This window comes from Benincasa hispida, chromosome 10 (assembly GCF_027475165.1).
Source record: "Benincasa hispida cultivar pf3 chromosome 10, pf3_genome.v1.1, whole genome shotgun sequence".
In the NCBI taxonomy this organism is placed as follows: Eukaryota; Viridiplantae; Streptophyta; class Magnoliopsida; order Cucurbitales; family Cucurbitaceae; genus Benincasa; species Benincasa hispida.
In genome coordinates this window covers 36965473-37031685 of record NC_143487.1, presented here as the reverse complement: position 1 = coordinate 37031685, position 66213 = coordinate 36965473, and the positions used below count along the sequence as shown (strand labels likewise).

At 35.5% G+C, this 66213-nt stretch overlaps 2 protein-coding genes across 3 annotated transcripts; one reads left to right on the top strand and one right to left on the bottom strand.

Annotated features, from left to right (window-relative positions):
* Positions 1–22348: 22348 nt before the first annotated feature.
* Positions 22349–28354, bottom strand: LOC120088299 (putative receptor-like protein kinase At2g23200). 2 transcript variants are annotated; one of them, XM_090305866.1, is made up of 3 exons: positions 27256–28354; positions 24910–25901; positions 22349–23544 (listed from the first exon to the last, which is right to left on the bottom strand). In XM_090305866.1, the coding sequence occupies exons 2-3, from the start codon at positions 25893–25895 to the stop codon at positions 22689–22691; spliced, it is 1842 nt and encodes a 613-aa protein (XP_090161992.1). In that variant the 5' UTR covers positions 25896–25901; positions 27256–28354; the 3' UTR covers positions 22349–22688. The 2 variants fall into 2 exon arrangements, with proteins under 2 accessions (XP_090161992.1, XP_038901428.1); XM_039045500.2 differs by having other exon boundaries at positions 24910–25896; positions 27256–28347.
* A 20678-nt stretch (positions 28355–49032) lies between these two features.
* LOC120088588 (uncharacterized) lies at positions 49033–51331 on the top strand. Its single transcript, XM_039045989.2, has 3 exons — positions 49033–49456; positions 49529–49627; positions 50710–51331. Exons 1-3 carry the CDS (start codon positions 49076–49078, stop codon positions 50929–50931), a joined length of 702 nt encoding a protein of 233 aa, XP_038901917.1. The 5' UTR covers positions 49033–49075; the 3' UTR covers positions 50932–51331.
* Positions 51332–66213: the final 14882 nt, after the last annotated feature.

The following is a 66213-nucleotide window of genomic DNA, read 5'->3' as shown; positions in this document are numbered from 1 at the left end:
GCAACACTCTCCTTTAGCATAGCTACGCTTGGCCAATTTTTATAAAAAGTCCATAGGGCAAATTTATGGAGGAAAAGGAGAAGAAATCAGCCCCCAACTTGATTTTTCTTTCTTTTTCTCATCTTAGCTTTGGTTTTTGACATGTTGGATTGTAAATATGAATTTGAAGCTCTTCCACGTATTTCTTTGTCTATGGAGTTTTGAAGGTAAGTGTTAATCTAGATCTTAGGAGTAAACCTTTTGTAGTTACTTGAGATTTATTTTTGTATTAATTTCATGTTATGATCTATGCCTCTTTGAAACTGTTCGAATTTCTTCATGTATGTTTCTTTTGATACCCCTACCCTTGGATGTATATCATAGCTAATCAATTTAATAGCTTGCATTATGTATTTCCCTTCATCTAGTTATAATTACAAGTAACATGTAATTGAATCTTGTATGCTAGGATTTATAGTTGTTCTTTAATCTTAAAATGCATGTTTCAATTAGGTTTAAAGAAAATTGGTTAATTGGTTAGGCTATCCAACTAATTAATCAACACAATGGAACCCTAGGACTTAATGTGCATGCTCTTAGTTTTAATTGATCACTATCAAACCCAATTAGGACTTAAGACTTGTAGTTTAATTATGGCTTATGCTTTAGTTGATAGTTAGGGTGCATAATTAGCTTAATCAATAAGTTTGGCTGCCTATAGCGTCGGCGAATTTTGTTAGGTTAAGCATGTCGTTATGCAAGTATGATCAAATATGTGTTTAATCAAAGTATTTCGATGATAGAAATTGTAGAGGAACCTAATTTGCTCCCTATACTAGAATTTCCCATCGTTAATGTCTTGCATTTTAATCCTATGCCTAGTTCTTATCCACACCAACCCGCCTCCTATTTACTGCTATAACTAGATAATTACCTTAACAAAATATTATTAGCGCACTTCTCTACAGTTCGACCCAGACTTACCACTGTTACACCATCGTAGTAATAGGAGTAGGATTCAGCAATTTATAAATTATTTTTGATGCAGTCATTTTGGAAATTAAATGACACCAAAAGGGCTGACTATCAAAATGGCACGTTGTAGGGAGGTGCCAAATTTTGTTTCATTTAGTTAAATTTCTAGTTAGAGCTTTCTTCTACTTTTGATTGGTTCTTTTTCTTGTGTCAGGTTTGGCTAATGGAGTGCATAATATGTACTATGTGTGGTGCGAAGGCAAGCTGTCGAACAACCAGAACAAGAGGCCAAGTAGATTTTGAAGGGATGCACAAGCATGCAACGGAACAAAACAGAATCAATAAGCACTCTAATTACATTTAATTTGAGTTCTAAAGCATGCATATTCAAGTAAGTTTCAAGTTACATACCTTTTGTGATGAAATCTTCAAATCCAAACTGCTCTTCACTCTTTTTTTCAGCTCCAAATCAATCCGTGAAGCACCAAGAAATCTTCTATATATTCTCAACCTTGAATTTGAGTAGTAGAACTCAGATTTTGAGTGAATTTGATGAATGTTTTGTGGGTTTGAAGAGAGAAGAAGATGAAGTGCAAAAACTGACTTTCAACATCCAAAATCTCAGTCAGTCACACTTGTCTTAGCAAAATTGGAAGTGTGTTATCCCTCTTTAGCATGCAGACTCCTTCAACCAAAGCTTTGGCCAACAACTACTTGGGATTCAAAGTAGAATTTGTGTGTTCATGCATGAGAAACAACTCATGCTCAGAGATTTTGTGGGAAAAGCCCACTTTCTCTTCATATTTCCAAATTTCCTATTTTTCAATTATAATTTTAATTAATTCCAATTAAAACTCTGATTTAATTAGTTCATAATTTAATTATATCATAATTCAATTTCTTAAATTGAATTAAAAATTGGAATTAATTTGAATTTATAATTAATTAAACATGTTTAATTAATTAATTAATTTAAAATCAAATATTAAATTAATCAAACACTAAATTTTAAACATGAATCTAATTCATATAATTAATATTTATATCAACATTTAAATATTATATACTCTCCAATTTTGTCTAATTTCAATAAATTAACCTTAATTATATCAAATATAATTATGCAAACCTAATTTGAATTTGAACTAATTCAAACTTTAAAACCCTACAATTTGAACATTTTCAAATTGAAATTGAATTTGAACAATTCAAATTGATATCATTCCAAATTCACTCAATTTAATAATTCAAGGTATTCATGTTTTACAAGCTAGTAGATGGACCTTATGAACCTATAGATCATGAACTCCAACGATTAAGATTAATTGGCTAAACTCTTTAGATCGAATTAATCAATATTTGTTAACTATCGAGTCACACCACTATAGCTCGATAGTTGCATTCTCTTCACTATAGATATATTTGTGTCCACATGATTTAAATATAACCAGTAAGTCGACCCTTCACAGGTTGTTCGTAATACCGACTGGGTCAATGTGTTGTTTTACCCTTGATATTATATCTTGTTCCTTAAGTTCCAACTGATCTTCTAATGAACAATTGGTTTAAGATCCATTCACTAAACCGGATCCCTCTCGAGCCAATGAGAGGGTGGGGCCCCTTGTTCAAGACCTGGATATAGTACTTAAGAGAACAACCTTTCTCCTATTCCTAAATTGGGTAGGCGTGAATTCCGTCTTGCACCCTATGTCCCCAGCTATCTACCTAGTCTTACCCCTGAAATGGGAGGCATTGAGCCAGCGCTATTGAGCCAACCCTCACCTATGCAAATCTAAGGATAATCTCGGATAAACAGGAGTTCATAGTTAGCTCAGGATTAAGATCGAGTTACCTAGGTCATCTAAGCGAAATAGTCAGTCTTAAACAGTAAACAGTGTTAAAAGGTAAGAGTGACTTATTTCTTGGTCCGATCTTATGCAAACTCATTGCATAGGACGCCGTCACTCCTCATGTCATTCCATGAACGAATCTGGATCACTTTGTTTGTAATATCTTTACAACAACTTGTAACATCTACAGAGTACGCCACATCCAATAGTGTTACCAGAATAAGGTATTCAACCTTAATTATGTAGTATAGACCGTTTTGGCTATATACTCAAACTTGATCCATCTTTATTTCTCCACATAAAGTTGAAGTATTCATATAATAGTCATGGATCTTAGTTTATTGGATTGAGTCTCTACGAATGCAATTAATAGATTCAATACCTTTATTGAAGAAATGTTAAATAACATCTTATATTGATAATAGAATATGTTTAACTTCACAAACTGCGAGTTTTAAGACATAAAACCCAACAGATTTCTGTGCTCAGAAGTATGCTTGGTGATCTTGTTTCATCTATTCGACTGTTGGCTGAAAGGCAACTGCAAAGTAGCCTGATGCAAGAAAAGTCATGCTTTGAGGAGTCACACTAATCACTAGGAGCCTGAGCCTGAGCCTTGCACCCATCTTGGATGCTCATTCTTATGACTATGGTAATTCCTATGCACCACCATAGTACTACTACCAGTTTGACATCCCCGAGCAATCAGAGTGTGCTCTACCGGGAAACCAAGGTATGTCTTTATAGGAAACCAATTCTTTATGTAGTAGGAGTGTTCTCGCATCTGGGAGAATTTTCTTCATATCCAACAAGACAGTTTTCAGTTAGCCACAGAGACTATAGTTGAGATGCAGCGTTTGAGTGACAAGCTAACTCAGTTAGAAGATTGGAGGAGTCTGAGCTGCATCACCATTCTTCGAGTCCACCAAGGGGCCATATCCTAAGGTAACATACTTTGAGATGAGGACGATGACAAAGATTCTTGCCATGGACAACCCCAGTCATTGAGACAAAGGGGTAATCTTCACCAACCTCGACGAACCCCAGGTGATAGAGTTAGAGGCTGAAAGATCACATCCTATTCTACCGTCTGGTATTTTGTACATTTATGATTTTACTTCCTTCTGTTCTCAAGAGTCACTTAATTATTTTTCTACTTTGGACTCGTTTGAGTCCATTAAGCCTTCTGATTCTTTTGTTTTTCCTTTTTTCAAATATACTGAAAAACCAAAATTTGACCTGTCTGGGCACCCTTCTAAAGATGGCATTTCTTAGGAGTGTTGAATGCTACATCAACACAAGTAAGAAGGGGTGGAAGATATAGGAGAATTTATTCATACCTTCATAGAGGACAGATCATGTCGAGCAACCAATGTTAAAAATTTGCCCTTCCTTGAGGAAGCAAGGTGAAAAAGTTTATTGCTTTCTTTTTTTTTAATTTAATTAATTAGATTAGTTTAATTTATGTTGATTAGATCAAGAATAGTTTATTTAAATTAGTTTAGCTTAGATTAAGATAAATTCATTTAGGTTATTTTAATATTAGTTTAATTTAGTGCTAAAAATAATAATAATAAATTAGGACACAATGTCACAACACTGCCACGAGACTGTCACACGAGGGGTGGGTCATTTTCACTAAAAAAAATGATTTCTCTCAAATTTCCTCTCATCTTCCACTTGATTTCTTCACTCCACACCCAAATCTCTACTTTTTCTTCCCCAAATCACACACTCTAATCTATTTCTGCCCTCTCCATTAATGATTTTCGGTGGGTATTTCTCCATCTTGCAAAAATTTGGATTTTTCTTTCAACAACATGGAGTTTTTCAACTTGTCAAAGGTACAATCTCTAGTTTCTTTTAAATTTTGCTTGAGATTCTACTTAGATTAGCTTAAGTATTCTCTTCTTGTTTATTTATGTTGGAATCTCGAGGATAGAACTAGATTAGGTGTATTTCGAAGAAATATATTGATTTTTTGCTTGGGACTTCCTGTGTGCAGGTTGAGAGTTGGGTAGATTTGAATTTTTGAAGAGTCTTTGTCAAAATTTTGAGTCGTTCTCGCTTGTTCTTCCACTTGTTTCTTCCCAATTTTGGCTGTTTTGTTTGGTTGTTTGTAGTTGTTTTGGGGTTGCTGACTTGTTATTTTTTCTATGTGGACTCTTCTTGCTACTATGGTTTAACAGTGTTATTATTCTCTGATTAATCTTGTTAAATGCTGGTATGGAATGGCTATTATGAATATGTGTTCGCTTAAAAGAAAATATATCTTAGCCAAAGGGGGAATTTGTTACAAATGTGATATTGGCTAAATATATTTGTTTAAGACATCTGATATCGGCTCTTTGGGCAGTTTAGGAGTTGTCTCAACTTTTTTGTCTATGAGTAGTTGTCTTAGAGCTTGTTCTTTCTCTATTCATTTCTGCAGAAGTCTCTTTCCTTATTTAAATTATTCTGCATAATATTTTCTATGGGATTCTTTTCTTTCTTGTTGATTGTCGATTATATATAGGGATATTTTTCATCTTTCCGTCGTGCTATTTAAGTCTAAGAAATCTTTGTGCTAGGGTTACAACATATATTATTTTGTGAGAGTGTTGTGTGAGTTCTTTATAGTACATACTACATTGTATTGAATTGGAGATGAAGGCTTTGTGCTTTGTTCGTGGTGGCATCTTTTTCACTTGCTCTTATAGTGAACATTTTCATAATCACGAAGGTTTGCTTGGTTTTAGGGGCATCCTAAGACAAAGCTGATTAATAAGGATTTCTCCATACTCAGAGAGAGCCTGAGCTATTATTCAACGAGAAGGTAGTTCTCAAGACTTAGGGGAGCCTAAGTCCACACGTGAAGAGAGTTACTGGACTAATATTTATATACTTACGGGGAGTCTAAGTTCAAGTGAGAGAAAGTCTCACATCTAGGGGGAGCCCAGGTGATTAACTAAGTTGAGCTCTACGTATGTCACTATAATCTATACTATTTAAAGATAAGTACAACATTCTAATTGCTTGACATTCATATATTAGTGGATTATCTTTCCTACGCATATTGCCCCCAAGACATAGGTGATTGATCACCAAACTAGGTTACCAACTTCTATGTGTCCATACTTGTTTTACTATCTGTTGTCTCTAGATTTGATGTACTATTGATATATACTCGATATACATGACTATTATACTTGATATACTCGATAAACATGGAGCTTTGTTGGGATTTATGTCCTAATTCTCCCGGAGTCTCGTTGTTTGTAATTATACACATTGTTTGTGAATAAAATAAGTGTTATTTCATTCTGGCATTTACTCATATCCAATAAACAAAGCTCCATGGTTATTGTATGTAAACTTAAACATGTATATGAGATATACAAGTGGATCATGCCTTAAGTGATAACCTAAACAGGTTTGTAGTATAACGATTAATGAGGGATTCCTGATCCTAGTGACATTACGGATACGGCCCGCTTTGTAGAGGTTTGCAAGTGTTGTAAACTACTATAGATGGTAGATCCTGACCATTCATATAGAGACATGCGAGCGGGGGTGTCCTTACAAAGAGTTTGTATAAGACCAGACCACGATATTACTAGTCTCTGTATATAACGTTGTTGATACTAGAGATTTAGATCTCACCTAGACAACCATAGGATACATGACCTCAGTCCTGAGTGTTTTGAGAACTCCTGCCTGTGAGGGTGGTCCTTTGATTAGTATGGGTGGGAGTGGCTAGATTGCCAACTCAATACGCCTAACTTTTTGGGACTTGTCTGATTTGAGAGCTGGGAACTCTGTTACACAAGATGGAGTTCACTCAATCCCCGAAGTAGGGGTAAATAGATAGATTGCTTCTTAAGGGCTGATTCTGAGGCTTGAACATAGTGTCACATCTTCTCTTTGGAAGAGAAGACTAAGTCATAGTGGACTATGACCTATGTTCATTAGAGGGATCATTGGTACTTAAGGAGTTAGATTTAACTACAGGGGCATAACGGTTATTGGCCGAGCTATACTTACGAGTGATCTGTGAAGGGTTGTCGCACTATTGATTGGTTAAGATGTACACATAATATATCTGTAGTAAGGAGAGTTCAGTTGTCGGTCTTTAGTGGAGTGCCTGGCAGTTAACGGATGGTGGATCCTGTGACTAAAGAGTTTAGTCAGTTATTCACATACCGTTGGAGCTTCGAGCTACAGGTCCATAAGGTCCCGTTGGTAGCTCAATGGATTCAACTTGAGGATCCGTTCTTGGTGTTGATTTGAAATGTTCAAATTGACAAGAGGTAATTCGATTACATATGATATGATCGGTATGGTGTATGAGATACATCTATTAGTGGATTAATGTAAATCAGATTTACATTATGATCCATGGAATAGAAAAAGAGTAATGGTTTATATGTTTCATGAAATGAAATATTACAACTATAGGTTATAAATATAGTATGGTATATTGATTATCATTTATATTTATAATGATATTAGTCATTGGATAATTATCTCTTTTTCTCCAATAACCAATTGAGTGGGAGGTTATTGGTGGTTTCATAGTAACCGTGAGATAAAAGGAAAAATATTTTCCTAAATTTAAGTAATACTAATTTGAGATTTCCAATCTCGAAAAGTTCTCACGAAAAAGTTGTCAAGTAAATCAGATTTACTAAACAAAATCTTGGAGACACTAGACACTCAGCTAGCCGATGAGCTAAACGATCACATAGCTTTTGTTAAACGATTGGGCATCGTCCTATACGATAGGCTTTGTCATCTCTCACTTACTCAATCGTTTATACGATTGTTCTCTTCCAGTCTTATTCTCTAACCAATTCCACACAGAGCCCACACTCTAGATTCTCACACTGAGAATACCAAGGTAACCTTTTGGTGGTGTCATACTCAACGTGACACTGTCGAGGTTCTGTGGAGGCCATTCGTGGTGTTCGGAGTGTTCGTGACCTTGGTGATCGCTTTGTTCAAGTTCACTGTGATCGTGCATTCGTGATCAGGACAACCAAGGTAAATCACTATGTTCGGAGTGTTGCTGATTGTTCGAGCATTCATCATCAAGGGTCTTGAAGATGAGTCTTCCAAGATTTGTTAGTTCTATCCCTTGATCGTTTAGTAGAGCATGATGTAATTTCGATTTTGGACATAGCCTATTGTTTCCGTTTGTGTACTATAATTGTTGTTGTTTATATACGATTGAAATTTGGAACGATCCTTCCACTGCTTATGGAATCCTCATGTAATGATTTCCTTCAATTGGATCAGAGATAGGTTGTTCTAATATTCAAAATTTCACTTCTGTTTTGAACTTCTTTTACAGTCGTAGTGGGTTTTCTGCATTTGTGTTTAATTGTTAAATGCTTGTGTTGACGTCATTGATGAATGTTTATGGGCTAATTGCCTTTGTTTCAAGCTTTCTTTAAATTACAAAGTGTTAATTTGTAAGGGTCCTTATGTTTTTGGGCATAATTAACATGTTATCGAATCTGTAATTCAAAGTGTTTGAGTTAGTCGAGTCGTTCGTGATCAAGTTTCGATGCATGGAGATGTGGTTCTCAACGAAGAAAAAGACCAAGAGTTGGTTGTATCGTGTAGGTAAACAATCATTGAGATTTAACTAAACGATCGTGTAGATTTTTCTATATGATTGTGTAGTATTTACTAAACATGCTAAACGATGGGGTAAATCATTTACTCTATCGTGTAGCGTTGGTTTCCCGATCGCGGAGACGCTGGAGGTAGACGATCGTAGTGGGAGCATTTGATGCTCATTGTTTAGAATAAGGCACGTGCTAGACAATTGTGTAGTTAGCATGCTCATCGCATAGTTACTACCAACACGATCACACGGTATACGATACGAAGGCGCTCACTCAGCGATCGTTTAGATGATCATGCTTCACTGCATTGTAGTCATTTAGACGATTGTATAAGGCTTGCATTGTATGGAGCGCACTGCAAGATCGCATACCTCGTGCTTCATCGTATAGTAAAAGGTACACAATCGTTGCTAAACGATTGTTTAGCTCTGGGAGCGTTGGTAAATGATTGAGCAAAGCATTTGTTCTTTCATGTAGATGATCATGGGGAGTTTGGTACACGATCAGTGGAGATGCATTGCTTTGCCCGAACGGTTCAAGACCTAGTTCGCCTGTTTGAACTGGAGACTCCTTGTTTTGTAATAGTTAACTTTAGTTTGTGAGGATTTGAGGTAATTTTACCCGATTCATCAACATTTGTTTAATATACATGTGATGTATACAATGTTTATATGGTAAAGTGTTTGACATATAGTTTGAAACCCACCTTAGGTTGTGCAATTATTCATGCATCATGTATTATAAGAATTATAATCTAGTATGAAGAAATTACGTGAAAGCATGCGCATGCATCCTGAAATATAAGAGTTATATTTTGCATGCAGTAAGCATATTCATGTATCATCTTTATATTATAAGCGTTATAGTATAAGGGTGTATGGAAGCATGTTGTGCTTGATTCGTTGCTTGTTTGTATAAGAGTTATATAAAACGGTAGCAATGGATGAATAATGCATTGAGCATGATACTTAGGCTGTTTGTAAACGTTATGAATGCCTTTCATGTGTCTAATTTGCATTGTGGTTTTGGTTGTTTTCGTTTATAAGCGTTATAAAGGAAATTATAACTAAAATCGATAAGAAAGAGTTGCATGCGGACTTAGATTGAAATCATGTTTTTAAAAGGGTTTTAAAATTGGTTTGAGATAGACCTAAGTTCAAATGGTTCTAATGAGTTTAGTAACCTAGATTAATCTTTTAAAATTGGTTTAATAGGATTAAATTCATTGGCATAAAAAATTAAAATTGTTTTAAATCTATCTGTAAAGGACCTTTTGTCTAAGGTGGGTTCTACCTAGGCTGGGATACTTAAGCTGATGGAAACAGAACACCCCTACCTAGGAACCTATCTAGAAAGGTGAATTAGATAGATTTTCTACAAGCATGTGATAGTTAGTCAAAGACTCCATTAAAGAGTTTAATGGATGATGATCAAAAGTTGTTTCAACTATTCAAGGTAAAAGTTACTCTTGGGCAAACCTAAAAAGTCACTTAGTTAAAATTCTTAGCCGTGTTTTTTCTAAGTAAACTAAACCCTAGGTTATAAAATATTCACTGGGAGGAAGAGATGTATCAGATATGCCCATGATTCCACTCATGTTTCTCCTTGAATGTTCATACCGTGAGATTCATGCTTGGCCTCATGGTGCAATAGGAACATCCCCCTTCGGATGGTGTTCGCATGAGTCAATATTAAGGTTGACGGACAAAGTGTTTATAGTAAGTGGGTAAAAGGTGTGTGTCAATACGTCCTACGGTCTCTGTCATTGGTTCAAACCGTGAGATCATTTTGTACTCCCTCGTGGCACCTAGGGAGCGTCCCCCTTCGGATGGGTTTTGTGCAGTTGGTCAAGATCAAGGTGAACTCCAGAAATGAATAGGGTCGCTTTAAGTTTTTCCCCAATCGAATTTTTTCCCTTCGGATTGGCTATTTGGGGCGGATCTCTAGGGTCTAAAATGGCAGGTCATACTTACGAAAAGTTGTTAAGTAAGTTAATGATCTCTTGACCAAATCAATGATGGCTAGTCGTTATAGGAACAAGGGTTGTTCTGGTATTAATGTCTGGTTGAGAATTTCTCAATTCAAAGGAGGGATAATTGACCTCCCTTCGACGACTTTTGTCCTTAACCTTTGAAGCTATTAGGGATGATGCCCTAAAGTTTCATGTCGTGATTTTGTAAACATATTTTGTACGAACGCTTGTGATGTGTAATATATGATATTTTCTTCACTATTTGACTTTGCACATTGTATGTTTTATTTGCTTTACCACAAACCAATAAACTAAAATTCCTGGTTGTCTTTATGTAACTTAAACATGTATGTGGTGACATACAAGTCGATCATGTCTTAAGTGATAACCAAAATGGTATATAGTATATGGATATAGGAGGGAAACCTTATCCTAGTAATGCTACGGATGCGGCCCGCTTTGTGGAATGGTTACAAGTGTTGTGACTAGCCACAGATGGTTTGATCCTAATCATTCGTGTGGGGACATGTGAGCAGGGGCATCTTATACAAAGAGTTTGTATAAGACCTGACCACGAAGTGTTAACGTCTCGTTATATAACGACGTTCATGATAGAGATTTCACTTCACTAGGATGACCATAGATAACATGACTTCAATACTGAATGAGTTGGGAACTCCTACCATTGACGACGGTCCTTTGATTTGCATGGGTACGAGCGGCCAAGTCGCCGACTCAACCCTACCACTTTGGGGATTCGTCTGATTTGGGAGCTGGAAACTCAGCTACACAAGATGGAATTCACTCCTTCCCTAAAGCAGAGGCAAGTAGATAGATTGCTCCCTTAAGGTCTGATCTCAAGGCTTGAATGATGTGGTGCCACACACCTTCTCATGGCATGAGAGGTGTTCACATGTAATATGACTATGTTGTATTGTTCATTAGAGAGATCAGTAGTATTTAAGGAGTAAGATGTAACTACAGGGACAAAATGATAAATTGGCCCAATTGTACTTACAAGTATATGTGAAGGGTTATCATACTGAGGATTGGTTATATCCAATGGACACGGAAATATATCTGTGGTAAGAAGAGTGTAACTGTCGGTCTTTAGTGGAATGCCTGGTAGTTAATAGATGGTGGATCTCGTGGCTAAAGAGTTTAGTCAGCTATTCACGTATCGTTGGAGCTTCAAGCCATAGGTTCATAAGGTCCCCTTGGTAGCTTGGATTCAAGTTTAGAATCAGTTTTTTGGTCAGTTTGAAATGTTCAAATTGACAAGAGGGGGTTCAATTATATATGATATGATTGACTTTATGATATAATTGAACTGGTTAATTATATATGATATGATTGATTTTATGTATGAGATACATTAATTTGGAGGAAATCGAATATAAATATGATTTATATCTAGTGGAGGAGAAAGCACTATGGTTGATATATGATATCAAACTATAGGTTATGAATATAATATGATTATATTTATTATTTATTGATTTGGCAATTATGGGATAATTGATCACCGTTTGCTCCGTAACTGTGCGTTAGTAGGAAGATCTATTTGGTTTTTATAACTGGAGAATAAAATGAAAATTGTTTTCATTTTGAAAAGAACACGGTGAATATCTCACGGAGTGTTTTGCATTTGATCTCTTAGTAATTCAGAGCCTATACGATAACTTGTATTTTTTGTCTGATTGCTTACACGCACGCGTATCTACTAGACGATTGCTCACCTTTTCCTAAACGATCACTTAGCACCCGAGCTTTACTAAACAATAGTATAGACAATCGCTTAGCTTTTTCTACACGATCATGTACCTCGTCTAAACAATCAAGCACCCTGTCTATATGATAGACACTACTTTCTCCCACTTGCTTGATCGTTGTATACGATTTCTTTTCCTCCTCCCCTCTATTAAATCCGAACAGAGCCCACTCTTTGGATTCTCACTCTGAGAATACTAAGGGTTCCATGTGGTAGTGTCATCCCCATCTTCTTCGTTTGTTCGTGTGAAGTTGTTCATGGTAGACGACCGGGGTGTTGCTAAATGATAGCCTAACGTTCCAGCGAGAGCGGAAGCTTCCATTCGTGGAAAGAGCGAGATTTCAAGTGAAGAGAGTCTTCAACTGGTAATTTTACTTGTTCTCTTGTATATTTATCTCTAAGCATGTCGGTAATTTAGTCATTTGATGCATACTTGTATGTGTGAATGTAAATGTGGTAATTCTGTCACAATGCTTTTGGAAAGATCCGCTTCCGCTCATAGGTACACTTGTGTAAGAATTCCTTCAGAAGCGTCATTGCGAAACTAGATGTTACATGGGGTTCATGTTAGTTTTACTAAACCTTATTGGATTTTGTATGTTTTTTCAACGAGTATTTGCTTAAAACCTAATGTAGGTTAATGTGTTTTTGTTTTCAGCAACTCATTAGTATTTTCATTTAGTACCTTTAATATGATCGATTACATACAGTGGAAAGAGTCATGTAAAACGTATTTCGTGGCAAACAACCTCAAATTTGTCATGGTTGAGGAATGTCCTCAAGTCCTAACCCTTGATGCACTACGAAGTGTTCGCAATGCATATGAGTTGTGGATGAAGGCTAATTCATTGGCCCGACTTCACATTTTGGCTAGCATACCTAATGTTTTAGCCAAAAGGGTTGAGAACATGGTCATTGCACGTGCGATCATTGACTTGTTGCAAGAATTGTTTGAACGTTAGTTCTTACTTTTCGAGCACAGAAGGATGGATGACAAAGCCAGTAGTGTCAGTTCCCAAGTTAAACTCCAGGAAGAGAATGAAATTGTTGCCAATACTGTTGAGTTTCATGGAAGAGAAATGTTCTCTGACATGCAACTTGGAGCTTATGTAGGTTCTAATACTGATCCAACTACTCTCTAAAAGAGGAGGAAAGACAGTAAATGTGATTTCTTGGTCTTAAAGACGTGTTTGGTAGAGAATGATGATTTTGTCTGGATCCTTGATTCGAGTGCTACCAACCATGTCAGTTGCTCTTACCAAGGTTTCAATTCCTGGAAAGCGTTGCCATAAGGAGAGATGACTCTTAAAGTCGGTACTAGTGAGGTTCTTTTAGCTTTGTCTGTAGGCAGGTTGAAGTTATTTGTTGACAAGAAACGTTATCTGTTACTAGATAATGTTTTCGTAGTTCCTCGTATTAAGAGGAACTTAATCTAGGTTTCTTGTCTCGTTGAACAAGGGTATACCATCTCCTTTTATGAGAATAAAGTGTTTATTTTCAAGAATCGGATGGAGATTGGTTTTGTTTCGATGGAAAGTAACTTATATGTACTAAGACTGTTAGTCATAAAAGTCTTGTTTGACACTGAAATGTTCAGTATGGCCACAATAGCTAAAAGACCAAAGGTTTCTCCTAAGGGAAAACGCCCATCTCTAACATCTAAGGTTAGGTCACATCAACCTCAATAGGATTGAGCAGTTGGTGAAAAGTGGACTTCTAAAGAGTTTAGAAGAAAACTTCTTGCCGGTGTGTGAATCATACCTTGAAGGCAAGATGACCAAATGATATTTTACTAGAAAAGGTTACAGAGCCAAGGAAGCCTCGGAGCTTGTACATTCTGACTTCCTTGGTTCGATAAGTGTTAGGGCTCGAGGTGGGTATGAATATTTCATCTTTTTCATAGATGATTATTCAAGGTACGAGTATCTCTACCTAATGCAACGTAAGTCTAAAGCCCCAAGGAATACAAGGTTGAAGTTGAAAACTTGTTAGGTAAGCAGATAAAAATACTACAATTTGATTATGGTGGAGATATGGACCTTCAATTCCAGAACTATATGATAGACCATGAGATTGTGTCCTAACTCTCGGCCCCAGGTACACCTCAGAAGAATGGTGTATCAGAAAGGAGAAACAGAACCTTGTTGAACATGGTTTGGTCTATGATGAATTATGCTCATCTTCCAGACTCGTTTTGGGGTTTTGTAGTAGAGACTGCATGTTACATTCTAAACAACATTCCCTCAAAAAGTGTTTTTGAAACACCTTTTAAGTTGTAGAGAGGCCGTAAAGGTAGTTTACACCATTTCAGGATTTGAGGCTATTCGGCACATGTGCTTGTGACTAACCTGAAGAAGTTGGAACCGCGTTCGAGAGTTTGCCTCTTTGTAGGCTACCCCAAGGAAACGAAGGGTGGATACTTCTATGATCCGAGTGAAAACAAATTTTTTGTTTCTAAAAATGCTATCTTCTGGGAAGAAGATCACATAAAGGATCATAAGCCACGAAGTAAGCTCGTTTTGCGTGAGATTTCTAGTGAAACTGAGACTATTGAGGGTCCAACAAGAGTTGTGGAACAGACTGACAGATCAACAAGAGTTGTTGGGGTCAGTACATCTAGTCAACCAGCTCAAGAGTTGAGATAGCCTCGACGTAATTGGAGGGTTATGAACCCACCGGATCGCTAGATGGGTTTGACTGAAGCCCAGAACGTCATTTCTAATGATGGGTTGAGGATACGTTGCTTTTTAAGAAAGCAATGGAGGATGTTGACAAGGATGAATGGATTAAAGCCATGAACAAGAAGATGGAGTCTATGTACTTCAATAATATCTAGGAGCTTGTGGATCCACCCGATGGGGTAAGACCCATTAGGTGTAAATGGATTTATAAGCGAAATAGAGGTGTAGATGGAAAGGTGCAAACCTTTAAGGCTCGACTCATGGCAAAGGGTTATACCCAGGTCAAGAGAGTTGACTATGAGGAAACTTTCTCACCTGTTGTCATGCTCAAATCTATCAGGATACTCCTATCAATAGCCACATTTTATGATTATGAGACATGGCAAATGTACGTTAAGACTGCCTTTCTTAATGGTAATCTTGAGGAGACCATCTATATGACTCAACTAGAGGGGTTCATAGTGTCACACCCCCTCCCAGATTAGCCTTCTTAATCCAGAAGTGAATGTGAAGACAGTAGTTACCAACCCTTTTGTGGCACTTACTGCCTAACTAATATCCTTAACCTGCTTAGATCCTTGGAATACATATATAACATTCACCAAACTAATGAAACTTTAAAAATAACCTCAGAATACCAGGGATCAACAACAATATTATTACATCATATTGACACATACAGAGTTCAGCGGTCCCAATATATTTTACTAGTCCCTAATATGAGCAACACATATGTATAGAAATTTACAGAGTAAACACCTAAAACTTCACTTTAGACTTTGGACATTTAACTGGAGTCCTTGAGTGGCAGAGCAGGATGACAGCTAACCTCTAGGGAGATGACCACTACCTGGGAAAAAAAAAACGTTTGAAAGAATGAGCTACTCGCCCAGTGAGTGACTTAATAAAAACATAAATCTCATGCTTAAACTGAAAGATAGAAAACATAATACTGGAACTAAAACATGCAAAGCAACATGTACATAAAACTTTTAAAACCATTGTATCTAAAAACATAGCTAAACTGATTCCCGGTTGAGAGAGAACCCTTTTGCTCGATCTCTCAACATCGGATATCATGTTTAAGAGAGAACCCTTTTTTTCGAAATCTCAAACATAAGCCTGGGCTGGGGTGAGAACCCTTTTGTTCAGCACCTTATAGCCAATGCTAGGAAAGAACCCTTTTGTTCAATCCTACTGAACTGATTAATTGTCATACGTGTACGTAGAGCAAACTGGATCCTGATGTCAAGGATCATAACTGAAGCAGGGTACCATTGCTTATCACTGAACTGAATGAATTATTCTGATACCTTCTCTATGTATTTCAGTATCAGAATCATAACATAACTGAAACCAGATAGTACAACTTAGATAACTTCTCCTTGTACTTCAGTATTGAGTTGAAAATACCTGATAGGAAAACATTTTCATAAAAAAAGCTTACTGAAAGCATGATCTCATAAAACATAGTTTACATAAGAATATCATTTGTTAACGCATGCTCAACAACATCAAGAGCACATATGCTTTAAAACATAATACAAATACTTGTAACTTAAACATGTCATAGAATCTTCTTTTGAAAACTACCATAGTTCAACCATTGTACCAAAGCATATTTCATAAACTTTGTAACTAGCATGCGTTTATAAACTTTAGGGAAATGTGTTGCTTGGAACTTCTAGTAAAATAATTAGCATAAAAGTAACTGTCAATAAAGCATGGATTATTAAAATATTTATAAACCATTTATAAATGATTTATAATCACTCACAGGTCCTTCAAGTTTTCTTTCTTAAGGCTTGATAGGCTTTTCCAATGGGAGTTGAACCTACACATATAAGCATACTACTTACTGTTTACATTAGCCTTCCTTTTAGGCCTACTCAATAAATCAAGCTCACATGCAAAACCAACACATTGTGCCTCCTACCATTCACTTTGAGGGTCGGACACTTAGCCAATTTGGAGGGATTGGGTGTCAAAAGAATGCACCCTCTGTTCACCCACACTTCGCACACTTAGAAAATTTTTGGTGCATCAAACTGAAGATTCAATTCATAACTAAATTTCCAGAACTGATCTCAAGCAAATTCCTTCTACAAACTTTCTTCGAATCAAGTTAAAAACATTACCTTAAAATTTCAGCTCGAAATTCTTCGTCGTTTTATCTGGAGATTCAAAACTTCATCATTGGCCCCAACTCAAGTAGTTGCCTGCTTGTTCAACAATTTCCAGTTCAAATTTCAAAAATATATAACTCGATTTTTAGGCCTCATCTTAAAAAGTTTAATTCTAAAAAGTTGTTTATAACTGAGTTAACAATATTACCTCAAAATTTTAGCTAAAAAATCTTCTTGATTCATCCTAGAGCTTCAATTCTTCACTGATGGCCTATATTCACCCAAAAAACAAACCCTTCGTATTTATTTTGCTCCTCTAGTCTTATTCTGGTGAGTTTTTCCTTCAGCAGCACAGCCACAGAAAATAGACATACAGAGCTTTCGAATACTACTGGAATTACACGAATATCTCAAGTAATTTGTTCAAATAAGTTAAATGAAGTTGGCCTTCTTGCTTACCACCGACCAAAATCCTGCATGAAATCTCTTTGGGCCACTTAGCCCACTAATGCAGATTAATGGCTGAGATTTGATTAAGCCATTTTCTTCCCACTCCATCACAGCACAATTCAACATTAAATCTCATAAGATAGCATGATCTCCTCTTGGTTTCCCATACTTAGCCAAAATTTGACCATTCTTTCCTACATAGCCATCTGAGAGTTCTCTTGTTCTTTAGTTTACTTTCTTTCTCCATCACTCCTAACCAAAACATAATCTCATTACAACTCATTGGAAGACATCACATAACTTACACTTGCTTACTTAAAGTAATTAGGTTTCGGGTTTTACACATAGTTCCGATCAAGTGCAAAAAGTTTGCAAGCTTAATAGGTCCATTTATGGGCTTAAACAAGCATCTCGATCATGGAACATTAGATTTGATACTGTGGTCAAGTCATTTGGCTTTGATCAGAATGTTGATGAGCCTTGTGTCTACAAAAAGATCATCAACAGCTGAGTAGCTTTCCTGGTACTGTATGTTGATGATATCCTACTCATTGGAAATGATGTAGGGTATCTGACTGATATTAGGAAGTGGCTAGCTGCCCAGTTCCAAATGAAAGATTTGGGTGAGGCACAGTACGTTCTAAGAATGTAGATCATTCAGGATCGTAAGAACAAGAGATTAGCCTTGTCTTAAGCATTGTACATCGATCAAATGTTGGTTAGAGATAGGATGCAGGATTCCAAGAGGGGTTTGTTATCCTTCAGGCATGGAATCATTTTGTCTAAGGATCAATGTCCTAAGACACCTCAAGAACTTGAGGAGATGAGACGGATTCCCTATGCATTAGCTGTAAGCTTAGTGTATGCAATGTTGTATACCAGACCCAACATTTGCTAGGCAGTAGAAATTGTCAGTCGGTATCAGTCCAATCTAGGATTTGATCACTGGACGGTGGTCAAGACGATCCTTAAGTATCTTCGGAGAAGGAGGGACTATATGCTCGTGTATGGACATAAGGATCTAATCCTTATAGGATACACGGACTCTGACTTTCAGACCGATAGAGATTCTCACAAATCAACATTGGGGTCAGTGTTCACTCTGAATGGAGGGGTTGTAGTATGGCGAAGCATCAAGCAAAGATTCATCGTGGACTCCAGTATGGAAGCCAAACACGTAGTCGTTTGTGAAACAGCTAAGGAGGCTATTTGGCTGACTCTCTATTGTGATAGCAACAGGGCTGTGGCAAATTCGAAGGAGTTGTGGAGTCATCGTCGGGGCAAGCATATAGAGCGAAAATACCACTTAATTGGGGAGATTGTGCATCGTAGTGATGTGATAGTCACAAAGATCGCATCGAAGCACAACGTTGTTGATCCCTTTATAAAGGTTCTCAAGGCTAAAGTGTTCAAGGGTCACTTGGAGAGTCTGGGTCTGCGAGACATGCGACATCTTGTCTAGGGCAAGTGGGAGATGATACTGGGTATGCCTTAGTTTATTGTATATTGTACATGTATTTTTTTTTTGTATTGTACATTAGTCTCCCGAGGTATTAGAACAAGTGGGATATTGTTGGGATTGGTGTCCTAATTCTCCCGGAGTCTCGTTGTTTGTAATTATACACATTGTTTATGAATAAAATAAGTGTTATTTCATTCTGGCATTTACTCATATCCAATAAACAAAGTTCCATGGTTATTGTATGTAAACTTAAGCATGTATATGAGATATACAAGTGGATCATGCCTTAAGTGATAACCTAAATAGGTCTGTAGTATAAGGATTAAGGAGGGATTCCTGATCCTAGTGACATTACAGATACGACCCGCTTTGTACAGGTTTGCAAGTGTTATAAACTACTAAAAATAGTAGACCCTGACCATTCATGTGGAGACATGCGAGCGGGAGTTTCCTATACATAGAGTTTGTATAAGATCGGACCACAAGATGACTAGTCTCTGTATATAACGCCGTTAATACTAGAGACTTACATCTCACCTGAATGACCATAGGTGACATGACCTCAATCTTGAGTGTTCTGGGAACTCCTGACTTTGAGGGTGATCTTTTGATTAGTATGAGTGAGAGTGGCCAGATTGTTAACTCAACATGCCTACCTTTTTGGGGACTTGTCTAATTTGGGAGCTGAGAACTCAGTTACACAAGATGGAATTCACTCCTTTCCCAAAGCAGGGGTAAATAGATAGATTGCTCCCTTAAGGGCTGATTCCGGGGCTTGAACATAATGGCCACAACTTCTCTTTGGAAGAGAGGACTAAGTCATAGGACTATGACTTATGTTCATTAGAGAGATCAGTGGTATTAAGAAGTTAGATGTAACTACAGGGGCATAACAGTTATTGGTTGAGCTGTACTTACGAACGATTTGTGAAGGGTTGTCACACCATTTATTGGTTAAGATGGACACATAATATATATGTAGCAAGGAGAGTTCAGCTATCGGTCTTTAGTAGAGTGCCTGACAGTTAACAGATGGTGGATCCCGTGACTAAAGAGTTTAGTCAGTTATTCACATTTCGTTGGAGCTTCGAGTTACAGGTCCATAAGGTCCCCTTGGTATCTTAATGGATTCAAGTTGAGGATCAGTACTTGGTGTTGATTTGAAATGCTCAAATTGACAAGAGGTAATTCGATTACATATGATATGATCGGTAAGGTGTATGAGATACATCTAGTAGAGGATTAACGTAAATGAGATTTACATTAAGTGCCATGGGATAGAAAAAGAGCTATGGTTTATATGTTTCATAAAATGAAATATTAAAACTATAGGTTATAAATATAGTATGGTAAGTTGGTTATCATTTATATTTATAATAATATTAATTATTGGATAATTATCTCTTTTTCTCTAATAACCAATTGAGTGGGAGGTTATTGGTGGTTTCATGGTAACCTTGAGATAAAAGAAAAAATGTTTTCCTAAATTTAAGTAATGTTAATTGAAGATTTTCAATCTCGGAAAGTTCTCACAGAAAGGTTGTCAAGTAAATTAGATTTACTAAACAACATCTTAGAGAGACTAGATGATCGTGGAGTGTTCCTACACGATAGACACTCAACTAGCCGATGAGCTAAAAGATCACATAGCTTTAGCTAGACGATCGCATAGCTTTTGTTAAATGATTGGACATCGTCCTACACGATAGGCTTTGTCATCTCCCACTTGCTCAATCATTTACACGATTGTTCTCTTCCGGTCTCATCCTCTAACCAAGTTCACACAGAGTCCACACTCTGGATTCTCACACCGAGAATACCAAGGTAACCTTTTGGTGGTGTCATACTCAACTCGACACTGTCGAGGTTCTGTGAAGGTCGTTCATGGTGTTCGGAGGGTTCATAACCTTAGTGATCGTTTTGTTCGAGTTTGCTGTGATCGTGCAGTGTAGTGGTCGTGTTGTATGAGCGTTCGAGTGTTGCAGTGTTGTTGATTGTTCGAGCGTTCGTGATCAAGGGTCTTGAAAATGTGTCTTCAAAGGCTTGTTAGTTCTGTCTCTTGCATGTTGTAATTTCGATTTTGCGCATAGCCTGTTGTTTCCGTTTGTGTACTATAATTTTTGTTGTTCATATATGATTGAAATTTGGAACGATCCTTCCGCTGCTCATGAAAATCCTCATGTCCAATTTTCTTCAGGTGATATACTTGTCAATCATCCACTTGTTTATACTGCTGAATAAACTTGATACACTTGGTAATACACTTGACTGGTATACATGCTGCTGATAAACTTGATAATGATGCACTCTTTTATACTGATGATGCACTTGATTGATATATTATATTGTTGATAAACTTGATAATAATGGACTCGTTTATACTGTTGATGCACTTGATAGATATACTATTTATTAACCTAGAAGTGATGCGATCGTTTATATTGCTTATACACTTGACTGGTATATTTTGTTGAACTTGATAATGATGCACTCGTTTACACTATTGATACACTTGACTGATATACGATTAATAAATTTGATAAGGATGCACTTATTTATACTGCTGAAATACTTTACTAATTTATTGTTGATATACTTGATAATGATACACTGGTCCATTTTGTTGATATACTTTATTAATGATATATTGATTTATACTACTAATACACCCGATATAAAATATAGGTTAAATTACCATTTTGGTTTTCAGACTTTAAGTTTTGTCCAATAATTTTAGTCCCTATACTTTCATTTGTCCAATTTTAGACTATGTACTTTCAATAAATCATACATTTAGTTCCTCAATACCTAAATTGGCTAAATAATTATAATAATTTTCATGCAATGGATTACAATATATGAATATATTTTTCAAAATTTATAGTAAAAATGTCAAAAAATAAGAAAAAGTTTTGTAATAAATCAACAATAAACTATTAGTAAAGACAAAACTCAAGATTTATTAGAACGTACGTGGACTAAAATTGAGTAATTGAAAATACAAAAATTAAAATTAAAAAAACAGGAACTAAAATGATATTTGAACCTAAAATATATTAAACTGGTAAAAAAACGATTTCTTCCTCCACCCACATGCTTTCTTCTCTGTTTCAGTTATTTCATTTATTTTATTCATTATTATCTCAACTTAATTCTCAACCCAAAACGAAATTCAAAAATTAAAAAGAAAAAAAGAGTGTAAAAGTGGTGAGCATGCAGGAATAAAAGGAACAAGAGCAAATATGGAAAAAAAATAAACATAAATTTAGATGTGATGTTTTTGCCATATTACACATATAAAATAATATATTCAAATTGCCACCCATTGCAAATATCTAAAAAAAATTGACTTGTTTTCTTCAATAAACTAAATTATATAAACACTTCATATCCAAACAGTTTATCTCTAATAAAAATTGACTTGTTTTCTTCAATAAACTAAATTATATAAACACTTCATATCCAAACAGTTTATCTCTAATTTTCTCACTTATATTTCAAAATATATGAAGACACAAGTGCCACACATTTACAATAGGATCAAATGAACCCAAGTTAGACTTCTTAAACCTGCAATCCAAACGTAAACTTAAAATTAAATTTATAAACATACACAATTAAGTCCGATTATCTAAACTCCTAGTTTAACTACTAGACTTTACAGACTTAAGATTACAAACTTGTGCATCAAATGACCCTCTAAACGTCTTAGCTGCATGCCATACAATATAATACACACAATACAATCACAGGATGACTAAAAACCATCAATGAGCGAAGCAAATTTAAACTCGCACATTTGAAATCAAATCATCTAGGACAATCAATCTTAAACTCTGCAGCCAATTCTCTAGCACGCACAGTGGTGCTATCCTCCTGTAGCATGACTGAATCATCAATCCCTTTAGAAGGAATCCGATCAAGAATGCCCGAATCAATCTCCCATGGAGCTTCAACAATGGTGGTGCTAATCCCTTCATAACCTTTGCCATCCCCCACAGGCGTGAATTGAAACTGCAAAGCCAATTCCAAATCATACACTACGTCGTGCATTGAAGGCCTATTCGCCCCAACTTCATCCACACATCTCACTGCAACTTCCACATATTTCCTCAACGAGTTCCCTTCAATTGTTCCCACGAGAAAGGGATCAATCACTTTCTCAATCTCTCCTCTACTTTTGCATAGAACTGCCCAATCCGCTAAGTTCGTCTCTTCGCTTGGAAGGGTCTTATCGATCGGTGCTCTAGCCGAGAGAACTTCGAACAGCACGACGCCAAATGCGTAGACGTCGGATTTCTCTGTAAACTTTCCGGTGTTGAAGCATTCAGGGTCCATATATCCTAAAGTGCCTTTAATGGTGATGTCTAATTCTTTGGTGCCGGGTACTCCAGTTTTCGATATGCCAAAATCAGCGACCTTTGCCTTCATGTCTTTGTCGAGCAAGATGTTTGTGGTTTTAATGTCCCGGTGAACGATAACGCCGGCGGTCGAGTCGGTATGTAGATAATCAAGGCCTTTTGCTGCATCGATACAGATTTCAAGCCGTTTTTTCCATGACAAAGGAACACGATCTTTGGCCTTTGAACCGTATAAATAATCTTTTAAAGTACCCCCCTCCATGTATTCGTAAACCAGGATCATCTCTTGGTTTTCGTCGCAATACCTGTTCAGAATATATGTACAACTAGCCGTTAAAAAATATGGGTAGAGTTCACTCTATTTTATAACATAGTATAGTAAATAGAGCTTCGTACTCGATTTACCTGGATTGTTTTCAAAGGAAGATGGACAAAAAAAATATTTATAAATATAATAATTATAGATATAAATAGTAGTTTATTGCGATGTATTACAGATAAACTTTGATATTTTACTATTATTTGTAAATATTTTCAACAGTTTTGATATTTAAAATAATTTTCCTAAAAAATAACTAATATAAATTAACCTAAAGTGTAAGTTTGTAGACTATGATAAATTTAATTATATCATACCACCTTCAACACTCTCTCTCACTTGTAAACCTTTTGAAAGGTTTAGTATATTTTCATAATCAATTGATTTTAGAAAATTAAGCTTATGAACATCAGTAATAAAACATAAAAATAACGTATATAAATCCATAAAACATAAAAATAAGGAGCAAAATGTATCTAATATTAATATAATGTAAATAATTAATATTTTAACTGGAAAAAAAATGTAGAATGTGTTTATTTACAAATTTAAATAAGTATACACACCAATAAAGTTCTTTATTTTGTTATCTATTTTTTATCAAGGTGTCCAAAAACTATTTTTAATTTTAAAATTTGATTGAGACTTCAAGTAAATCTCTAAGAAATGAGAAAATTAAACAAACATAAATTTTAAAATAAAAAACTAAAAATGAAGGCTCGGTAATCATTTTTTTTTTAGTTTTTTAAAATTAAGTTTATAAACACCCTCTTCTATATCTTGTTTTTTTTTTTTTTTTTTTTTTTTGTTATCTACTTTTTTTACTAATATTTTCATAAGTTAAGTCAAATTTGAAAAGACGGAAAAAAGTAGGCCCTATTTTTTAACCATTTTCTTTTTTTGTTTTTGTTTTTAAAAGTTATACTACTTTTGCCTCTAAATTTCTTCCATCTCTACTTTTTACCAATGGTTTAAAAAACCAAGTCAAATATTGAAAATTAAAAAAAGTAACTTTTAAAAAGTTAGTTTTTGTTTTTAGAATTTGACTAAGAATTCAATTATTGTAGTTCATAAAGATAAAAATCATTATGATAAGTGGATAAAATATGTTTAATTTAAAAAATAAAAAAAAAAAAAGAAATGATTATAAAATAGGACCATAGTTTTTAAAAAATTGTTTTCGTTTTTGGAATCTCACCGAGAATTCAACCGTTTTAAGAAAAATAAAAACCATGATAAAAAAGTGATTTTTTTTTTAAAAAAAAAATAAATAGTTGTTTAAGAGGTCCAATCAGAAACAAAATTTAAAGCAAAATATAATGAAATGGAGTTGAGTGGGAGATGAACATACCCATATAAGGTAACCAGAAAACGATATCGTATTTCAGAAAAAATAATAACCTCTGTTTGAAACTCCTTAATGCCCTGTCCATGTCCAGGTAGACTTCGCTTCACAGCAACATCCTTGCCCCTAATTCTCCCAAAATAAACCTTTCCAAATCCTCCAATACCAATCATTTTCTTCTCATCAAAACCATCAGTTGCATCATTTATTTCCCTAAATGGAATCTTCCATTCAATGTTCAAATTAGGAGCAAGATCCGCAATGGACACAATCTTCTCCGACGATGGATCATCTTGAGGAACAAGCAAAGGTCGATGCCTTCTTGATTTCTGACCTTTAACAAAACAAAACAAAGCCAACCCAATTACCAGCCCAACAATCACAATCCCACCAACACAAACCCCAACAATAATCATCTTTGGACTCTGTTTCTCTTCATTCAACCTCAAATCAACAACACCCACAAACGATTTCTCAATCAACTCCATAATCTCAACTCCGTTCAAGAATGCCCTTGAAAATGGATCGTTTTTATCGAGTGCTATACCCACATTGAAGAATCCTGAATTGTCTGTAACAACGATAAACTCGTACCAAAATGGCATTGCAAACTCATTTAGTTCAGTTACTACTCTGGAACTGAGCGAGGTTTCATTAACGCCGATAGATATAACAAAATTGAAGGTTGTGGATCGTGAGACGATGTCGCACCAGATTAAGCGAAGAAAATACTTGGATTTCTTCTTCACATTAAAAACCCAAGTTAGAGCTGAATCTCTTGAGTTGGTCGTGGTGTTCATATCCAATGCTTTTGTATTAGCGTAAACGTCACTTGGGGCTATATAAGTTGTTAATTGTTCATTGTAGCTTAATTTTCCGTTGAAGGTGACGGATTTTGCAGGGGATGGAAGAGGCATGAATTTAGAATCTGGGAGCCAGGTTCTCCATAATGTGTCATGGTCTGGAGTGATCGAGAAATTACCCATCCACATTCTGTTCTTCACAAACGTACCAACAATAACATCAGTACAACTTAATAATCAAATCATCAACTTGTTGCCATAGTTTAAATGTTTATCTTCCATTAAAAAAAAAAAAGGAAAAACTTAGATGTATCCTAGTTAGTTTCTATTTATGCATCTCATTGAATTGTTCAATCATAATTAAGGAACAAATTTAGTATTATTCAAGAGTTATAGGGCCCTCAAATATATATGTCTAGACATATATATAACTGGCTAGCTCAATAATAAATTTGTCAAGTTCATTATATTTATTTTTACTAAATTATATATTAAATGAAGTTCTCTTTCAACAAAATTTCTGGATCGCTACTGATCATAATTTGTCAAATAGCAAATTCTTGGGTTCTTTTATGAAATATTTTAATTCATTTTTTGTGTGTGTAATAATAGTGTGATGGACAAAGATGGCTGCATCTTGGGATGCACCCATCTTGACTTGTAGCCTACCAAAATTTGGCTACTTTTATACAGCAAGATATATGAGAGAAAAATAGTTAAAATACACATCAAATTTATACCTCTGGTTGTAATTATTAGGGGATATACAAATTTATCCTAATTGTTGGAACGAATCCAACCATCGATCCTTAAAATGGTAATTGATGTTTAACAACAAAATTAAGTTCAATTTTACTTTTTAAAAAGAAAAAAAAAAGAATATTTTAGGCTATGAAACTTTTAAAATAGAAAACAACTTGAGTTGCACTCATCTTTGAGCATGTCGCACCAATAAAAATCTACCATTTATTAGAAAAAAATTTTAAATCGATTTTTTTATTTTTTTCACCACGTAGTAAATATAGGATTAGGTTAGACTACACCTAATTATTGGCCTTGAAAATATACATATTTGATTTTACAAAATTTTTAAAAGGAAATTATTTCAAAGGGTAAAATGGTTGAAAATATTTACAAGATATAGCAAAATTTTATAACTATCAATGATAGACATTGATTTAAGTCAATCAGTGTCATCTATCATTGATAATTCTAAAATTTTACTATGTTTTGTAAATATTTTGATTTATTTTTCTATATTTGAAAACAACCTGTTTTTAAAAGTAACTTTTTCTTTTTTTTTTTTTTCCTTAATATTTAGAAAATATAGTTAGATGCATTGAGCCCTATACCTGTTTTGTGTATGCCATCTAAATCTTCAATCAAATGACAATTTTTTTAAAGAAAAAAAATTATAATTGTTTTCTATGTGATCAAAAGGAATGGTATTGAAAAGGTTAATAAGTAAATTTGAAAAAGATAAAAGGCTTGGAAGTAAAACAAAAGTTAAACAAAACATAACATGTGAAGATTAAGTGGAATTTAGCACCTGTAAACTGCTTGGAATGCCTGGGAAGTCAACATATAATTTGTAGTATTCATTCTTACTTCTGGGGAAAGAGGGTAAGCCGAGTCTGGTTTCAAGTCCTCAGGAGCAAGAAAGACTTCAATGGCGTTCACAAAAGCCAAAGACGATTCAACAGGAGAAAATTGTATGCCAAATGGCCCTTCTTTAACCTCAAAAGAAAACTCCTTAACAATTGGTGTCTTCAAATCATTTTCAACTGAGAAATTGGATAACAACTGAAACCCACAACTAGCTGACACGTTAAACCGAGCTTGAGACATAATTTGAGGTAAAGTTGGGAAAAAATGGAGACGAACCACATACGTTCCATTTGGATTGATGTTCCCAAAAACGTACCATGTTGGCTTCTTGTAAATTCTTGCTGTCTGGTATATTTCATTTATTGATGTTGGGATGGTGTTGTTCTCAACTACTTTGCTTTTTCCGGGGTTGATCGACCAACCACCGTCCTTGGCGTCGCCGATGAAGCGTCGTTTGTTGATGAGTTCGGTGTCGGATTTTGATCCGCAGTTGAGGAAATACTTATCAGGAGGAGAATAAGCTAAAGAGGAAGAGAATTGCAGAAGTAAGAGGAGGAGGTGGGAGAGGAAAAGCATTATTGCCATTATTGATTAGTGGAGAAAATCTTGGTGAGTTGCTTGCTTTTCAAGAGGATGGGAAAGGGCAAAAAATATGGGAATGATTAATGGTTTTATTTTTTTTTATTTTTTTTATTTTAGTTCATTTCATCTTTACAAATTTGGTCCATGCTTTAGAAAAAAATTAAGATTTAATTCATATGATCTTAATCAAATTAAAATTTAATTTTTATGGTTTATAACACTTCATAAATAATTTTATTAATTTGATATATCTTCTTATAATTAATTCCTATCGTAATCATTATTTATGAATCGTTTTATCAAACTATAAGACTAAATTCCTATATAAATCGTAAGAATGAGATGATAACTTTTATTTATATATTTACCAAATTTGTAATTGATCTTATTTTAGAAAGGGGCAGAGTTTCTTGTGAAGATTGTGAAATCAAAAAAAGGAAAAAAAAAAATAATGATATAGAAAGTGGCTGGTTTTAACAGAGTAGAATTGCATAACGGAATAAGATATCAAATAATTCAAAGGGCCCGGTGCAACTTTAATAAAAATAAAAATAAAAATAAAAATTGAAAATTTGGAGTGTCCTAGTTTTTTTTTTTTTTTTTTTTTTTTTGCGAACATGAAAAATTTCATCCATGGCGTCACGATCGACTAACTTCCGCCTATAATTTAATTATTATTTGATTTCTATGTGATTGTTATCTAATTTTCATTTGATATTATTGTTATCTGATTACTATATGATATACTAATTGTCAATGATACCGATTGTTGTTTGGTTACTATTTGATTGCTATTTGATACTAATTGTGATCTAAGTGCTATCTTATACTGATTTATTATCTAATGGTTGTTTGATTGCTATTTGCTATTGAATGTTTTTTTTATTGTCAATGATACCAATTGCTATCTGATTGTTGTCTGATTACTATCTAATACTTGTTGTCAATTATACAGATTGCTATATGATAATGATTGTCAAAGATACTAATTGTTACATGATTGTTGTCTGATTACAACAATCGAATAGCAATCAGTGATATTGATTGTTATTTGATTGCTATCTAATTGTTATTTGATACTAAGTACTTTGTGATTGCTATATAATTATCATGCAATTTCTATTTGATGTTTGGAGCTATAATTGGGATAGTTGATAAAAATAACTATTTGACGTAGTTTGATATAAGATAATTTATGGGTTTTAATGTGAAATTGGAAGTTTAAAACAATATATATAGGAAAAATTAAAAGGATATTGTACTTTTAGAAACTATTTAGGAAAATATTGTTGTTTTCAAACTATTTGTAAAAATATTGTTGTTTTAAATAAGTCGAGGGTTGAAAATTCGACCTAGATAGGTTGAATTTTGAACCCTCGGCCTTTTTTTTTTTCTTTTAGGAAAATATTGTTGTTTTCAAACGGATTCTGTCATCTCAGCAAGTCTGACTAAATAACGAGCTAATGAATCTCCTTCTTTTTGCTGCTAACGAGCTAACGAGCTAATCAAATTCGAGAGCGAGATTATGAGAGACAACGAGAGTTTGAGAGAGCGAGATTTTGAGCGAGAGCGAGAGCGTGAGCGTGAGCGAGAACGAGAGCGTGAGCGTGAGCGTGAGCATGAGCGAGAGCGAGATTTTGATAGAGAACGAGAATACCGTACAAATTTCTCTTTTTTTTTCCTTTTTAATTATTACACATTCCACCTTCTTCTTTCTAATCCTTTCTTCTTCTTCTTTTTTTTTTTTTTAATTTTCCATTTTATAAAAAAAATCTAAAAATATTTATTATTTTATTTAAACTCTAAAAAGAATAAATTAAAAATAATAATAACTCATAAAAAAATGTAAATTAAATATCTCATTTATATAAAAATAATTACAAAAATCAGTGTGTCCCACAAGGTAGACGTCGTCGATTTCGAGCTGGTTGTCGTCGTCGACTTCGAACTTGAGGTTGCTCGGGTTCTTTTTGATGTTGCTCTGGTACCTCTGCAGGCGCTTCATAATATAAATATTCATTATGCTCTCCACAACCCCGACCATGTCCATGCACGTATGAAGACGAAGGACCAGCCTCTGAGTCATAATGTCCTGAACCAAATGCTGGCATCATCATCGGACTAATATAATCAATTTGACTCTGCATCTGCGTCATAGGGGGCAACTCTTCCACATTATGTGCAACCTCATCAAACTCATCATTTTCCCGAACAAGTCCTCTACGTCTAGGAGCTGGTGGAGGAACAATAGGTATATTGTACATATAATGAATTTCCTCCATATAGCTTTGGTTGTCACTACATATAGCAAGAACCTGGTTCGGATCATTCGCAACCTCACGGAGTCTACTATTGTTCGATCTTTGTGAATTATAAAACAATTAGACAATATTTAAAATAAATTTAAATAAAAAAAATTAGATAATATTCATTCATTTACTAGATGACCCACAGCTGCTCCCGGACAAGTGACTTAGTGCCTTGTGATATTATTATACCAATGAATATATTCTGGAGTGACATTTGTGTCAAACTGTTCAAGAGAAACCCAAGTGACATTTGTGTCAAACTGTTCAAGAGAAACCCCCACTGCAATAAACCTTGCACGATAGTGCCATCGCACTACCAAATGTGCAACTTTTTCGGACCAATCTCTAGTCCTTAGGTCAATATCATGCAGTACGGGTTCAGTATTACAAGGCGATGGGATACCCTACTGAAAACCGAATTGTCTCATCATCTTGTCAGGAAGATGCCACTCACCAATATGAAAACATATGAGAGGACTCATCGTCTACCATATGTTTTGACCATTCGTACAAAAATTAAGCAAAGTATGCACAATAATTTTGTACGGCTCCCAAATAACCTGAAACACAAAATATTATATTAGAGAATATTAAAAACAAATACAATAAAAATGTGAATAAAATAATCAATTAGGTTTAATGTAATGTACCTGTTCAGGTTGAAGCAGATCAAATATTATCTATACTGGTTGACTACATGTGTGGCTGTCCTAGTCACACAAATTTTGTCTCTTCACCTAAATTTTTAAATTGATAATTTAGGATTTAAATTAACTAGATCAGTGATATAAAAATTAAATTGAATTAAAACAATATACTGAGAACCGTAGGCTCGTCCAACTAACTAAACGTCATTAACATGATGTAGTTGTGGAGCCATTGTTGGAAATCGCTCCCAAACCCGTAGTTGCAAAAGTATGAGAGGCCTAGCTATCTCTCAAACATCAGGTGTATCAGTGTCTATCAACGTCTATTATTGATAGTTCTTAAATTTTGTTATATCTTGTAAATATTTTCAACAATTTTACCATTTGAAATAATTCTTCATTAAAAAATAAAAAGAAAAAAGAAAAATACGCAAGTGATAACAATAATAAAAAAAAAAATTGGCATTTTTTTTCTATAGATGCAAAAGTTTAAAAACTCAAGTTATAATTACTAATACACAATTATATTTGGCTATCCAATACAATTTTCCTAATTCAAATACTTAACAAACCTAAACAAAAATACTAATCTAAAACAAATCAAATAACATCTATAATAATCTGATATATAATTATTGAGTTTGTTAAGCGATACCAATGGTTTGCGTGGATGCAAAACGGCATATATCAATTAAAATTTAGATGATGATGTCAATAACTAGTGGATTCCAAGTAGGATTAAGATGCATGCTAAACTACCCTATTCAAATATCGATTCTAATTCTGATGCCAATGCAGATTTAGATTCACTGGTAGATTGATGTAGATTCATACTCATATTTAAAATTGTGAGAAAATGGATCAGATTGTCCTGAGTGATTTTGGACGGAGTGGTATAATCAACATAAAATAAAAATATAAACAATAAACTAAAGAAAATAATAAGTTTTGGGCCAAAAATAGCACCATGAGCCTATAGGAGACGGGGAGAGGGTTAGTTTATGTCAAAGTCTAAACTAATGTGGTCGGACAAGGCCTTGACCGATCCTAGCAAAATAGCTAATGGGCATGTCTCATGCAATGCCTCGGCTCAAAGCATCACCCTAAGACCAAAATGTGTCTAGAAAATGATGCTTAGTCTTGGCCAAGGTCGTGACTGACCGCCAAACACAAAATTGAGTGTGACCCGGCCCGAGAGATTATATAATTATCATAAAGTGACTCTAAAATCTTAACTAAACAACCTAGATCATTCACTTCTGTAAATACATTAGGGGTAATTGTAATTTTAATAATAATAATAATAAATTGACAATTGGGCACGTGTCCTTAGGTTTTGCTTTTTTACAAACATGTTAAAAAACTTCCGCCTGAAAATTTGATTGCTATTTGATTTCTATGTGATTTTTATGTGACTGCTATCTGATTTCTATGTGATTGCTAAGTGATTGTCGCACCTGCAATTACAAAAAAGTTGAAGTCCTGGCTTTGGTTTCTTAAAAATTTAAAATATATTTGTCATACAATACAATTTCCCAATACATTATCATTATAGCTTCATATGAGATAACTTGAATCCTACTCTTAAACTCTCTAACTTCAACACCCTCACTCAATGACTTAAGCAACAAATGTATGTGGCAAGCACCACATTAGTATGCATGTTTTCTTTTTTTGCGAGTCATTTTCTTCTTCCTTTCAAACAAGTTCACTGCGAGTGTCCGGTGAAATATATGTGTGCTTCCCCTATCCAGATTTTGACATCAACAAATATAAGTTGAAAAAAAAGTTTATTAGATACTAATTAACTTTTACTTATCCATTTAATTCAAGGGTGAAATTCAAATTTCTAATATTTCCAAGCTTTATGCCAACAACTTGAAATATGAAAGTTGGTAGAATCATTGAGGGGTGATTAATCATTCAAAATTGTTAAGAAAACACAGGAGATGTTTTCTCCCATGTTGATAAAGAAAGACTTGCTTTACGACTTGATTCAACTTGACTCGTGCCCATTGGTCATTTGTGCGTCAACATATAAAATTTACAACCACTATTGCATACCAAAAAGAAGTATGAAAAGAGAAAGTATCCAAAAGTTTTTTGGTAGCAAAGAAACATTCAATAAAATAAGCTCTCACTTTAACTTTAAAAAAGATTGAACTTTGACATCATACATTTTCACAAAAACCACTTATATAAATGGGACCCCCTAGGTGTCAATTATTGACCTATGGTTTAAAAATATCCCAAACAAATTAGAGAAGTAAATAGGCTATGTTTATGGATTTACGTATTTATTCCAAAGTGAACTTGACTCAATGGTATTGACATGGCTTCCATCTCTAAAGATCTTAAGTTCAATTCTTCTACACTGTAGTTGGTGTACTAAAAAGAACTTATCAGCTATTTTTCTTTCAAAATCCTACATTTAAATGAACTTTTCTTAAATCAAACAAATAATCTATGGTAATTTAACACTCTCCTCATTTGTGGACATAAAAATTTTAGAAGACTCGAAAAGTATACATAAATATTAAACGAAGAAAATGACATTAAAGAGATTTAAATGTAAGATGAATTTTTGTTCTAATATCATATTAAATTACCAATTAACTAAAAAATTCTGGAGTGAGGTTACTATCATTTTGGTCATATCACTTTAACAAAAAGAAAAATAGAAGATAAGTGCAAATACTTTGGATTTATAATAGTCACACATCTGGTGTAAGACACCTCGATAAGAGAAAGTAAAAGATGACAAAAGAAGTAATGTAGACTTTACATAAAATTTGATTTGAGAGAAACCATGTTGCTATTTTGAGAAGCAACTTTAATATTGGGACGAATAATAATAAAGTGGCAGATTCAAAACTTTATTTTAAGAGGTTTCACACAAAGTGGGTTATTTTTAGAACCTAGTTATTGACTAAATTTACATACATAATTGTTAATTTGGTAGAAATTGAACATTTGGAGCTAGATCCAGCTTTTATCAGAAGATTTATTATAAAATATGAGATCTAGTTACTACTAAAAGAGGTCCAAGCTCAAGCTCGAATGGGCAATGTCAAGGCCCTAAACGGTGTCACGATTGTAACTTTTCAACTATACTGAGCTATAACATATTAACACAAACATGGCAAGCCTTAAGTCTATCACTAGCTCATTAACATTGCATTGTGAATCTTTCTACTCTGTCAAATATTAGGCAATGCTCTCTTCTAGCTCAAATCGAGCACCTTTTTACTTAATGACATATCTTGAGCATTAACCCAAACTCGTTGCACACGTGGGCATTCTTTCGTTCATCGATCACATCGTATCATCTAAGTGTTCTTAACTCGACCTTTGTAACTTAACTTGCTCTCGATAATGCACATTGCACTCTCAGGAATTTCAATTCTTTCACACCTATAATTGACTTGTTAACTGTTGAGGTAAAACCTATAATTTTACAATCAATTATTCTATCGTGTCAATCTAATCTAAAATTAATCAATTAGACACGATAAAAATAATCAAGCACAGGACACAAGCAATTTTAACGTGGAAAGATCTCCTTAAAGTGAGGAGTACAAAGCCACAGATCGAAGTTGAAATCTTCATTATAATCAATAGTAGGTTACAATAAGTTCTTCCTAGTCACAACTAGAGACATACACAATAGATATCTCGAGATTAATAAATCTCAAAAACAAAAAACAAAAATAGAGAATGCTAAATTAGAAAGATCTTACTTGAATTGGCAACCAATTACGCACTAATCCGAACGTAGGCAGCTCCAAAAGAAATCTCCATGATTTAGATTGATGACCCCATGTCAAAAATACGTTGTCAAAATTTTAGTTCGATTGGATCATGAATTTGAAAGGGAAACTCAACATGAGGAGTTCCTTCAGTAAAAACAGATCGTCCAAATTCTATTGTGATTGAACACATATATTTACAGTCATACAAGAGATTATGCAATCAAAGTAAATTACAGCATGCTTTTCAAATAAAATACAAAGGTTGAGAGATTATATCTTTGAAGAACCGTTCTTCAAGTAATCCCTCGATCCAACTTATTCATGAACGCTTTGAACAAGTACGTCATAAACAGAAACTCAATCCTCGAACCAACCAGGACACTGCTACTCGGATTTCTCAGTATGCTCAAGGTGAGAACCTAGGAGTGGTGGACTCTAACTATTTTGGTTAAGGGGATATTTGTGAGTTTGGAGGAGGAAGACGAGCGAAAAAGCACTACCGCATAGGAACTTCTCGATCGTTTAGGCTATCGCATAGCAAAAACTTCCAGTCGTGTAGACTATCGCATAGGCAACAAGAGCCTATCGTATATGCTTTGTGTTTGTCGTATAGACTATCGTATAGTCTCTCTTTGCGTTCTTTTTGTAATTTTTGTTTTCTTGAAAAACTTCTTTTTTCTTGGAAGTAAAATGAAAAGCTCTTTTTCATTTTATTCTAATTGCCATAAAATTTCTATAACCACCCACTAAGGTAGTTTTTGAAAAAAAAAAAAAGATTATTATTCAAAATAATAAATAATATAAATAAATATGATAACTAACTTATCATATTATATTTATAACCTATAGTTATTATTGCATCACATACAATATAAACTATAGTTTTTTTTCTCTATTTTATAAATCATATTCATATTAAATTAACAACTATTTGAATCTCATTCAAATATTTATTCCTCCCATTAGTGTATCAAATACATCAATTATATCATATATAATTAAATTCCCTCTTATTAATTTGAACAATTCAAATTAACCCAAAAACTGATTCTCAACATAACCCTTTTGAGCTACCAAAGGGACCTTATGGACCTGTAGCTTGAAGTTCTAATTGTACATGAATAATTAATTAAACTCTTTAATTACATTATCCACCATCCATTAACTGTCGGGCACTACACTAAAGACCGACAGTTGCACTCTTCACACTACAGATATATATATGTGTCCACTGGATATAATCAATCAATAGCATAAAGACTCTTCACACTACAGCTGGACCAAATTACCATTTTGCCTCTCTAGTTACATCTAACTCCTTAAGTACCATTGATTCCTCTAATGAACAATAAGTCATAGTACCACTATGACTGAGTTCTCTTTGGCCAAGAGATGGTGCGGCCACTATGATCAAGACCTGAAATCAGTCTTTAAGGGAGCAATTTATCTACTTACCCCTGCATCAAGGTGTTGGGGATGATGCCCTAAACTCTCGTTGGGTCTTGTAGTTTGTAAATACTATATTGAACAAATGTTTGTGATGTAATAATATTTGATATTTCTTCATTATTGTCTATGAAACATGGAATGTTTTATTTGCTTTACCACAAACTAATAAACTAAGATCTCTGGTTGTCATTGTAACTTAAGCATGTATGTATAGATACACAGGTGGATCATGTCTTATGTGATAACCAAAATGGTCTGTAGTATATAGATATAAGAGGGAAACCTTATCTTGGTGACGCTACAGATGCGATCCGCTATGTAGAATAGTTAAAAGTATCGTGACTTGCTACAGATGGTCTGATCCTAATCATTCATGTGAAGACATGCAAGCGGGGGCGTCCTATATAAAGAAGTTTGTATAAGACTGGACCACAAAGTGTTATAATCTTGTTATATAACACCGTTCATGATAAAGACTTCACTTCACTAGGATGACCATAAGTAACATGACCTTAATCTTGAGTGAGTTGGGAACTCCTGCCTTTGAGGGTGGTCCTTTGATTTACATGGGTGCGAGTGGCCAGATTGTCGACTCAAACCTACCACTTTGAGAATTCGTCTAATTGGGGAGTTGGGAACTCTGCTACACAAGATGGAATTCATTCCTTCTCCGAAGCAAGGGTAAGTAGATAGATTACTCCCTTAAGGGATGATTCCGGAGCTTAACGATGTGGCGCCACACACCTTCTCATGGCCTGAGAGGTGTCCACACATAGTAGGACTATGTTGTATTATTCATTATGGGATCATTGGTACTTAAGGAGTTAGATGTAACTGTAGGGGAAAACGGTAAATTGGCCCAGCTGTATTTACGAGCATTTATGAAGGGTTATTGTATGGTTGATTGGTTATATCCAATGGACATAGAAAAATATGTGGTGAGAATGCTTGATAGCTAAAGAGTTTAGTCAGCTATTCACGTACCATTGGAGCTTCAAGCCACAGGTTCATAAGGTCCCCTTGGTAGCTCAATGAATTCAAGTTGAGAATCAATTTTTGGGTTAGTTTAAAGTGTTCAAATTGACAAGAAGAAGTTTGATTATATATGATATGATTGAACTGGTCAATTATATATGATATAGTTGACATGATGTATGAGATACATTAATTGGAGGAAAAGGATATAAATATGATTTATTTCCAATGGAGGAGAAAAAGACTATAGTTTATATGTTGCATATGATATGATATTAAAACTATAGGTTATAAATATAATATGATTCTATTTATTTCTAATTAAACACTTATGAGATCATTATTGATTGTTTTTCTCCATAACCGTATGAGATAGTGGGAGATTGCAATCAGTTTTCGTAACTGAAGGGTAAAATGAAAATAGTTTTCATTTTGCAAAGAGATCGAATAATTGCTTAACGATTAGTACACTGCCCATCATCTAGCTAACGAGAGGATAGCTCAAGTTTACATAAGCGATCGTGTACAGCTATCGTGTACACGTGCAGGTTTCCTAAACGATCGTATAGCATTTTCTAAGCAATTGCGCGTAAGAGCGATTTACCTAAATGATCGTCTAAACAATTAGCCCCATTTTACTAAACGATCGTGCACCATTTTCTAAACAATCAAGCATCTATTTATACGATAGACACAAAATCTCTCCCACTTGCTTGGTCACTGTAAACGATCATAGTTTCCTCCTTCCCACTACCAAATCAAACAGAACCCACACTTCCTGGATTCTCACTCCGAGAATACCGAGGTTACTGAGTGGTGGAGTCTTCCTTGCTACCTGTTCGTGTAGAAGATCATTCGGTGGTGAGCAACAGCAAGATTTGATGGACAATAGGCTTGGCAGCGAGAGTTGTTGTTCCTTGACGAGAGCGAGATTTAAAGAGAATAAGAGTTCTTCAAGAGGTATGTCTCTCGTTCCTTTGTATTTAAGTTTGAAAAGCATATCGTAACTTGTTTGTAGATGCATAACTTGTTGTATGTTTGTGAAAGCTGTATTTCTGTCAAAATGAATTTGGAACGATCTTGCTTCCGCTCATAGGTACTCTTTGATAAGAGTTTCTTCACGAGGAAGGAGTGAATTCCGTATTGTGAAGTTGAGTTTCTAGCTCCCCAAACAGACAAATCTCCAAAATGGTAGGCTTGTTGAGTTGACAATCTGGTCACTCTCACCCATACAAATCAAAGGACTGCCTTCATGAGCAGGAGTTCACAACTCACTTAGGATTTATATCATATCACCTGTAGTCATCCTAGTGAAATGTAAGTCTCTGTTATCAACAGTGTTATATAAAGAGACTAATCATTTCGTGGTTCGGTCTTATACAAACTCTTTGTATAGAATACCCTCGCTCGCATGTCTCCATGTGAATGATCAGGATCAGATCATTTGTAGCACTTTACAACATTTGTAACATCTACAAAGCGGGTTATATCTGTAGTGTTACCAGGATAAGATACCCAACCTTATCCATCTACTACAGACCATTTAGGTTATTATTTAAACAAGATCCACCTGTATGTCTCTACATACTTGTTTAAATTTACATAAAATAACCCCGGATATTAGTTTATTGAATTGAGTATATGCTTATAAAATAACACTTATTTTATTAATAACAATATGTTTATACAGAGATTACAAACTACGAGATTACAAGGAGATTCAGGATACCGTTCCTAATAGAATCAACTTCGAAAATGCTGAAATATATCACTATACGAAATAATTTCTTTTCTCTCTTTTCTTTCTGGTTTTCTCATGTGTGTTGTCACTACTTCTCGACTTTTATGAATTTTATATGCTGATTGGTTGCTGTTTAGTCCCATATTTAGAAAACAAAAAACCTAATATCCCATCAAAATTTCTCCTCTTTCACAATGTGGAGAAACTTATCATTTCTACAGCTGAATGACAAAACTCAAGTTTTTCCCTTGGTGAACTCTTAGTCTTCTCGAGATCAAACATCATTTCAAAGCATCTCTCCTCTAATGATACCTCACATCTATGTGCTTAATGAAATGCAACATTCTTACCAAAATAAATAGCTCTTTGATTATCATAGTACATCATATCGAAGGGATCGAATCACATGCGGAAGTGCATGAACCCCAGTTTCATTGGCCTTAAAACAATTTGAAATCTAAGAAAAAAAAAGAGAAATACATACATATAGAGACGTACAATACAGGATAAAAATATACTATAACAATTAAACATGAGCCCATGATTACTGCATGCGAGATCATGGAGTCCCTGAGGGGAATGTTCGGACAACCGTTCGCACAGCTCAGGCACGACGCTCTAAAGTACATCTTCAATTCACAAATGAAAGAGGGGACTTCTATTCGGGAACATGTTCTCAACATGATGGTCCACTTTAATGTGACGGAGATGAATGGGTCGAGCATCAATAAGGCCAGCGAGGTTAGCATTATTCTGGAATCATTACTAGAAAGCTTCCTTCATTTTGTTAGCAACGCTATTCTGAATTGTGTTGACTACGACCTTACAACTCTACTCAATGAGTTGCAGACTTTCCAATCTTTATTGAAAAGCAAGGAGAAAAAGGTTGGTGAAGCAAATGTTGCTTCATCATCTAGAAAGTTCCACAAAGGTTCGACCTCTGGAACTAAGTCTGCACCTTCTTCCTCCAGAACAAGAAAGTAGAAAAAGAAGAAGGGTGGTAAGGGGAAGGCGCCTGCTAACCCACAACCTACTGCTCCAAGGGCTAGGCAACGAGTGCTGGTTGACAAGGGAAAATGTTTCCATTGCAACCAGGAAGGTCACTGGAAAAGGAACTCCCTCAGTTATTTTAAGAAGGCCAAACAATGTAAATGTGATTTACTAGCTTTTGAAACTTGTTTAGTGGAGAATAATGATTTTGCCTGGATTATTGACTCTGGGGCCACTTGTTGGGGTTGTTGCCCTAAAGTCTCGTGTCCTGTAGTTTGTAAACAGTTTGCACGAATGCTTTTGTTGTATAATATATGATATTTTACTTCACATCTTGTATTTTACTCAGTTGCATGTTTTATTTGCTTTACCATAAACCAATAAACTTAAAATCCCTAGTTATCTGTATGTAACTCAAGCATGTATGTAGTGACATACAAGTGGATCATGTCTTGAGTGATAACCAAAATGGTCTGTAGTATATGAATATAGGAGGGAAACCTTATCCTAGTAATGCTACAGATACGGCCTGCTTTGTAGAGTGGTCACAAGTGTTGTGACTTATCACAGATGGTCTGATCCTGAACATTCGTGTTGGGGACATGCAAACGGGGGCATCCTATATAAAGAGTTTGTATAAGACCTGACCACGAAGTGTTAACGTCTCATTATATAACACCATTCATGATAGAGACTTCACTTCACTAGGATGACCATAGGTAACATGACCTCAATCCTGAGTGAGTTGGGAACTTCTACCATTGAGAGCACTCCTTTGATTTGTATGGGTACGAGTGGCCAGGTCGCTGATTCAAACGTACCATTTTGAGGATTCGTCTGATTTGGGAGCTGGGAACTCAGCTACACAAGATGGAATTCACTCCTTCCCCGAGACAGGGGTAAGTAGATAAATAGCTCCCTTAAGGGCTGATTCTAGGGCTTGAACGATGTGGCGCCACACATCTTCTCTTGGCCCGAGAGGTGTTCACACATAGTTGGACTATGTTGTATTGTTCATTAGAGGAATCAGTGGTACTTAAGGAGTGAGATGTAACTACAGGGGCAAAACGATAATTTGGACCAGCTGTACTCACGAGCATCTACGAAGGGCCATCATACTCATGAATTGTTATATCCGATGGACACAAAAATATATCTTTGGTAAGAAGAGTTCAGCTGTTGGTCTTTAGTAGAATGTCTAACAGTTAACGGATGGTGGATCTTGTGGCTAAAGAGTTTAGTCAGCTATTCATGGACCGTTGTAGCTTCGAGCCACAAGTCCATTAGGTCCCTTGGGTAGCTTGGATAAAGTCGAGAATTAGTTTTTGGGTTAATTTGAAATGTTCAAATTGACAAGAGGAAGTTCAATTATATATGATATAATTGGACTGGTTAATTATATATGATATAATTGGCTAAATGTATGAGATACATTATTTTAGAGGAAATTAGATATAAATATGATTTATATCAAGTGGAGGAGAAATTACTATAGTAGATATGTGATATCAAACTATAGGGTAAAAATATAATATGATTATATTTATTAATTATTTAATTGGTTAATTATATGATAATTAACCTAAAATCTCTCTCGAACGTGCGTTAATGGGGAACAACGTCGGTTATTGTAACTGATGAATAAAAATGAAATTTGTTTCATTTTGAATCGTTCGGAAAAAGATTGAAAGGTTGGCGTTGGTGTGAAAATGTAAACGATCGCTTAAACTTGAGAGCCTAAACGATATTTGCTCAGCACCTAAATGATCGCATACCTCGCGCCTAAACGATCGCCTACCTAGTGCCTAAATGATCGCACACTAAGTCCTAAACGATCGATTAGTTTTCCTAAACGATGGGTTAGTGTGTCGTGTTTGCTAAACGATCGCCTTCTCTTTTCTAAACGATCGTTTAGTAAAATCTACACGATCATGTAGTTTCTTTTAAGCGATAAGCATCTTGCTATGCGATAGCTTCATATTCTCTCCCACTTGCTTACCGTTTACATGATCAGTTCTTTCTCCTACATCTACCAAACTCACCAAAGACCACGCTTTGGGTTCTCACTTCGAGAATACCTGGGGCACTTTTTTTGTGGTGTCGTCCCCGCTATGTTCGTGTATTTACTGTTGTTCGTGTTGCTGTAGTTGACGCATCTGCTGGGCGTTGGTTATTCGGGTAGAGGTCTTCCGCTGCGTTGAGTTCGATAGTTTGAAGAGCGTCTTCAACTGGTACAAGAACTCTCTCCCTTGTTATTTCTTCTTCAAAGCATGCCATTAATAATTGTTTGTTTGCATAACTGTGCGTTTGAATGTATATGGTGTATTTCAGTCATCTCTAAGCTCATTCATAACTGTGCGTTGAGTTCGATAGTTTGGAGCGATCGAAACGTGCTCATGGAACTCTTCGTTAAGAGATTCTTCAATTCAGACCTTTGTGGTCCGATATATGTACAAGCCAGTGGAGGTTATTAATACTTTATCACTTTCATTGATGATTATTCAAGGTATAGGTATGTTTATTTAATGCAATAGAAGTCTGAGTCATTTGAAAAGTTCAAAGAATTCAAGGCTGAAGTTGAAAACGCATTAAATAGAATGATAAAAACACTTCGATCTGATCGAGGTGGAGAGTTTTTGGATTCATCTTTCCAAAAGTATATGATAAAACATGGAATAGTATTCCAACTATCAGCACCTAGTACACCTCAGCAGAATGGTGTATCAGAAAGGAGAAATCGAGCCCTGTTAGATATGGTTTGGTCTACGATGAGTTATGCTTCCTTACTTGACTCATTTTGGGGTTACGTAGTAGAAACTGCAGCTTATATCCTGAACTGTGTTCCCTTCAAGAGTGTTGCCATAACACCTTTGGAGTTATGGAATGGTTGTAAAGCTAGTTTATGTCATTTCAGGATCTGAGGCTGCCCAGCGCATATGCTTGAGGCTAATCCTAAGAAACTAGAACCACGTTCAAGGTTATGCCTATTTGTAGGCTACCCCAAGGGAAAGAGAGGTGGTTATTTTTATGATCCTAAAGAAAAAAAATGTTTGTATCGACAAATGCTACTTTTCTTGAGGAGAATCATATAAGAAAGCACAGACTTAGAAGCAATATCATGTTGGATAAGCTTTCCAAAGAAACTGCTGAATCTTTAACAAGAGTTGTTGAATAGCCTATTACCTCAACAGAAGTTGTTGAAATAGGTTCATCTAGTAGGTCAAATCCACCTCAAGTGTTGAGGGAACCTCGACGTAGTGGGAGGGTTGCAAACCCACCTATCCACTATATGGGTTTAACTGAAATCCTAGCTATGGTAGTTGATGGCGAGGTTGAGGATCCATTGTCTGATAAGAAAGCAATAGAGGATGTTGACAGAGATGAATGGATCAAAGCCATGGATCTTAAAATGAAGTCTATGTTCTTCAATTCAATTTAGGATCTTATAGATCAACCTGATGGGGTTAAATCTATTGGTTGTAAATGGATCTACCAGAGGAAACAGAGTGCTGATGGGAAGATGCAAATCTTCAAGGCTAGACTTGTGGCAAAGGGTTATACCTAGGTAGAGGGAATCGACTATGAGGAGACTTTCTCGCCTGTTACCATGCTAAAGTCTATCTAGATCCTCCTATCTATTGCATCATATTATGACTATGAGATATGGCAAATGAATGTCAAGATTGCTTTTCTGAATGGCAATCTTGAGAAAACCATTTATATGGAGCAATCCGAGGAATTCATAGTCCAAGGTCAAGAGCAAAAGGTTTACAAGCTTATGAGTACAAGAAGATCATCAACACATCAGTAGTTTTCCTAGTAATGTATGTAGATGATATCCTACTCATTGGGAATGATGTAGACTTACTGGCTACAGTTAAGAACTGGCTAGCGACCCAATTCTAAATGAAAGATTTAGGAGAGGCTCAGTTTGTTCTTGGTATTCAGATCTTTCAAGATCGAAAGAACAAAATGCTAGCATGGTCTCAGCCATCGTATATTGATAAGATGTTGATCAAATATTCGATGCAGAACTCCAAGAGGGGCCTCTTGCCTTTCAGGCACGGAGTTACTTTGTTTAAGGAATAGTATCCTAAGACATCTCAAGAGGTTGAGGATATGAGACGGGTCCCCTATGCATCTGTCGTGGGCAGTTTAATAGAGTTAATTAAAAATTCGCACTCAATTCACTACGTTTGCTGCCTATGATTGCGATGTTATGTACTCGACCTGACATCTGCTATGTAGTGGGGATGGTTAGTAGATATCAGTCTAATCTAGGATATGATCACTGAACAACCGTTAAGAACATCCTCAAGTATCTATCGAGAACAAGGGACTACATGCTTGTGTATGGTTTTAAAGATTTGCTCCATACAGGATACACGAACTTTGATTTTCAGACTGATAGGGATTCTCAGAAATCTACTTCAGGATTAGTGTTCACTCTTAATGGAGGGGTGCATCACGGACTTCATCATGAAGGCTTAGTATATAGTGGCTTATGAAGCTGTTAAGAAGGCTGTTTGGCTCAGAAAATTCCTGACTGATCTGGAAGTTGTTCCAGACATGTCAAAGCCCATCACACTTTATTGTGATAATAGTAATGTTGTGGCTAATTCTCGTAAGCCAGAGCTCACCCCTCCTGGGTTCTCACCCAAAAATACCAAGGTGACCAAGTGGTAGTGTCTTCTCCCTTTGGTTCAAGCTCTTGCTGTTGTTCGAGGAGTTTGTTCTTGTTCGAAGTTTTCGTGAAAGTTCGAAGGATTAACGAGAAGAAAAATTCTTCAAATGTATAATCTATGAACTTTATTATTTTTTCAAAAGCATGTTGTAATTTATGTTGTGATACATAATCTGTACTGTTTACTGTAAACGTTTGTTTTCAATCGAAATGGGATTTAGATGATCCACATAGGTTCTCATAAAACGAGTTTCCTTCAGTGCAATGGATGGGTGGTGGAGTAGTTCCTCTCGAGATCTATCTCCGATGAAGCTTTGGTCATCAATCGGAAGAAGTTGTGGAAGTGAAGAACTCTCAAAGACTTTCTTGTTTATGCTCTCGTTTGTGACCACAGGAATCTGCCAAAAAAAAAGTCCCAAATGCTTTGAATTTGGGCTCCAAAGCTCTATTTATAGAGCTCAAACGCTGTCAGCTTTGATAATCCCGCTCTGAATCACTGTCATTACTAACGCGGTGGGTGAAATATCATCATGATCTTATCTCTTTGATATTCCTAAGGTATGCATTCATGACTATTTTTTCTAAAGTATCAATGCATTCCACCCACTTTGCGATCAACCTTATATCATGGCTATCACCCTGTAGTTGCGGCATTTCGTGCGACCAACTTTTCTTCATTAAAATCAATGCATGCAATCGACTTTGCGATGGTTTGGGATCAACGCATGCGATCGATTCTTGCGAAGACTACAAAATAGACATTTTGACAGAAAATAATGCTTGATATAGGGTTAGCGGGATTTTTAGTTCTGATCAATGTAAGTTCATTATTCCACATGAATTCTTAGCAAAATTAACACATGTTCTGCTCATCAACCCTCATAATTCTAAATAAAATGTTGCAATAACTTGTATTTCTACAAGCCATTAGTTATTTCCTCTCTCTTTCTTAATTACATTAAGAATCTCTCATCTCTAAGCTCATTCACTACTGTCATTAGGGTTTGTCCATCTATATAGCCTTTTACCTGCAACGCTTCGTTATTAAAATGCTTGACATACTTGCTTAAGTTTCTTTGGTCCTCTATTATATAGTTAACAGATGGGTAATGGGCTTCCACTGATCTCTTTCTCCTAAAAACTAGGTTATGAATGCCTGTGCTAATTCTTTGAAGGACCTATGGATTTTCTTTTTAAGTTTCCTAGACCATTCTTTTTGCTGATCATGTTCAAGTTAAAGAGAATGCTCAACATCTTATTTTTGGGTTTTATGTCCTAAAAACTCGCTGTTTGTAAAATGATAAACATTTTTTATTATCAATATACTTGTTATTGATGTCATAAATTGTATGAAAGACTAAATTCAATAAACTAAGACCCATGACTATTGTATGAGTACTTGAACTTTATGTGGAGACATAAGAGTGGATTGGGTTCGAGTAAATAGTCAAAATGATCTATGATACATGAATGAGGTACTGTACCTTATTCTGGTAACACCATTGGATATGCCCTACTCTGTAGTTGTTACAAAGAGTTATAAAGTGCTACATACGATGTAATCCTAATTCGTACATGTTATGACATGAGGAGTGAGGGTGTCCTATGCAATGAGTTTGTATAAGATCAAGACCAAGAAATAAGTCACTCTTACTTTATAACGCTGTTTTTTGTTTAAGACTGATTATTTCACCTAGATGACCTAGGTAACTCGATCTTAATCCTGAGCTAACTATGAACTCCTGTTTATTCGGGATTTTCCTTAGATTTGCATAGTTGAGGGTTGGCTCAACAGTGCTAGCTCAATAAGACTTCCATTTCAAGGGTAAGACTGGATAGATAGCTGGGGGGACATAGGATGCAAGACGGAGTTCATGCCTACTCGATTTAGGGATAAGAGAAAGGTTGTTCTCTCAAGTGCTGAATCCAGGTCTTGAATAAGGGTCCCCACTCTTTCACTGGGCTGAGAGAGTTTGGTTTGGTGATTGAATCACAAACCAGTTGTTCACTAGAGGATCAGTAGGGACTTGAGGAATAAGACGTAATCTCGGGGGTAAAACAGATATTTGACCCAGCCATTATTACGAACAACCTGGGAAGGGTCGGCTTGTTGATTAAGGTTAAATCATGTGGACATAATATATCTACAGTGAGGGGGGTACAGCTATGGGCTTTAGTGGAATGATCCATTAGTTAACAAATGGGGGATTAATTTGGTCTAATAAGTTTAGCCAATTAATCTCAGATCGTTGAAGCCCATGATCTGTAGGTTCTGATATCCTACTAGCTCGTAACAGACTAACTCTAGAATAATGTGATAAGTTAATTTGAAATGTTCAAATTAGAATTAAGAGAATTAGTAATTATATGAGATATAATTATGTTTAATTTTAGAATTAAACGGAATAGGATAATTTATATATTTAAATATGATGTAAATATATAAATATGGATATGTGTTAAAATTAATTTAATATTTGATATTAAATTAATTAAGTTTTATTTAATAATTAATTTATGAAATTAATTAAATTTTCATTTTTAAAATCAAAATAGATTTTTTAAATCAAATTTTTTATCCTGAGATAAAATTAAAAAATTGGAAAACAAAACACACTTAAATGGAAAAATGGATTTTTCCAATATCCATCTTTGAACTAGCTCACACATGAAGCAACATCTTGTCTTTGTCTTCTCCAAGCATGAGTTACAACTCATGTAGCTCTTCTCTTTGCATGTTAATATGCAATATAATGAAGAGATTGGAGTGAAAATCGGGCATGCAATCCATACCGTTTTTGAGAAAAAAACTGGTTTGAAGAATGGTTCTTCAACAAGGTTGCTATAGTGAGTTTTTCTCCTTCATCCCTTGATTCAAGCTTGTTTTGAGTCCCACAACTCAATCTAGAGCACAAGAGAATAGTGGGGAAGATCTTGAGGTGGTCTACAACAAGATTTGGAGAAGATTGCAGCTAGAGAAAGAGATTTGAAGAAGTTCTACAAGAGGTATGTCTCGAAACCCATGTTTCTACAAAAGCATCCTTTATATTATGTCAGAATTAGTGAATTTGAGTGTTTAGATGATCCTTGTGCTTCCGCTGCTATTGATACAATCCTACACTTATTGCATCGTCCAATCCATGGAGTTCCATCCATGATCGGTACGTGTCAAGATGTTTGATTGAGTCTTTCTTCTCGTCGGATAATTTGATAGTTGGTTATTTAAACTTGGTAATTTGACATTCATAATCTCATTGGTAAAAGGTGGATCTCTCTATTCAATCAAGGCATCCAAGTCTAAGCTATCATTGTGCCTTTTGTACATATTTCCCTGGATATGACCTAACTCACTTTAGATTTTGTGTAAGTCAGCTTCGAATGGGCTTCCTCGGCCTCAGTGCCATGTGCTTTCTCCATCATTCTTTTGTTGATCATATCTCATTTGTTTGTATCTTGTTGAATTCTTGTGCCATCGTACCTCGACTTCGAATGTGACTAAGTGAAACCACTGTATCTTGGACTTCAATCTTCTATTCATGCTAACATTCATCTTAACATCGTTCGGGTATTTTGTCATATAACCATCTCTTTGATGTATCTCCTTCTATAGTTTGGATTCACATGTATCTCTTACTTCCTCAGGGTTTTTTGCTCCTATTCATGCTAGAATTTTGCCTTTCCCACAGTTTTGAAGTGGGAGGATTTGATTCTCCCATTCGACCATGGAGCTTTTCTTTGGCAAGGTCACGAACAAGGTTGTCCAGTTGATCTTCTTGTTCTCGTTGTATCGTGGGATAATTCAAAGGGTAGAGAAATTCCAATTATCGTGTCACATTATGTTTTATCCCATTCACTCTTTGCTCTAGTCCTCAACCTCCCCTTAGATTTGAGGTTGAGAGGATTGTTTTTCCCTCATTCTTCTTAGATGGCAGTCTTAATCAGAATCCTATTCACTTAAGCTCTTTTTTCGCCCTTAACTCATCTTTCTAACTTCTTGTAATGTCTTCTTCACATATTACTCCGGACTTGGTCTCCGCTCGGGCTGAGGTCGAGTAGCTTTGGATCACCTTCGACCCATTCCTCCCTCTTTCTTTGGCCCTTTCTCCCCTTCTTGGACTGATTTAGTGCACGTGGAGCCTCTGTGGACAAGTTTGTCCCTTGGTCCAATATTATCCCCAACATAAAAGATATCCAAACATGACCAAATAAACATTCATAAAATACTAACTAGTAACGATCAATTTAAGTTATCTGCTAACAAAATATAAAAATCTTTTAGAACTAATGTATAAATAAAATAAAATATCTCCATTGAAAATTGAAAAAAAAAAAAGAAAAAAATCCCAACAACCAAAATCTTGACGCTGGAAACAGGTGTGTATGAAGAGATAGACTACAACAATATTGGCAATTAGTGTAATTGTAGGGATAAAATTGATTAATACAATGGAATTTCATCAGTATGCTGACTCAATTTAACCAAAAATCATAAATTTCTATTTTTAGCTATTTTTTTAACTTGACACCCTAATTTTCCGGTTTAATTACACCATATTTATAGGACCCTGATAGAGCCCAATTCTAAAAGTTCCCTTCAACTCCAAGATTGTGGACAACCAGGTGACATCCAAAATGAAAGCCCACCAAAACGTCACATCCCTATTCAAATCCAAAGACTTCGACGCCCATGGTTTCCCGGTCGGCCTCTGTCCCCACAATATAGTATTTAAACCACCGCCTCACCAAAAAAAATCCCAGACCAAAACCATCACCATGGCGGCGCGGCGGTCCACGGCGAGCAAGCCGAGCCGGAGCGACGTCGTGTTGTGCGACGAAGAGCAGATGCGAATCACCGATCAGATCAGAGCCCAGTTCGATTCCACCGCCCCCAAGCGGCCGATGAAACCGAGCCGAAGCGAATCCGATTCGTCGCCACAAAACCCATCTGGAATCAACTCAGTCGAGGCTATTCCTGAGCTCGATAAGCTCCGAAACCTGCAGTCCCAATCTCATGTATTCCTCGATTTTTTTTACGTTTGTTTTTTAATCGTGATCTGGGTATGAATGTTTGAGGAATCTTTACAGGTTTTACGCTTGGGAGTTGGGGATTCGTTGGTGCAGGAGGACTATGTGGAGACAGAGTATTACAAGGAGTTGAATTCCATTGAAAAACGCCATCATAAGGTTTTTCTTTTTCTTTTACTACTTTTTTTCCCCTTTCGTTTAGTGTTTTTAATGAGAATCGTGGTTTGTATTAAGGTTAATGCGGACTCTATAATCGTTAGATTCTTTGTCAAATGTTGATGAGGCTTAAAGGGTTTTTTTTTTTTTTTTTTTAAAAAAAAAAAAAAAAAAAAAAAGCAGAGTTTCTCTGAACTTTTCAATTTTGTGGTGAATAATTTTCAATTTTGTGGTAAATACCATAAAATGTTGGAACTTATTGATAGTTTCAAAATTTTATCTAAGGGTTTTGAATTTTATAGACTAATTAGAAACAAAATACATATGTTTTTGAAGTTTAAGAATCTGATAGGAAAATTCAAAAGTTTTAGCATAATCATTTGGTTTTTTTTATTGCAATGGAGAGTATTTTTAGGGATATAGCAATATTTTAAAGAATTGCAAATATAACAAACTATATTAGTGATAGTCTATGAACTCCTATTAGTGATAGACTCCTACTAGAAATATGGGTCTACTAATGGTCTAGAAGGGTCTAATCAAAATTTTGTTATATCTGCAAATTCTTTTGCTATTATTATTATTGTGTTATATCTACTAATACTTCGGCCAGATTGCTATTTGGGTTTGGATAATATTTGCATGGTAGAAAACAAAACCATCTCCCGAGAGGTAGTGTTTAAGGTGAAAATTTTCAAATTCATATAGATATCAAACGACACCTTATTAACTTTATGAATTATTAAGTAATCGTTTACTATTATTATGAGAGAAATTTTCACTAAAAATTTATAGAAATAGCAAAAAAACACTAAAAAAACACTGATAGATACTTATAGACTTCTATCAACCTCTACCAATACTAGACTTTGATAGTATTAACTATAGATTTCTATCAACTTCCTATCAACTTCTATCGCTGATAGACACTGATAGATTTCTATCAACGTCTAATTGTAATAGACATTGATAATAATGTCTATCACAATTATAATTAGATTTTGTTATTTGTATAAATATTTTCTCTTATTTTTCTACAAAATCCTCATTATTAAGGATTTTAGTGATGATTTTGGAGGGAGCAGACAGGGAGTGGATTCATACAGGTAGGGAATGAAGGAGGACAAAATGGAGTCCATGTTAACAACACTGAAACTGAGTTTATTGATGTTGCAAATGGGAGGGTTCATCTTCATGGTGGCTACAAAGGCAATCCTGCAACTAATGACTGGCTCCCAAACTTTGATGATCATGATTTGATATTCAGATCCCGAAAGCCCAATCGAAGCGAAGGTTCCTCGCTCTAACCATGGAGAAATGAAACAATGTGGCTAGCCATTTTGTATACTCTTGACATACAAAACGAGGATTTAAAATTGTAAAATTGTATTTCGAACTCGATTTCAAGTTTTGATGCTTGAGGATAGTATGCAGCCACAGTCTGGCTGTATTGCTGACATGAATTGAACTAGCATTGCTAGTTCAGTCTTAATTGGATTTCATATTGAAATCTACATTGGAACCAAAAAGTTGGACATATCTTTTATGTTTGGGTAAGGGTGTCTGTAAGCTAATTTGCTTGTGAAAGGTTTTTTTTTTTTTTTTTTTTGGCATAATGTTGGATGTTATTTATTATTATTATTATTATTTTGAAATTATTGTAGAACATTGATTTGGTAATAATTTTAGATGAAAAGTTTATTGAAAGAGATGAATGTTTCCTTTCTTCTTTCTTCTTTCTTTTTCTTTTTAGGATGGGATGATTTAATTTATCCTAGTTTTGAGTTCAATGGAAGTTATGATCCCCTAAAATTTAAGTTAGATTATTAGATATTTTTTAGTTTTATTTAGAGTTAACAATTTTTAATATATATACATACTAGTCTTTTAAATCATGAAGTCACGTAGCATTTTAACTTTTAAAAAATAAATTAATATAATTGTTTATAGTTTTCCATATTCAAAATTTTCATATACTTATGTTTGTATATATTGATAAAAAGTATGTATTAAAATATAGGTTATATAAAATGAATTTACACTTTAATTGACAATTGTAAAACAAATAGCACCATACAATGAAACTTAAGACGAGTGTGATGTGACATTTGCATTCTATGCTCCTGTTAGAAGTATTTTCAAGATGAATGAGATTTACAAATAAGGAAAGAGAACTAAAAGTAAAAACTTTTTTTCCTTTAATTTTTTAGAATACAATAAAACGAAAATAATAATTAAAAACAGAAATTAAAAGAAAATTAAAAATGTTAAGAGTGTCTTTCCAAAAAAACTCAAAAAGATATTTTCTAACCATGCAAGTATGACTTTCTTCTTCTACTTTTGAAGTGTCTCAATTCACATTCACATCATCTAACAATGAGTTTTAAATTGGTAATGAAAAAATGGTAAACGAAACTCTATTTTTGTAGCTTATGGCGAACAGGTAGAAGATGGAAAATCATATATGATAGGAGAGAGATAAAAGAGAGATTTTAGGGAGGTGGTCATTTATTTGCTTTTCATGAAATAGTAAGGGTTTGTATGGACGGCCTCAATTTGGGCAATTTGTTAACTCGAAATTTGTTGTCGCCCACAAACCTTCACTAAACAAATAAAACTTATAATTCACTGAACCAACTACTCATACTACTAAGTAGCACAAATGGCAAGTCATCGAACCACATGGAGCTTAATATAAAATGTCTCCAAGTTAAATCAGTCTATGGAAAGCTGTAAAAATGGGGGGTTTTGTGGTTTAGTTTGACAGGAAAATAAAATATGGAATGTAAATTGCGGAAAATTAAAGTACAAGAAAGTAAAAGTGTAGGAGAAGTTAAGAAATGCCTAGCTATCGACTTAGGATCCGCCTAATCTTTGATTGATCATAAGGATTACTAAGGATTATCTCTCTTGACTTATTGTGCCTCATCAACTTGTCCGAACAACCACGACAAGCGCTCTAATTACAAATTAATAACTTAATTAAAACAAATGATCGATTAATTGGGTGCATGAGCCCATAGAAATCATACATTTATCCTACCTACGTTCAATTAGTCTATAGAAGTTTAGCGGGTTTTTACTATGACGATAAAAAACCTATGTTTATTTTCTTACTACATTATCTCAAACAAGCAAGATCCTAAATGAGTGTATCATCAACAGTCCTAATAACGAGCACAAGAAACAAAGAAAACAAACATTCAAAATCAAACAAATTCGAGCTTAAATGCTCAAAGACTGTCAAATATTGGTAGAATACTATGTGCTAGGTCGTATTGCACCCAAATTAATTTTCATGACTTACTCTACTAAATATAGCAAGGGAAATACGAAGCCGATCCTCAGACAGTCGATTTAGATTTCTTAACCTCGAAACTTATAGGATGTAACCAAGGGGGAGAAGGGGGTTTGTGAAGATAATTAACGTAAATTGCATGAAAATTAAAATGATGTGGAGTAAATTAAATGCATGGAGTGAATTAAGTGAACTTTAGTATGAAAATTTATCAATCAAAACAAAACACTTAGCTTGGGTTGGCCTAGTTTATCCCATTCCTTTTAGTTCTATCATGGACTTTATCATACAATTAGTTTGAGATTTTCCAATTAGAACATAACCTACTTGCTTAGAATCCTAATCAGTAGTCCTTAAGATCAAGTTAATTTATAGAATGAGCGAGAATCCTCCACTAATCAATAAAATAACAAGCATTAAGTTTAAGGGCATGCTAAGCCGAATAATTGATTTTCATCGTCTAACCAACTACTCATGTGAGATTTATTTAGAATAGAAAGTAATGCTTATCAAATGGAATCTCAAATTGATTTCACAAACTTATTTAATCCTTGCTTCTAGGTGATTAACTACCTAACGATTACAAATTAGGGCTAATCAAAGCAACCAATCATAATAACACAACTAATTTGTCAGATTATTCCATGCAAGATAGATTCAACAATAAATTCAAGATTAAACCTCTAAAAACCCAAAATCTCAAGAATGAAGAAGACATGGAAATAAACTAGAAGACCCAAGCTAAGCACTTACCTCTTAGCCACAAATCATACTCCAAAATCAATAATCAAGCTATAAGATGATAAAAATGGAAAGAAGTTACAATTCACAGTCAAGAGGAGAAGAAATCAAGTGAGAAAAACGGCGTGATAACCTAACGTTCAGATAGAAAACGCGATATAAAGCAAGTCTCGTGCTGCGCAAGACAGTGCGGGCACCTCCATCTGATGTCCATAGCATTGCAACGCTGCCCTGTCGTCACGAAAATATAATGCTTCTGCCTTTGAGCGTTGCACAACACTCCTTTTGAACATCACAATGCTCCGACTAGGGCAAATTGGTAATTTCTCGGCTTTCTTTCCCTCTTTGTGCAATTAGCTCTCAACTTGGCCGTTTTATCGTCTTTTTGCAATGAACGCCTTATTCAACCTCTTGTACACTCAAGACCTATAAAAACATCAATTGAACTCATTAAGTAGCCTAACAATCCTGAATTAAGGAGAGAGAGATGATACATTTTTTATGCTATCAAACACCCCTAACTTAACTCTTGATCGTGCTCAAGCAAGGTAGAACAAGCAATCATACAAAAGTAATCAATTTATCAAGCTACAATGTTCCCTACTCAAACCTCAACAGTCAACTAGAATCATACATACAAGAGATTAGGCAATCAAAAAGCATTCAACTATTTCAAGACAAATTTGAAAATTTGTTTCAAGCTTTGTCATGCATGTATAAGCACAAAGTTATCTTTTTTTTTTTAACATGAGCAAACCCGGGATAGCCCTATGAATCCCCAATTCGTTTTCCCTACTCTAGCTCGAAAGATCTGGAATTAGGTTTCCTATGCTCAAAGTTCCAATGTCATTAAATTGGAGTGATAAAAATCGATCTACTCATCATCCTTATTACTTTTTTTTCTCTTCCTTTTTTTTTCATTTTTCTCTTCATTTTTTTTCTTTCAAATGGAGAGAAAACTCTATCAATGAATACTGCTTTCATTTTGACTTGCCCACACGGGTTACGTGAAAGACATCCAACTACGGGCCGACTTTCTTTCAAAAGTGCCTAAGCGTACTCATTCTTCTAGGGTACTTTAGCTCACAGGGAAATTATGGATGTCATAATTGATAACTTGTACAAACACAAGCTATTGCAACCTTTTACTTAGAATTATAAGGGCTGATGAGTAGAATATGCGTTAATATTACTAAGGATTCATGTGGAAAAATGAGTTTTTGCCGACCAGCACTCAAAACTCCCTCTAACCCTATATCATGCATTATCTTGCGTCGAAATGTCTATTTTTTAGTTATCGCGGGAGTCAACCGCATGCGCTAATCTCAATGAAGAAAAGTTGATTGCATGCATTGTCGTAACTATAGTGATAACCATGATAGAAGTATGAATGCATGTCTTGGTATTTCTAAAATCATACAGTAGATATTCTGACGTGTTTCTTGATCGTTGACCATGATGCAACACTGACATTCTCGCCTACCGCATCAGTGATGGTGGCTAATCAGAGCAGGATTATCAAAGTTTTCAGCATTTAGCTTTATAAATAGAGCCTTAGAGCCCAAGATCAAGGCATTTGGGTCTCTGCCTTAGGTAGATTCTTGTGATCACAGACGAGAGCATGAGCAGATAGTCTTTGAGAGTTCTTCATTCCCATAACCTTTCCGATTGATGATTGGAGCTTCACTGGAGATTGAGCTCGAGAGAGACTACTCCACCACGCATCAATTGCACCACCGACAGCCTTGACACACATCTAATGGAAGAAAGAAATTGCCTACATCTAGCCTTCCACCTCTCTTCTCACCTCTGTATTGTCTTACATTTTGGCTTAAGATATTAATACATTTTGTAAACAATGCATCTCCTTAATTCCTTCAACCTCATATTCATCATCTTCTTCGTCTTTATTATCATAATGAGTTAAGTGCAGTTTACAAGTGCTATCACATATTCAATCTTGTAGCTTAGAGATATGAAGCATGTAGCAAACCACCGAGAGGTGTGCGTTACGTGAGTATAGTGAGTCAATCCTCTTTGCTTAGTGCGAGGCTATCACAATACTTGTCTATGAGCTGAGTAGCTATAACCAACTGTCTGAGAGGGTAAGTAGTGGAACTCACTAAGCAAAGTAAGCAATGTTCCTAGAGATAAGAATAATCTTATGCTCAATCCAACCATGTGTTATAAAGATATAAGCATGTTTCTGACCACCGTGTGCGATGCGTTAGTGTGGCAAGCTGGGATTACCCTTGCGATCAAGCTTAATGACTTGGCAAAATTTCCCTTCAATCTACTTCTCATGCATCTTATTACACGTTAATAGTTATCGCATCTCTACCAATTCTCATAGTCAAACTTCAATTGCTCAGTCTGTTTAGTTAGGAGTAGAAGTAGCGCATAGCTAATGTACTTCTTTCTTTTTATTTTTATTCACCGCCTTAAACGCATTACTCTACAAGCATAGTTTAATTGCAAGTCCCCGTGTTCGACCTCGGATCATCCCGAGAAACTTGCGTTCTCGTTATACTTGGCGAGAGAGCAAGAAAACGTATGGCAGGAACGCATGGTCATCGCATACACTATTAATGCATATTCTTCTTATCAACGCATGATTAGTGCATGACCATCGACGCATAAAAAAAAAAATAATTATTTCCTGCAACAAGTTTTTGGTGCTGTTGTCGGGGACTTGACATCTAATAGTTTGTTTAAGTTTTGTGTTTTTGCAAGCACCCTTTGGTCTTAGGTGTATTGTGGCTTGTGCGACCAAGTTGCAAACAATATTTGGGTGAAGGTGTTGTGCCCGAATTCAATATTAACCCTGAGATTGAAAGGATGTTTGTCGCATGAGCTGGAAGCATTCTTAGGAGCATGGTAACCACCATGCAGCCAATGAATGCTGGAAGCTCTGGTGGTCGAGACAATGAGTTCCTTAACCTGAGTAGGCAAGTTCGATCCCGTACATAGAAGAGTCCTTGTGGTGATTTCACTCCAATTTCTCCAGGGACGTCTTTTACTCTATCTTTACTTTTATTTCCTAGTTAACTTTAGTTTATTTCTTTGATTATTGTCGTTTTGGATTTGCGGCTGCTTTTCTTGGATGTGGTGTTGCGATCGCTCCTTTTTGGTGCCATAATAATTTCCTCTAGGTGTGTTATTTCGAAAGAAGAATTCTCTCCCTTATTCAACACATGATTAATTCTTCTACATGAATTCAAAGTAATGACGCAATCGACACTCTGCTCGCATCTTTCTTTTCTTGTTATCTTTCACGCGTTATCCCTTTTGAAATTCTCTTTTGCCTGCTTTCCTTCTTTTGCATTGTTAAATTAGCATCCATGATGATACTTATGTAAATTCACTAAATCCACCAACTAAACATCGCATGGCTCACCTCGCTTTAGTATCTTCTTTAAATTTTGATAATCTAGAGTTTTATTATGTGCAAACCTCTACTTAAACCTCTTTTACCGCATCTCTAAACAAGTTTGTCTTTGGCTTTTTGGCAAGGACCCTACCACTCTCTAAATTTGGGGGTGGGATCGGTTGAGCAAATGCATTCAATATAAACATTGTGATAATGCTTCATAAAAATAATAATAATAATAACGATTCTAATAAAAACTCCGTTGTCAATGCAAAGGCGAGATGATAAGAGTTAAGTTGTGAAAGGTATCTACTCATAGTTGGACGCTTTGCATGACACCCATGCAGGTAAGCCAAAATGAAAGTAGGTGACCAGAATCAACGCATAATAACAACTCCTCTGTTTGACGCAAATTAAATTTAGCTAGGATAAAAGTTGAGTTGAATATGGCATGCAACCGAAGTTGGATGCCTGCATGACACCCGTGAGGGCAAGCCAAAATGAAGAGTGTAGCCAGGTTCAATGCCTTAAATCTAATAATGAGTCGCAAAGCTTTGAATCGTTTTGAACAATCGCATTGTAAAAAGCTAAACGAAAAGTTGTCTCCGGTAAGTAAAAAGTTTTGAGTGGAGGCTTGTCAGAATTAAACTTAGAAAATATTTCTTAGAAGAAGTGGCTACGTTTGAGAAGAGTGCTACTACCTAAGTTATAAGTGCAAGTGAATTATATTATGAGAAGTGGTCAGCATAGAGGAAAAGACAAAGGGCAAGTTTTGAGTTTCCTCAATATAAGACATGCTTGAGGACAAACATGATTCTAAATTTGGGGGTGTGATAGCTTGTAAAAATACAAGCTATTGCAGCCTTTTACTTAGAATTATGAGGGTTGATGAGCAGAATATGTATTAATATTACTAAGGATTCATGTGGAAATATGAGCTTGCATTAATCAGCATTGAAAATTCTCGCTAACCCTATATCATGCGTTATCTTGCGTCAAAATGTCTATTTTGTAGTTATCGCAGGAGTCGACCGCATGCGCTGGTCTCAATGAAGAAAAGTTGATTATATGCACTGCTGCAACTACAGTCATAACCATGATAGAAGTATGATGGGAAAGAGTGGGTGGAATGCGTTGATCCTTTATGAGAACCAAATATGAACACATGCCTCGGGATTTCTGAAATCGTACAGTAGATATTCTAACATGCTTTCTGATCGCTGACCATGATGCAACACTGACATTCTCACCTATCGCATCAGTGATGGTGGCTAATCAGAGCGTGATTATCAGAGTTGTCAGCATTTGGCTCTATAAATAGAGCCTTGGACCCCAAAATCAAGGCATCCGGGTCTCTGTCTTAGGCAGATTCTTGTGATAACAGACGAGAGAATGAGCAGATAGTATTTGAGAGTTCTTCATTCCCACAACCCCCGGAGCTTCGCTGGAGATAGAACTCAAGAGAGACTACTCCACCACCAATCCATTGCACCATCGCCAGCATTGACATACATCTGATGGAAGCAAGAGATTGCCTATATCTAGCTTTCCAGCTCTCTTTTCACCTTTTTATTGTATTGTATTTTGGCTTAAGACATTAATACATTTTGTAAACAATGCATCTCTTTAATTCCTTCAACATCATTTTCATCATCTTCTTCGTCTTTATAATCACAATGAGTTAAGTGCAGTTTGCAAGGGTTATCGCATATTCAATCTTGCGGCATAGAGATATGAAGCATGTAGCAAACCACCGAGAGGTGTGCATTACGTGAGTATAATGAGTCAATCGTCTTTGCTTAGTGCAAGGCTATCGAAATGCTTGTTTATGAGCTGAGTAGCTATAACCAACTACCCGAGAGGGTAAGTAGTGGAACTCAATAAGGAAAGTAAGTAGTGTTCCTAAAGACAGGAATAATCTTATGCTCAACGCAACCATGCATTATAGAGATATAAGCATGTGGTGCGATACGTTAATATGGCGAGCTGGGATTACCCTTGCGACCAAACTTAATGACTTGTCGAAATTTCCCCTCAACTCTACTTCTCCATGCATCTCATTATGCATTAATAGTTACCGCATCTCTACCAATTCTCATAGTCAAACTTCAATTGCCCAGTCTGTTTAGCTAGGAGTAGGAGTAGTGCATAGCTAATGTACTTCTTTCTTTTTATTTTTATTCACGGCCTCAAATGCATTACTCTACAAACATCCTTTAGTTGCAGTCCGCGTGTTCGACCTCGGATCATCCTGAGAAACTTTCATTCTCATTATACTTGGTGAGAGAGCAAGAAAACTTGTGGCAGGAACACATGCTCATCGCATATACTATTAACACATATTCTTTTTATCAACGCATGATCAGTGCATGACCGTCGACGCATCAACAAAACAAGAATTATTTCCTCCAACAATATTCACCCCAGGTTAATCTACCCTTGAGGAAGAGGAGTTAACCTCTCCTTATTCCCACCTCTTTCATTTTTTTTTCCATTAGGGTAAATGGTGATGTCAATTGACTACATCTCAAAACATGCATTACTAAATGAACCTTGGAAAAACTAATATCCATCACTGAGGCCTTTCGAAGTGACAACAAACCTATGGCCTCATAATTCAATCCTAAGCAAGCAAGAGTCAAGATAGATATGCAAAGGGCTTAAAGATGCATGAAAAAGATCAAGCAGAAATTTCGAAAATGCCTAAAAAATCATGAATCTTTTCTTTCGACCTATTCTCATGCAAACACAATTCATATGAGTGTGTCATAGGCTAGTCATGGCAAGGAATAAAACAACAAGGCAAACAACTGTTGGGATTGGTGTCCTAATTCTCCCGATGTCTCGTTGTTTGTAATTATACACATTGTTTATGAATAAAATAAGCGTTATTTCATTCTAGCATTTACTCATATCTAATAAACAAAGCTCCATGGTTATTGTATGTAAACTTAAGCATGTATATGAGATATACAAGTGAATCATGCCTTAAGTGATAACCTAAATAGGTATGTAGTATAAAGATGAAGGTAGGATACCTGATCCTGGTGACACTATGGATACGACCCGCTTTGTAGAGGTTTGCAAGTGTTGTAAACCACTACAGATGGTAGATCCTGACCATTCTTGTAGAGACATGCGAGCGGGGGTGTTCTATACAAAGAGTTTGTATAAGACCGAACTACGAGATGATTCGTCTCTGTTGATACTAGAAACATATATCTCACCTAAACGAAAATAGGTGTCATGACCTCAATCCTGAGTGTTTTGGGAACTCCTGCCTTTGAGGGTGGTCCTTTGATTAGTATGGGTGAGAGTGGCCAAATTTCCAACTCAACATGCCTACCTTTTTTAGGATTGTCTGATTTAGGGGCTAGGAACTCAATTACACAAGATGGAATTCACTCCTTCCCCGAAGCAGGTGTAAGTAGATAAATTGCTCTGATTCTAGGATTTGAACAAAATGGCCACCTTTTCTTTGCAAGAGAACTATGACTTATGTTCATTAGAGGGATCAGTAGTACTTAAGGAGTTGATATAACTACAGGGGCATAACGGTTATTGGCCCAGCTGTACTTACGAGCAATCTGTGAAGGGTTATCGCACTGTTGATTGGTTAAGATGGATACATAATATATCTGTAGTAAGGAGAGTTCAGTTGACGGTTCTTAATGGGGTGTCTGGCAGTTAACGGATGGTGAATCCTGTGACTAAAGAGTTTAGTCAGTTATTCATGTACCATTGGAGCTTTGAGCTACAGGTGCATAAGGTCCCCTTGGTAGCTCAATGAATTCAAGTTGAGGATGAGTTCTTGATGTTGATTTGAAATGTTCAAATTGACAAGAGGTATTTCAATTATATATGATATGATCGGTATGGTGTATGAGATATGTCTAGTAGATGATTAATGTAAATGAGATTTTTATTAAGGACCATGAAATAGAAAGAGTTATGGTTTATATGTTTCATGAGATGAAATATTAAAACTATAGGTTATAAATATAGTATGGTAAGTTGGTTATCATTTATATTTATAAAATAATTATTGGATAATTATCTCTTTTTTTCTAATAACCAATTGAGTGGGAGGTTATTGGTAGTTTTCATAGTAATTGTGAGATAAAAGGAAAAATGTTTTCCTAAATTTAGTTAATGTTGATTTGAAATCTCAAAAATTACTCACGGAAAGTCTGTCAAGAGAATTAGATTTGCTAAACGACAGCTTGGAGAGACTAAACGATCATGGAGTATTTGTACACGATAGACACTCAGCTAGCCGATGAGCTAAACGATCGCATAGCTTTAGCTAGACGATCGCATAGCTTTTGTTAAACGATTGGGCATCTTTCTATACGATAGGCTTTGACATCTCCCACTTGCTCAATCGTTTACACGATTGTTCTTCCTCCGGTCTCATCCTCTAACCAAGTCCACATAGAGCCCACACTCTAGATTCTCACACTGAGAATACCAAGGTAACCTTTTTGGTGGTGTTATACTCAACTCGACACAGTCGAGGTTCTGTGGTGGTTGTTCATTGCATTTGTTGTGTTTGTGATCCGAGTGGTCGTGGTGTTCAAGCGTTCGAGTGTTACAGTGTTGCTGATTGTTCGAGCATTCGTGACCAAGGGTGTTGAAGATGAGTCTTCAAAGGTATGTTAATTCCTGCCCTTGATCTTTAGAGAAGCATGTTGTAATTTCTGTTTTGCGCATAGGCTATTGTTTCCATTTGTGACTGTAATTGTGTATGTTCATATATGATTGAAATTTGGAAAGATCCTTCCGCTACTCATGGAAATCCTCATATCTGATTTCCTTCAACAACAAACCAGCATGCACCATAAAACATAGTTCGGGCACAGTGCTCAAGGACCCCAAATAATATTATCACGAAAAAAAGATGTTCCAAAATCTAAACACCCTACCCCAAACTTTTAAAGCTCACATTGTCCTCAATATGATTGAAAATAGAGCACGATGGATCAGAAAACTTCCTTAAGTAATGGAGTGAAGGAAGGATTTGGGTCACTCAAATCAGTTCTTCTCCACCAGCAATCTTAAATTTGAGAATGATAGAAAATATTAGGCTTAATGATAAAGGAAAAATTTCGAAAATAAAATCTATCTAGGAAAGCAAGTAAATTTAAAGCCTAGCTACCTCCAAGAAGGACAAACCAACGAGGCTAACCGATAGGCGATGTCAAAGAAGCCTAAAGACTCTCTATCATGAAAGACCTTCATCCTATGCCCGTTCACTTTTAAAATTTTCTCTGTCTCAAGATTTATAATATCAACTGCACCATAAGGGTAAACGTGAGAAATGCCAAATGGCCTAAGCCACTTGGATCAGAATTTTTCAGGCATAAATTTCAAACGAGAATTATATAAAAGAACTTTTTGCCCTACCTGGAACTCCTTGAGCGTGATCATTCGATCATGAAATTATTTTGTCCTTTCTTTGTAGATCAAAGAGTTGTCAAATGATTCCAACTTGAGCTCTTCCAATTCTTGGAGCTGCAAAAGTATGGCCTCACTAGTTGCCTCAGGGTTCAAGTTACACTGTTTCACTGCGCAATATTCCTTATGTTGAATCTCAATTGGAAGATGACAAGCTTTTCCATAGACCATCCTATGGGGAGACATCCCAATAGGGGTCTTGAAGGCCATTTTGTAAGCCCACAAAGCATCGTCAAGACGAAGGCGCCAATCTTTTTTCCTGGGTTGATCACTTTCTCCAGAATGGTTTTCACTTCTCTGTTCAACACTTCCGCTTTCCCATTCATCTGAAGGTGGTATGGGATGGTAATACGATGTTGTACACCATACTTTTTCAGCAAAGAGGCGATGACTCAATTACAGAAATGTGATCCTTGATCGCTTATGATTGCTTTGGTGAAGCCATACCTACAAAAGATATTAGACTTTAAGAACCCTACAACAACATTAGCATCATCAATAACAGTGGCCTTTACTTCCACTCATGAAACATAGTCCATTGCCAATAAAATATACTTAAACCCACAAGAGGAACGGAAAGGTCTCATAAAATCTATGCCTCACACATCAAGTACCTTGTAAAAAAGAATGGGGACTTGGGGCATTTCATTCCTATAGGATAGACCTCCAATTTTTTGACAATGCTCACAAGTCTTACAGGGGAAGTATGCATCCTTAAACAAAGTATCCCAATACAGAACATAATCTAAAGACTTTAAAATCTCGAAAAAGTATGGTGTTTCTTCACAAGTCTTACATAAGTCTCCAAAGTTTTTTTACAACACTCACAAGTTTTAAATTCAGCCTTCAAACTCTTCTTCTGATGTTTCTTCAACACAGATATTCTTTCACGCAGAGCTTGTTGTTTCCTCTCTTTTCTGGTTCTTCGCTCCTTCCAGTAAATTTTAGCAAAGTATAACAGTCTAGAACTTTCGGGAGTGTCGATCATGAATCAAAAAGAGAAAACGGATTACCAAAAAAGAAACTATAAGCCTCAAAATTAAGAAATTTGTAGGCTCCTTGACAATGGCGCCAAAATTTGGTGAAATACTATGTGCTAGGTTGTATCGCACCCAAATTAATATTCCTGCCTTACTCTACTAAATATAGCAAGGGAAATACGAAGTCAATCCTCAAAGAGCCGATTTATATTTCTTAACCTTGAAATTAATAGGATGTAAGTAAGAGGGGGGTTTGTGAAGATAATTAACGTAAATTGCATGCAAATCAAAATGATGCGGAGTAAATTAAATGCATGGAGTGAATTAAGTGAACTTTAGTGTGAAAATTTATCAATCGAAACAAATACTTAGCTTGGGTCGGCTTAGTTTATTGCATTCCTTTTAATTTTATCATGGACTTAATCATAAAATTATTTTGAGATTTTCCAATTAGAACTTATCCTACTTCTTTAGAATCCTAATCGGTAGTCCTTAAGATCAAGTTAATTTATAAAATGAGCAAGAATGCTCCATTAGTCAATAAATTTACAAGAATTAAGTTTAAGGCATGCTAAGCCGAATAATTAATTTCCATCATCTAACCAACTATTCAAGTGAGATTTATCTAGATTAGAAAGTAATGTTTGTCAAACGGAATCCCAAATTGACTTCACAAACTTACTTGCTTCTAGGTGATTAACTACCTAATGATTACAAATTAGGCTAATTTATCAGATTATCCCATGCAAGATAGATTGAAGAATAAATTCAAAGATGAAACCTCTAAAATTCGTAACAATCCCAACAAGAATACAACCCAAAGTCTCAAGAATGAAGAAGGAATGGGAATAAACTACAAGACCCAAGCTAAGCACTTACCTCTTAGCCACAAATCATACTCCAAAATCAATAATCAGGCCCTAAGATGATAAAAATGGCAAGAAGTTACAGTTTATAGTCGAAATGAGAAGAAAGCAAGTGAAAATATGGAAAATGTCATGATAGCCTAACGTTTCGGACAGAAAACACGATATAAAGCAGGTATCGCAGCGTTGCAATGTTGTGCAAGATAGCGTGCGTGCCTCCGTCTGATGTTCATAGCATTGCAACATTGCTCTTTCTTCACGAAAATGTAACGCTTCTACCTTTGAGCATTACACAACACTCCTTTTGAGCGTCGCAACGCTCCGACTGGGGAAAATTTGTAATTTATCGAGCTTTTTTCTCTCTTTGTGCAATTTAGCTCCCAACTTGGCTATGTTATCGTTTTTTCACACTGAACACCTTATTCAACCTTTCGTACACTCGAGACATATAAAAACATCAATTAAACTCATTAAATAGCCTAAGATCCCGAATTAAGGAGAAGAAGATAGCACGTTTTTTGTGCTATCAGATATGCATCAACACGAAAGCAAGAAAAATCCAAACCACCCCCAACTTTTAGAACATACAGTGTCCCCAATGTATAGTAGTAAAAATCAAGAGTAGGGAACAAATTTAAGGGGAATAAAGAAAGTCCCCTGAATATGGAAGCGTAGGGGATAACAGGGAATTTCCCTCAAAAGCTTTTCCTTTTCCTTAGACATGTAAGAAAAGGAAAAGAAAAAACTAATTAACTACAAAAGAAAAAACAACTAAACTATAAAGCAAGTAAATTAAAACTCCTGGTTTCCTTTAGGTAGTGCAACATATTTAGCTTCGCTATATTCGATGAGATTCGCCTATCAAGTCACGTAAAAATTCTTGTGTTTTTCTAGGCCTTTCTTGCTTGAGTCAATAAAGCTTGCAAAGCCTAACAAGTGCTCCTGCATTGAAAGGACTAGACAGATATTTTTGGATTTTTAAATTTATAAAAGAAATAGAAAATGAAATAAAAGACTCAAGAATTGACTCAACTGAAAATAAAACTCTGACTCGTGAGGAAAGGATGAGCAATATTAAAAAATAAAAGAGATGCCAGAGGGAAGAAATGATAAAGATCTACAGCCTCTAACTCTATCACCTGAGGCTCTTCAAGATAAAGCTCGAGCTCATACTTAACCTCACATACTTGTTCTTAGCACGACATAGGGTATGCATTCTCATCATCACTTGACAAACATAACTCCTCAGCAAACTCGGCCTTAGTAATATAAATAGTGGATGGCTCTTGTCGGTTTTCCAGTGTGGGCATGGAATCTTCAAGTTAAGGGCTCGGTCGTCCTTAACTTGTAAGGGGGATTGAGTCTCTAGGTGAGACTCAATAGACTCCTATTCACACTGAGAAAAACAATTAACAAGTTCACACATTAAACAATCCAACATCATATCTGTTGGGATTAGTGTCTTAAATCTCCTAGAGTCTCGTTGTTTGTAATGATACACATTGTTTGATGAATAAAATAATTGTTATTTCATTCTGGCATTTACTCATATCTAATAAACAAAGCTCTTTGGTTATCTTATGTAAACTTAAACATGTATATGTGATATACAAGTGAATCATGACTTAAGTATTAACCTAAATAGGTCTGTAGTATAAGGATTAAGGTGGGATACCTGATCCTGGTGACACTACGGATACGACCCGCTTTGTAGAAGTTTGCAATTGTTATAAATTACTACAGATGGTAGATCCTGACCATTCATGTGAAGACGTGCGAGTGGGGGTGTCCTATACAAAGAGTTTGTATAAGACTGGACCACGAGATGACTAGACTTTGTATATAACACCATTGATACTAGAGATTTACATCTCACC

What these genes read in the sequence shown, in the direction of transcription:
- LOC120088299 (XM_039045500.2), bottom strand. Translation starts at nt 27,899, where the DNA reads ATGGCAATAATGCTTTTCCTCTCCCACCTCCTCCTCTTACTTCTGCAA. An exon ending in GCATTCCAAGCAGTTTACAG is followed by an intron (nt 25,897 to 27,255) that starts GTGCTAAATTCC and finishes TGTGAAGAACAG; the next exon opens with AATGTGGATGGGTAATTTCT. An exon ending in TTTCTGGTTACCTTATATGG is followed by an intron (nt 23,545 to 24,909) that starts GTATGTTCATCT and finishes TATTCTGAACAG; the next exon opens with GTATTGCGACGAAAACCAAG.
- LOC120088588 (XM_039045989.2), top strand. Translation starts at nt 49,076, where the DNA reads ATGAAAGCCCACCAAAACGTCACATCCCTATTCAAATCCAAAGACTTC. An exon ending in ACCTGCAGTCCCAATCTCAT is followed by an intron (nt 49,457 to 49,528) that starts GTATTCCTCGAT and finishes GAATCTTTACAG; the next exon opens with GTTTTACGCTTGGGAGTTGG. An exon ending in TTGAAAAACGCCATCATAAG is followed by an intron (nt 49,628 to 50,709) that starts GTTTTTCTTTTT and finishes TGGAGGGAGCAG; the next exon opens with ACAGGGAGTGGATTCATACA.